General features: G+C 35.3%; 1 pseudogene; it reads right to left on the bottom strand.

Moving 5' to 3' along the window:
• Positions 1–17,751: 17,751 nt before the first annotated feature.
• LOC136309297 (proteasome subunit beta type-7 pseudogene) lies at positions 17,752–27,242 on the bottom strand (annotated as a pseudogene).
• Positions 27,243–72,089: the final 44,847 nt, after the last annotated feature.

The following is a 72,089-nucleotide window of genomic DNA, read 5'->3' as shown; positions in this document are numbered from 1 at the left end:
GACATTGCTTCTATCCAAGTGAAAACTATATTATAGCTTTGCCCCAGATTTCTGATGGATACTAAGGAACTAAAAGGACATCTGGGAAAATATGGCATATTGAACACATATTAACCACTCACTCACAAGTAAGAAGATATGTTTAAATACATAACCATACAAGGACAAATGAAATGGGAGAACACGTGATATAGCCACAAAATTTTACATATTGGACAACAGAAAAACAAGCAATAATGAATCAGCAGACTCAGAAATGTTGAAATTCAGTCAAACAGTAAAAAGAGCTAAGAAACACCTAATCTGCAATGCACACAAGAATTATCTAATAAAATTATTATACAGCAGAGTTGGAAGGGTGGAAGATGAAAAATGTGTGTTTGGTTGAGCTGAATCATTCCTCATAGCAGGAGGTCAACACCTAATGCTTAAAATTGAAAAAGCAAAGAGTCAGGATAAAAGCATATTATTTAAAGTTATGAAGATAATAGTAAAGCTAATGGATTTTTTAAATAATTTAAAATATTGGTTATGTTTGAGAAGCAGGAAAGCTGGGGTGAGAACATATTTTTTTATACAAAGATGTATATAATGTGTATAGATATGAACATTTGTAACTTGATAAAAACAAAAGCTAAACTCAACATAAGAAACAAATAATGATAATTTTTCTTTTATTGTAATGACAAATTATTCTAAAGCCCACTTGAACATTTAATTCTATAAAGAGCTTTATTTTTTCATACCACATTTATCAAAACATTGCAATAAACTGACCACTTTCATAAGAGAATAGCTAAATATTTCCTTTCCTACTAACAACACATGACCTTGAAGTAGTGACTTAATCATTTAGGATTCCATCCTCTACCTATCTAAAACCTTTACATTTATTAGCTGATATTTTAAGCCTCCTAGGACAAATTTAATTACATCATAATATTGACTGTGTGTATCCAATTCTTTACTTTTTTTTTTTTTTTAATTTTCTGAAGCTGGGAAATGGGGAGAGACAGTCAGACAGACTCCTGCATGCGCCCGACCGGGATCCACCCGGCACGCCCACCAGGGGCGATGCTCTGCCCCTCCAGGGCGTCACTCTGCCACGACCAGAGCCACTCTAGTGCCTAGGGAAGAGGCCAAGGAGCCATCCCCAGCGCCCGGGCCATCTTTGCTCCAATGGAGCCTTGGCTGCGGGAGGGGAAGAGAGAGACAGAGAGGAAGGAAGGGAGTGGGGGTGGAGAAGCAAATGGGCGCTTCTCCTATGTGCCCTGGTCGGGAATCGAACCCGGGTCCCCCGCATGCCAGGCCGACGCTCTACCACTGAGCCAACCGGCCAGGGCTACTTTTTGCTACACTAAAAATCACCTATGTCTTGTCCTCACTCCTGTTCCTGTTCCTCTCCTGTCCCTTTGCCCTACCCTTTTCTCTTCACAAAATAAATCTAGTCATTGCTTGTTACAGTAATATAATGTTATAATAATTAAGTATATAGAAATATAGAAGAATATGACAAGTATATAGATATGTTAGGATATAATATTAAAAGCCATTAAGGCAACTGAATAAGGATATATCCTCTGGGTGTGAACTAATCTAGTGTGTACAGATGTGATAGACAGACTATGCCTTTTGCACAGAGCCCAGTGAGTGTGTGTGTGTGTGAAGTTATACATAGATAAAAAGTGGCTTGATGTGACAACTCTGTAGATGAACATAAAAAAGAAGCTTCCCTAGGAACACTCTAAAAGTGGCGGTAGATTAACATGAAAAAGCGCTTCCTGCTAGGAACTCTCAAAAAGGGACTTCATGGGATAATCCCGTAGATTAACACCTGTTAGAAGGCATGTGCCAGAAAAGAGTACTAAAGTCAAGGGGGCCGCCCTCCTGCTGTCAGTTGCTCAGACACCAATGTTAAACATGGACTGCTCCCTGCCTTCTGACCAAGGACAGCAGAGATGAGCATGCCGATGGGGCCCCATTAAGCTGTACCGAGGCACGCCATAAAATTTTGTAAAAACTGCCTGTGTGATTCTTACAACTAACTTGTGTATTGGTTGTGTCTTTCCTCTAGTGGCAATTTGTCTCGGTAACAATAAGCAGTAGTGTCTCACTGCACTGGGAAGTTGAATCGAGGATGCCTGATTAATGTAGAGCTTGAGCTCTACTGGGACATTGCTCCTAACAAGTGAGGCAAGGTGGAATACTGTTGGGCAAATGAGTTTGTAAAATTTGTGTTTTTTGAGTTTGCTCACTTTTATTGTTAAAAATGGCGCTGGGCAGCACCAGCTATGTGATCTGTGAAATTGCTAATTACCTTCCTGCTTGGGAAGAGCCATTGTCTTGCTAATGTGTGCTCGAGGAGAGGTTTTGGTGCCAGAAAAGTTTTAAAAGGAGAAGAGAAGAAGGAAGCCAAGATGGCAGGGAAATAGAAGCCAGTTTTGCAGAAAGAGAGAAGCCATGTTTGAAGAGTAAGAGCAGAGAGAAGGCAGAGTGCTGAAGGAGAAACTGGGGAACCAGAGGTGAGTGGCTTTTGGGACTGGTGAGGCCTTTGATTCTGGGAGAAACCGAAGAAGGTTGTACTGGTTGTGGAACCGAAGAATGTGTCAGTGACTTTGGGAGCCGTGAGTGAAAGGGAAGTGTTTTCCCTGAGTGTTGTTGCTCCTCGGCCAGTGTGAGGCTAGAATAAAGGAATGGCCCACCATTTTTTGGCTCCACTGTTTCTTTACCATCTGCCCAAATCCAATGGTGACCTGCACCCAGGCAGCGACAGCCATGGCTACTGGCCATACAGATATAAGCAGACATCAGTGTTGAGCTACAAAATGATATCAATATACTGTGTAGCAAAAACATCACCAAGAAACTCTGTTAGAAGGAATATGGTTGTAATGCCGGTGGCTGAGAACAAGCAGGTTCACATTGAATTCAGGCAGACAGTAGAAAAACTGCAGAGCCAGAAAGGGTTGGGTCATTCCATTTAATAAAAGATCACAAGGCAGACAAGCACACAGGCAGGGAAAACCACCTCTCAGGCAAACAAACAGCAAAATGGCTCTCCACAGTGGCGGGCAGGCAATTTGCGATCACCCTGAGTGCGAGCACCCATACCCTTCCATAGACTATACACATGTGGCACTGCCACGTGCTCATGCACTAATCAGGCAAGGGGCTTGCAGCCAGTAAACCAGTAAGCAAGCCTAACACAGCTGCCCCACAATGATTATACTAGTTAAGAATTTGGATTCTAATGGTCAATTGTACCAGTTCAAATCTCAGCTCTACCACTCACTAGCTCTTTGATCTTGGATAAGTTACTTAACTTCTCTCTGTGTTCCTATTTCTAAAACTCTAAATTGGGATTCATGATAGTACCTCCTAAGGTTGTTGTGAACATGAATGATTTGATGTATTTAAGTTCTTAGAATAATGTCTAGAGAGCATAGCTGACACATACGGATGTTAACTTTGTTATTACTGACCTCAGTGAGTAAGCATTTAGTCACTATATGATTAAGAACAAAGGAGAAGAGTTAGTTTTATAAACACGTACAAACTCCATTAATATATTAAAATAGCATGTCTCTCTACTAACAGAGCTCTTTATTGTAGAACAGGTATAATGCTAGTGACTAGAGTTCATACACTTCCACTGGATGCTCAGTAAACAAATTTACAATGATAACATAACAATCCATTAGACTCAATTTTGGAATTTTCAAAATTGCTTTTTCTTTTTGCAATTGGTTAATTTTCAGGATTTAATTGCACAGCTTAAAAGTAATGTATACCTTGGAAGGAAAATATTTACAAAGAACAGGTAAGAGAATGTGCAGAAGAATTGATCAGCATGCCAGATGGCATAGCTTAGCGGACATTAGTGAAAGTGGCCAGTATGCATATAGTATCACTCATGAATTCCTATTTGAAAATTGTAATAGCCTTCTAAAAGGTCTATTACTTTCAATCACACTTATATACACCTGCCCACAGAATTCTTTCAGGTGCAGTTATAATCATGAAAGTTCCCTGTCCAAATATCTTCAAAATTTCCCCACCTGCTATAGAAAACAAATTTAACCTGTTTGATCCATAGCACAGCACAGTACAATCCACACTTTCTACTGAGCACAAACACGGCTTTGCAAGATACAACCAAAACAAAATATTTGCCTTTTCTTAAATATGCTCTAAACTGGTCACTGCAATGCCTGAAGTTAGGCTTCATTCTATCATTTCCCGACTTCACTCCACAACAGGCTTTCTAAATTTTACTAATGCTTTGTTTACAAGTCTCACATGTTGACCTGGACCTTAGAATGACGTTTTACTTCACTATATTCTATTTCGTTCTTCTACAGCAGAGGTCCCCAAACTTTTTACACAGGGGGCCAGTTCACTGTCCCTGAGACCATTGGAGGGCCGGACTATAAAAAACACTATGAAAAAATTCCTATGTACACTGCACATATCTTATTTTAAATTAAAAAAACAAAACGGGAACAAATACAATATTTAAAATAAAGAACAAGTAAATTTAAATCAACAAACTGACCGGTATTTCAATGGGAACTATGGGCCTGCTTTTGGCTAATGAGATGGTCAAAGTCCAGTTCCATATTTGTCACTGCTAGCCGTAACAAGTGATGATATGCTTCTGGGGTTGTGACGCGTGCATCCCGCATCACTGGAAGTAGTACTGTACATGAGTGACGCTGCAGTTTGCAGCGCTGCCACATACAGTACTCCAGGAGCACAGGATGCAGATCCATCTTGTGCTCCTCTCACTGACCACCAATGAAAAAGGTGCCCCTTCCGGAAGTGCCAGCGGGGGGCCGGATAAATGGCCTCAGGGGGCCACATGCGGCCCATGGGCCGTAGTTTGGGGACCCCGTTCTACAGTTTTGTCTGTAACTGAAGCAAAGTGGGAGGTTCCGCTAGTCTAAGAACACTATCTGAATCAAATATTTTATTTATTCTTTTGCCAAACACAGCAACTGGTTTCCATCTACAATTATTTTTTAAATATAAGAAACAGTAGGTAAACTGAAGAAACAGCACAGGCCTTGACCTGTGAGAAACAAAGGGCTTCAGGCCCTAGCTGCAGAAAGTATGGACACAGCGGCTGACCTTCTGCAGGAAGTCTTGCAGTACCTCACACACTGCTGTTAGATAACCTCAAAGTTAGAGTCATTCCCATAATAGCGATCTTCAATAATGAGTTGTTTGTAGATCATAGCTCCAAGCAGTGCAGTGTTAGCTTTCACATTTTCAACGTGATTACTTTTTCTATTCAAATCTCTCAGATTGCTTTCGCGCATGTATAGTATGTAATCAAATGTGTCTCTTAATTGCTTGTATGCTTCACATCATTAGTAACGTATGATGCTACTTGTAATAGGTAGAATACTGGCCCACCAAGGGGACCTACGTCCTATACCCTAGTACCTGTGATATATTAGGTTATATGGCAAACAGGAACTAAACTGCAGATGTAATTAAGATTGTGAATCACCTGACTCTGATATGGGGAGATTATCCTAGATCATTGGAGTCAGGTTCACATAATTATAATAGTTCTTATAAATAGAAAGGGAAGGCAGAGGAGAGAGAATTAAGTTTGTGTAGATGACCTGAAGACAGACACCCACTGTCCCCTGCACTACCTCCTTCTGCCATGACTTTCATTGAGTAATAATAGCCCCACCCATAGAGTTCACAGCCTGGAAAAAAAATTGGTGATTCACACCCTCGTGAACACTTGTATATTAAAAAGATAGAAAACAGAAAGATTTACAGAATTAATCTTCAGCACTTTTATTTTATTTTTATTTATATATATATTTATTTTTTTAGTTTATTGTTTTTTGGGCTTTTTTCTAAAGTAAGAAGCAGGGAGGCAGAGAGACAGACTCCCACATGTACCAGACCAGGATCCACCCAGCATCCCACTAGGAAGTGATGCTCTGGCCATCTGGGGCATTGCTCTATTGCAACCGGAGCCATTCTAGCACCTGAGGTGGAGTCCATGGAGCCATCCTCAGTGCCCTGGCCAACTTTGCCCCAATGGAGCCTTGGCTGCAAGAGGGGAAGAGAGAGAGAGAGAGAAAGAAAGAAGAGGGGAAAGGCTGGAGAAGCAGATATGCGCTTCTCCTGTGTGCTCTGGTCAAGAATCAAACCTGGCACTTCCCCATGTTGGGCTGATGCTCTATCACTAAGCCAACTGGCCAGGGCCCTTTGGCACTTTTAGCAGTTCCAAGTTTTTGTCTATCTAGTATATGTTATAAGAAAATAAGCTTACTTGCTCCCATTTGAGTCACTTTGTCTTTGGAAATTTAATTATCTACAGAAAGAAGAACACTTGTGTGCTGGTTTATCTTCTGGTCAGTCTGAGGAATGTGTCTGCTTTTATATGCATATAACACTGTAGGAAAATCTGTGTAGGCTTCCTCACTTATTTACCAGCTGCAAGCACTTTGCACAATTAGTGTGTGAGCATGTGGCAGAAAGACACGTGTGTGCGTGTGTAGCATATATAAGGCCACGAGTACTCTCCCTTGGCATGGATTACTGGCCCACCACCTTGAGGGGCAGTTTTCTTGTTAGCTCTTCTGCTGCCCCAAGAAGCAGTTCTACCCTGCCTATTTGCTCACCCGCCATTGCGACAATCCTATAAATGGAATGCTCTAATGCCGTTTGGCTCTGCAGTTCTTCTGTAGTCTGCCTGAATCCAAGTTGAACCTGCCTGGCCTCGACCACTGGTATTCCAATAACCCAAATGTCAAATCTAATTAGCGTAGATGGAAAAAGTAATTTAAAATATTGGAAAAAGTTCTTTTATGTGGAATGCTTAAAAATTGACATAGTAATAACTGTTCTTCCATCTGTGCTTAATTTATAGGCAAATATAGGTAATTTCTGTGTGCTTTGAGATAACTAATCTAAAATCAATGACTATATATCAGAAAAGGGTGTTTTATAAATAAACTGAGGAAATGATGAAAATACAACTAATTTAAGTAAAAGAGAGAGGTGAAACAGAGAGAGGCGTGTGCCATCCATTTGGCTCCCCACGTCTTTCCCATTCCAAATATGCATTTTCTGGCTCAACTAGAGTAAGAGGTTTGTAATGGTGGTGACCTAAGCCAGGCAGGTGAACATTGGGTTTGGGAAGATGGTAGAGAAACTGCGGAGCCAGAAAGCATTGGGCCATTCCATTTAGTAGAGTCTTGTAATGGCAGACAAGCACATGGGCAGGAGAAAACTGCTTCTCAAGCAAAGAAACAGCAAAATGGTCTCTCACAGTGGTGGGCAGGCAATCTGCCATCCACCATCTGCAATCTCCCTGAGCGCAAGCACCCATAGCCTTACACAGGCTATGCACATGTGCCTCTGCCACATGCTCACGTACTAATCACGGTAAACCAGCAGCAAGCCTAATACAGCCATTTCCCCAACATTCCACCCCTTTGGGATTGCTTGGTTTAAAATCTACATGAAAGATCACAAATGAAACTATAGCAACAGCAAAAGTTACACAATAATTACAAAGGTGACCTTCACAATGTCTCCCTGAGCACTTTGCCCAGGGCATCAACTAGAAGGCCACCTCTAACTCCCTACCCCATGGCATAGTCCAAGGCTATATCCATTGAAGAAAATGTTCTTCGTGCATCTCTGCAACTGGATGAGAGCAGCTTCCCGGTGCAGGAGGGCCTCCACAAATGCCATGTGCCCCATCAGGGTCTCTCATATTGTCTGCACGCAGTGTGTCCATCCAGCAAGGGATTCAGTGCCCCTCTCTAGGCACAGTCCATTACACCACTCAATGATCACACACAATAGACAGACCAGCTGTCTGTGCAAAACACTAAGGCAAAGGTTCATTACAGGCAACTAGCCAGATAGCTCTTTATTAACGGAACTCAGCACCTTTCCATAAGTGCGCTGTCCATAGCCACAAGCTCACAGGGCCTGGTGGAGTCAAACATATTCAAGGCCTGTGCTGCCTTGACAGTTCTCTTAGCTGTTGCTGAAAAAAAAAAGCACCTATTACCTTCTAATGCCAACACCTACTGCACATTAGAAGTGGACCAGTGAATTGCAAATTTCAATGGGCCCTCTAGCCCCCCACCTATCCTTGTTGGATGGGTCCCTCAGCCTTCCCTCTCTTCAAACTGGGATAATTGGTCTTGGGGATCCTCCTCTTCCGCAGCTGTCTCCAGCAAGTAATCCTGCAACCATGCATCCTGAACGCCAGCCATTTTCCTGGCAGATACCAAGGCTACCCACATCCCCCACTTTTTCAGTGGCTGGAACCTCTGTTCTGACTCAAGCTGCTGCCCAGTTCCAACAAGACTTTATTAGGCTTGCCATCTACTGTATTTTTTGCTCCATAAGATGCACCTGACCATAATACATACCTAGGGTTTTAAGGAGGAAAATAAGAAAAAAAATATTCTGAACCAAATGGTGTGTTAAAATATTTAACAAAATATACCACAATAATATTTCAACAATATAAACTCAATAGCAGTATAAACAACCATTAGTACTGTTATTAACAAATGAGAAGAGACTTTAATGTTCAAATAATCTTCTAGTCAGGGAATCCACAGTAGCTAAAAAAAATGAACATTTGCTTCATAAGATGCATAGTCATTTCCCCCTCCACTTTTGGGGAAAAAAAAGTACATCATATGGAGTGAAAAATATGGTAATTTCTCCCTATCTGCCCCAACCATAATCAAACCTAACAAAATCTATGTTCAGGTAACCTTTATAGGCCCATCTCTCTTGTTAGTCAGGGGTCAGCACGGGGAGTAGCCTTCACAGCCTTATGGTCCATCTCTGCTCAGGAGAGCATGATGCCAATCACCCCCTATGTCCCACAACCACAGCAACCAGGCTGCCAGGGGTTTGATGGGTTTCTGCCTAAACTGCACCTTCAACTCCATCAGCTCTGCCTGGTTGCAGGGCCAGACCACAGAGTTCTCCACTACCTGTGGAAGGGGTTGTGCCTACCCCTGGGGCACTCTTGGCTGTTGGGTTTTTATGTTCTGGGTGACCACTGGCCAGGCTCTGAGTCTGTGCATGGCAATTTTAGCTAGAGCCTCCCCCTCAAAAGAGAATGAGTTGGAAACACCTACTATTGCCAACTCAGAGCCACTCCACAAGTACGGATGCTGCTTCAGCAACTCTTTCAGCTCCTGCAGTGGCCAGCTTTCAGCTTGAAGCTCAAGCTCAAGCTCTTGAACCCACAACTATTTCTCCAACCACAGCCGGTGCCAATGTTCCACCTCCAAGACAAACTGGAGCTCAAAACCTGTAACTCCTTCTCCAGCACTCATTCCAGTTCACACCGCCATTGCTGCTTAGTCACCATAGAGCTTTCAACCTTGCACAGCCTCATGCACAGAGCTCTTGGTTTCTTCTTGCAGGATTGTAAAAAACACCCAGCCCATAGTCCCCAACAGCCACTCTTTTATTCCACCCTTCAAAAGTATTGGCAGCTCCATCCCAACCTGCTTGGAATCCTGCCCACTATGCCTGATGTAATCCTAGTGGCAGAGGCCAGGTGGGTCCACATTGGATTCAGGCAGATGGTAGAGAAACTGCAGAGCTGGAAAGTGTTGGGCCATTCCATTTAGTAGAGTCTTGCAATGGTGGACAAGCACATAGGTTGGAGAAAACTGCTTCTCAGGCAAAGAAACAGCAAAATGTCCCCTCACAGTGGGGGGCAGGCAATCTGCCATCTGCCATCAGCAATTCTTCAGAGTGCAAGCACCCATAGCCTTACATAGGCTATGCACACATGCCTCTGCCACGTGCTCATACACTAATCAAGTAAAGTGCTTGCAGCCGGTAAACCAGCAAGCATGTCTAACGCAGCCATTTTCCCAACAAGGTTGTTTCTAAGATACACAAGTTATTTTCTCAGCAAGCAGGGAGGAATTCTGTTTTTATCATCTCCAATGTGTACTCATATCACTGAATGGCTTACATGATATTCTTCAGGTAACCTTGCATCATAAATCTAGATATCATATTTGTTTATTAAAATAGTTCTAAAACAAGGATATCCTGTCAGATATGTTTCACTGATAAGTACTTTTTTCTTAGCCAATATCATTAATCTATTTACCATTAAGCTTATTATAAATAGCATGTTTACAAGTAAATTAGGCCAAATATGTGCATTTACTTTGGGGTTAACATCATTCCTTGGTCATTGTAGAGAAATGGATCATCAGCCAGCTATTTGAACTACTACATTCTCCATAGTCACTATGCTAGGTGCTGATGCTAGAAAGAATATAATCAAAGAAAGACTGGAGCTCTGTTTCTGAGGAACTCACAGCACTACTGGGTATAGATAAGGAATTAGGTAATTAGAGTATAAATATTGATTGACTTATGACCTATGCAATTTACGACCATTCGACTTTATGACCACAATCACTAGCCATGACTGCTCCGCATCTGGTAGAGCAAGTATTGCCCAGCTGGGCGTACGACAGTGCAGACCAGCTTCCAGCAGCACTACCATCTCCGCATGCACCATTTCAACTGTTATCCCAGACTCAGTACAGCAATTTGTGTATTATGTCTTGGATATTATTCAACAAACCCCTCCCAAGATGTCTACCAAGAGGAAATTTTGCAAATATTAAACCAGTTGTACTGGTAATGCAGTGTTTTACTTAAACCTGATCAATGTAAAAATAAGAAACAAAATGGTGTAGAGATGATAAAAATGGCATAAAATGAACAAAGAAAATTGTGATATATAACATTAATGAAAGAAAATTATGATAAAATATGACTTAAAGATTTTTATAACATCATTTCACAGTACTGTACATATAGCCTACTCAACTTAAGACTAAATCGTGTTTCGACCAGTCTGTCGGAACCAGTCGTGGCCGCAGGTCAAGCACTAGCCGTAAATGTGCTATGCTGCGCTAGGACTCAGTGGTGAAAAAATCGGGAGCCACTAAAAGCTGTTTAGATAAGATTTAGTTAGATAGGATTAGGTGGTGGGCCTGGATGGAGAATGGTACACTCAGAAATTCTCTACCAAAATAAAGAAGAGAGCTAATGAGTGTGCAAGAGAAAGCAGAGAGTATAGAAATGAAGAAATGGAAGAAATATTAAAAATTATTGAGAAAATATTATCTACCATACTTGGTGAAGGAGGAATATGCACAAGATTCTGCACTGGGGGAGAATGAGAAAAACATATGGAAAGAAAGAAACAAAAAAGAAAACAGCCCTGGCCAGTTGGCTCAGTGGTAGAGCATCTGCCTGGTGTACGGGAGTCCCAGGTTTGATTCCCGGACAGGGCACACAGGAGAAGTGCCCATCTGCTTCTCCACCCCTCCTCCTCTCCTTCCTCTCTGTCTCTCTCATCCCCTCCTGCAGCTAAGGCTCCATTGGAGCAAAGTTTGCCCGGACGCTGAGGATGGCTCTGTGGCCTCTGCCTCAGGCGCTAGAACGGCTCTGGTTGCAACAGAGCAATGCCCCAGATGGGCAGAGCATCGCCCCCTGGTGGGCATGCCAGGTGGATCCCAGTCGGGCGCATGTGGGAGTCTGTCTGACTGCCTCCCCTTTTCCAACTTCAGAAAAATACAAAAAAGAAAAAAGAAAACAGACCATGTTTTCTGAAAGGTTAGACACCATAAATGTATGATGTGCAGAAAAGTATGAAAACACAGAAAAAGAATACCAAACGTGGTTGGGGGGAGCTAGAAAAGGGTCCATTCTTATGAAAAAGTTATCTGAGTCTTGGAGCACATGTAAGAACTATCTAGTACAAAAAGAAAGGGAAACAAGTTCAAAATCAAATACTTTTTTAAAACCACATTGTATTTACTACAAACAAATGAATATTTATGTTGACCATATATTTTACTAGCTTCTCAAATTCAAATGACTTAACATTCAGGATTGAATCTTTTATGATCATGAAAGACATCAGCTTATGAAAAAGATTGTAATAGAAATTTTAAAATTCGTTTATAAAATGCTCCTAATTTTTATTGCAGAGTTGTAAGCACTTGATTAATGTTAGTTATTTTTATTTATTTTTAATTATGAATTATTAACAGTGTTGGGACACTATTATTACTTGGAAAGATAATAATAACTCATTTAGGTGGAAAATTTGATGTTAAAAAGCAGGCACATGGCTAGGCCAGTGACAAACTGCTATGGAAATTGCCTTTCCACCATTAACAAGTTGAAAATAGGACAAAATATATGGAAAAAAGGTGCTTTTCTGACAGTAAACCCTAAGAGAAGGGACACAAAGTTAAATCTGGTCAATGCTCCAATTTACTGCCTGGAGGCCCTTTGAAGCTTCAGTAAACTGAGTTTGGCAGACCCAAACCAGCCAGTAAACCAGCAAGCAAGCCTGAATTGTTAAGGACAAGACTGGAGTTTGAAAAGGCTGAGGTGGCTAAAATTTGTATGGCAGAGTTTAGGAGAAGAGGTAGACTTTTCCAGAAATCTGCACAGAGCTCTTCTTGAGTTCTGGGCTGAGGAGTTACCAATACAGGACAAGAAGAAACTACCTGAGGCCAGGAAAGAATGAGTAGGAAGCAGAGAGTGTAGACATGTCAAACTTTCCTCACAACTGTCCCTATGTGTTCCCCCTTAAAATAGCTCCACTAGAAAAAGTGGAGATATTTTGTACCACATGGGGCCCTCAAAAGAGTCATGCCTCAGAAATGAGGTTAAATTAGTCCCAAACAAAATGTTTATCTGAATGCCATAAGAAAGTTTGAAAAAGTACAACTGATTGACATGTTACTTAGCTAAATGCCAGAACATAATTCAACACTCTTATAAACAACACAAAATTCAGCATTCAGTCATGTAAAGTGAATAATGTTCAGCATCAAAAATGATCATGTATGCAAAAATGAAAAAAAAAATCATTGCCCATAATCAAGAGGAAAAATAAGCAAATCAGGTTCATAGAAAGATGACACAATACAAATGCACAACTGGAAAGTGACATTCTGAACTCCAAGTCATGGTTGAAGGTGGGACAAACTCATAGATCTTATGCTATTGAAAGCAATTTTCCAGCCTCATGTCCAACAGTAAAAGTTGGAAACTTCAGCCTCAGCAGACAATCTCTGACCGTTCGGTGGCTTACCTCTAAATGCTGCTGGCTGGGCATTCTTCTAGGAGGCCAGGCTTAATGTGAAAATTAAGAAAAAATCCACTGATCAGGGACAATACATATCCATATAACAACAGGACAACAAAATACATGAAGCCCATGCTGGCCGAATTTAAGGAGAAATAGACAATTTAAAAATAATAGTTAGAAATTAATGAAAGGTTTTCCATTTTATCTAAGTTATCAAATTTGTAGGCTTACAGCTCCTTCTCAATACATAATATGAGCATTCCTTTATTTTTTCACAGTATACAATAGTAAGAATTTTAAAAGAAGTTGAGACCAGTGTCCACTTTATTTTATCTCATAGAAAGCAGTGGAAGACATAAAAAAATAGAATTCTCAAATTAATGTGAATGCTAGTACTCTCCTTAGGTAATGTTTTAATTTATTCTTATTTTTCTTTTGTCCACTACAAAAGTAGATTGAAAGTCCCTTTATAAACAAATAGTCTCTTGAGGTATTACCTACATTACAACTCATTTCATTTTTGTAAGAATCCTGTCATTTCCATATGTGCACACACATACACACACAGAAAAAGAGACACAAGCCCTGGTCAGTTGGCTCAGTGGTAGAGCAACAGCCTGGCGTGTGGTTATTCAGGCACTGGTCAGGGCACAATGGAGAAGTGACCATCTGCTTCTCCCCCCCTCCCCTCCCCCCCTCTTTCTTTTTCCCTATTCCTCTCCTGCATCCATGGCTTGATTGGCTTGAGTGAGTAGGCCTCAGGCACTGAGGATGGCTCCATGGCCTCAACTCAGATGCTAAAAAATGGCTCCTGCTGCAACTGAGCAATGGCCCCAGATGGGCAGAGCATCTCCCCCCCCCCCCCCCAAGAGGGCTTGCCAAGTGGATCCTGGTTGGGGCACATGCAGAAGTCTGTCTTTGTGTCCCCTCCTCTCATTAAAATTTTTTTTTAAAAAATGAAAGAAAGAGAGACACACCACATTTACACAATTAAAAGTTTATATTTATCTTCAGAGGGAAAATTCATAGTTAATCTTTGTTTGTGAACCTTGTGGAATCTTAAAACCATTTCAAAACAGAGTTATTAAGGTTTTAAGAAAAATCTCAACTTAATAACCACTAAGATAAAATGTGTTTCTGTGTTAATTAACAATCTAATGAATAACCTATAATCTTTTCTCAAGTGAAAAACTTATTGCTCTACCTAGTCAAAAGAATACAAGAAACATTTTTTTTTCCTTTTGTAGGTAATTAATTGCTCTAAGATGTGGTAACCCCGTATTTTCAATGTTTGGGTTCAAGGACAGCTGGTAATTGGTGTGTGAATATTCTAAGCAGATGGGAATCTAAACAGATCATCAGGTAGGTAAAATAGATATTATATGTAATTTGAATTTTATGTTTTTATGTATAAACATATCTCCATTTTAAAGTTTTTATTATACTTTAAATATAGCTCCTTTCTCTCAACAAATAATCATTTATCATTGCTTTCCTTGTAATATTTAAATCATCTTTTAAATGTCTTTCTTAGGCTGGTAGGTGATTATTAGTTACTAAGTCTAAATAAGAAATCATTTATAAGATTAGCATGCCCCCAAAATATACAGTGTGTAAAACAAGCTATGGAATAAAAGAGATAGGGAGTAATTAACTCACTCAATCTTTTGCATATTGTCTTTTTTCTCAATTATTCTATTCAATCTGTTTCTCAGTAATGAATTCTGTCAATGTTTATCACCATGATTCTCTCAAATCCTCTTTTCCAGCTTACACAGTCACCAGCATTTGGAACTGTTGGCCAATGCTCCTTTATAAAACCATCTCCTCTTACTGTACCAATTGTTTCTCATTTTTCTTTCTCAGTTTCTGACCATTTCTTTTCTTTCTCCTTTACTGATGGTTAGTAATCCTTTTCCTGCTGAAAAGTAGGCATTGCTCAGTCTTGTCCACAGGACTTTTTCCCTCTCTCAATCTTCTGTCTTGTAGATAGACTAACCATTTCAAAATTTTGACTATCATATAATGTAAATAATTCCAAAATTTATACTTCTCAAAATAACTGCTCTTTCCAATTATATCTTGGTATTTTCAGCCACCTGTAGGACTTCAATATCTATCTGCAAGTACCACAAGTACCTTACATTCTTCGCATACAACAGTAAATTCATAATTTCTCCTTCTTAGACTATTCTAATACCACAATTCTTAATAATACTTACACTCATAATCACAACCTTTTCTTTCCTTCCTTTCCTTTCTTTTTCATTATTTGTCACTAAGATATTTTCTTGACACTGTCTACTCTCGCTTTTTATTTCTAAGACTACTTCTCTTTTTTAAGTTCTTACCTGAGCTGTTATATTAACTTTTTAGTTTATTTTTTCACATTCAGCTATCTCCACTTTAATTTTTAAAAGAGCACATGTCTCTAGTGCTCTCTTATTGGACATCTGGGGATATTTAGATGGGTTCCAATCTATGTTTTTTATTCTTCTTCATTCTACTCACCTACCTTTATTAAACTAGCATGGATGAATAGTATGGTAAACTACTTGATGTCTTATCTTTCTTGGGGGTCTGATATTTTATTCTTCTATGAAATGTCAGAATGCTATTTGGTAAATAAAAAGAAAAAATATACGTGAAATTAGGTTCTCCCTTCCTCTTAAATTTGTCCACAGATAATTTCCATTAAGTGCATTTTGTGGACAATTCCAAAGCACAGAAAGTGAATTTGGGAATACGTCCTAAATGAGCCAACAAGAATAAATCACCTACTCTATGATGAGAATTCCCTGACTGCTCCTTACTCTGGTTTTACTCATAAAAATGATTATAGAAAAAAGGTACAGGAGCCAGATTGAATCCATAGAATGGGAGATTGATGGTGCCTCATGGGAAGCAATAGAACAAGTTAGTTAAACTTAGATGTTCAGAAGTTTGACTGCTAAGTTTTGAATCTATGATGCAATATTACCTAGCTTTATGACTGTGGTCAAGTTACTTAGTCTTTTCAAGCTTCAATTCTATAAAAATGGAATATAACTCCTGCAGCTGATGGAAAAATTAAATGAGTTAACACTTGTTAAGCATTGAGCATACTACCTGGCATATAGTATGAATTAAAAATTTTTACCTATATTTTATCCTGTTTTCTTTCTTTCTTATAACTGTCTATGTTTACTTTTTATAATTGCTAAAATAGTCCATATTGTACATTTTTAAAAAATATGTGAAAAATAAGAACAGAAAGATCTCTGAAATCTTAACTGATCTTCAAAAAATTATGGGGAAATTTTAGCATGTACTATATATTCTTTTCTACTTTGTGCCCTTAATATATATATATATAACTATCTTTGACAACAAAGCTTAACTCACTCTGCAATCCAGATGTTCAGAGTCAATGTATACTCACTTATTTTATATGGTGAACCTTGTCTTGTTCATATACCCCTAATAACTGATTTTCAGGACTAAAACAACTGTACAAGCTGCTGTGCAACTAAGCCTCATGCCATTTTTGAAATAGGTTTGCCTTCAGGTTTGGCCATTTTGAGCACCCCTTAGTTCGTGTATATCATTCTCAGGCTCTCATAGGGAGAAATAATGCTTATTCAATAACCAAGATTTCTCAGTCTTAAATTCTCCAAACCCAGCTTATAGCTTAGATGTCATTTGAAAAGGAGGGCTAAGGGTGGGGAAGATGTGGCTTTTGTGGATTCACTGTGTGGAATGATGATCTACCTTCTATCTCCTCTGGGCTCTTGCAATGTCATCTGTCCCTTATCTAATCAGATGCTGCTTGCCCCACTGGCATTTTAGATAACATATGTGGCAAGTGAGATTATGATCAATGCCTATGACTTGAACAATTCTTGGAGATCATCAATACTGATATCAGTGTCTCAGCATTTCTATTTTTTTTTTGTTTGTATATGCTGCATGTTTATATTATTTTCTGGATTAAATCACATCATTTCTCACTAATGTTGATTTGTGCATAGAAAAGCTAATGATGGTTTTTAAATAATAATTAAAAATTTAATTAAACTCTATTTTATGTATAAAGTTTTATTTTAGTTGTTTACTTGTTTTTTGTTTGTTTGTTTTGGGTTCCTTAACGTTTATATTCTTTTATTGAGGTATCAGATGAGTAGGTCTTCTGCTCTTTTTTGTGTTCCAAGGTAGAGCACAGAGATCTAGCAGAGCTGGAGCTCAGATTCTGGGAGAAGGACCTTAGACCTTGAGCTGTATGACTTTACCCTGCATGTTTGCTATATTTGTTAAATATTGGTATGTTGGTCACATGATTGCATAACAAGAAATAGAGAGCAGCCTTCTTTGTGATCTTTTTGCTTTAATTATTCATTTGAAATGAAAACTAGATGTTCCATGATAGGGTTGATGAAGTTCAAACATGCAATAATCTGAATCTGGTGATTGGTTTTGTGTTTGTGTTTGTTTTCATTTTTATTGGGTTTCATTCAGCAAACACTAGCTTACATAGAGGAACAGCCTTCATTGTTTCTTCACCCCTGTTTTCTAGAGCAGTAATATCATCAACCATCATCAGCTGACACCATTCAGGAAGTGTCCATCATTTGAACTGTTTCCCCCAGCATCTCATTTTCCAGGCACAAACTTTTTCCAGTGAGGACTGCAGTGGATTTTTTCTCTCACCTGTACTACCCAAATCTTGTGTCCTTCTTGTTGGACACTGAGTACAGGCAGAGAAAATGCAGCTTGCTCTTGCTGATCACACAGAGGTCATTACTTCCAGACCCCAAGTCATTGAAGATGCCAGCTGCTGTGGCCACTCTCACCAGCTTCTTGGCTTTCTCCTCCTCCATATCTGGCCTAAACTTATCTTCAAACACAACCATTGCTGCTCAGGAGCCAGAATCCATGGTGACATAAGGCAACTTATCAGTTGATTCATGAGGACAGTCACTGAAGAGGTGAGGTTCAATGACATTTATGAGGTCCAAAACTAGGGCTGCACCAGTGTAACCTGATAGCTGAAAAGCCTCTATTTCAGCATCCAATTAGTCATCACAACTCTGGGAAGGTTGCCAGTAGAGAGGGAGTGGTGCTCCAAGTTGGAAGAAATGAGCTGGGTTGTCATATCCATGTCTGCAGCTGCCCCAGCGCCACAACAATAAATGTTAGGAGATATAAAGCTATTCTTGAATAGTTCTTTCTTGTCGGCAACAACCATCCCTTCAGTTTTTTGCATCTGCTCCAAGTACTATTGCATTTGTATAAACAACCTCCGCAATGGTTGTGCCTATTTTCCAAAGCATTGGAAGCTTTTACTCTTTCTTGGCAGAATCAGCTTCCAAGACATCATTTCTGCAGCAGCTATCAAAAGAAAAACCTCCACCTGGTAGCTTCTACATTGACATAGTGCGGTCTTTCTTGGAACCAGGTGATTTTTTAAAAAATATAGCTGTTACACAACTCTGTGAATTTTTACCTCCGGTTATTTTTATTTTTGTGTTTTTTGTGTTCTTAGGCCTATTTTTTAAGATGGTTTAATTTTAATAAAATATAATTTATTTATTTAGGTTATCAATTAACTAACGTGGAATTGGATAAAAGACGAGGATATTATTTTAGAATATCTAATACCATTAATATTTGTTTTTCTTTTCTCCTAATGTTATGTTTGTGCTGCATTTTCTCCTTTCCTCTGTCCATTTACAGGCAAAAGAGTGGTTCAAATTTTTTTCCCCTAAAATAAGCCATTGGCAATTATATTTTGTTACATAATTCATTTTTATGTTTTCATCCTTATTATTTTTTTTTTCTTTCTGTGTTTCTTGGGTTCACTGTGTTGTCTTTCACAGTATGTATGTTATTTATTATTTTTATTATTTTAGTTGGCATTCAAAATATTTAAGCCATATTATTATCATTATTTCATAAGTACCCTGCAATTGTGAGGTTTTTTGTTGCTTTTGCTTTGAGGGTTATTTAAAAAAGAACGATATTAAAATGTCAAATGCTTTGAGTTTTTGTTTCTAAATTTGACATTTATTTTTCACTTTATTAGTTTGTGATTTCAGAATATGATCTGAAGTATTTTCTCCTTTCAAATTAAATGAATATTTCTTTTTGGCTAATATGTAATTAATTTTTTTTTTGTAAAATTCCCCATGGGCCATTTAAAAGAAATTCTCTTTTTGCAGATTATAGCTCTGAGTATATACATTCTTTATTTGACTAGACTATATCAATCTTTTAGAGTATTGTTTTATTGTTTAACTTTTTATGTAGAAACAACTTTTATATACATGATATTTCAAGGACAAAAAAGTAACCTCTTAAATTATCTCCATCCTGTTGCTCTTCCATCTGTTTCTCATTTTAGTTCTACAATGCTTTCTTCAGGTATTCTGATGTTATGTCTGTTGGTGCATAAAGGCTCATTGAGAACTTGTTTAACTCATTATTGTTAAGGTTCATGTTCTCATTTAATTAAATTTTTCCAAATTTGTAGTTTGTGTAATTTTGATATTATGAACTCTCCCCTCTTTTCATTTACATTTGCTGATTGTATCTTTATTGTCCATTATTGCAACTTCTTTTAGTTATTTTGGACATTTTATCAATAGTTTCGGAATTTAGTTATGAGCACATATGGAGTTATTGTGCATCTAATGTAGGAATTTTTTTAGTTGCATTTTTTTGCTATACTTTGTTTTCATGGCCCACAGGAGCAGAAACTATTTTTAATAATGTTCAACACTATGGAAATTATATACATTTAAGTAAGATAGGTGTCTATGTAGCAACACATTCTCTTCACCAAAGCTGTTCAGAGGGGCTCCCTTCAATGAGAGACCTAGAAACTATAATGACCACACTGCTTTTCTTCTTATGACTTTTAATTTCCAGCTTTTGTGGTTGTATTTAAGGTTTTATCTCAGTCTATTATTTTCAACTAGTATCATAAGATGTATTTTGAAAAAATTTTCCTTTTGTAACAGTTATTAACCACCTTTATTTAAGTGTTTATTTAAATTTTAAAGGTATTTTGTGCTTGCCTCTGATGTTTTATGTCAGCATTATTATTCCTGAGTTATATGTTTAATATACTTTTATGAATATATAACACAGTCACCTATTTTACAACTTCTAAAAGTATAAAAGAGCACATAGAAGCAATCTCACCTTTACCTGTGTCCCCAATACACTTCCAGCCAGTTTGTGTCTTCACAGATAACTGATGGGATGAGTCTGTGAAAATGAGTAGGTGTATATACTTTCAACACTGTTATATCCAGAAATGAGATTCTTTCACTTATTGGTTGTATGATGTGGATCAAGTTACTTCATTTACTAGAGGTTTAGTTTTTTTCTGTTTTAAAAAGTATATATATTTATTTGGGTTTTTTGTGGGGGTGTTTTTGTTTGTTTGTTTGTTCTTTACCAAATATCTAGTGAGCACCCTACATGTCATGTTCTGTGGTAGGTACTAAAGATGAAGCAGCAAATAATACCAATGTGTTGTTTATGGTGTTGCAAAAGGAAGGACAATTGCTGCCTTACAGAGTGATTTTGAATAGAGTGGATAAAAAGTGCTTTGCAAGTGTTAGTATTACATATGCATTCTCTGTTTTCTCCTTAAGTAAGTAATACCTTAATATTATATACATTGGTCTACTCCTTGCTTTTTTTTATTTAAAAATGTATTATGGTCTTTCCATATCTCTACCTAAAGAGTTTTGACATTATGTATTCTAGCTGCATAATGTATTTTGTTTAATGGTTTAATGTACCACAATTTAATGAACTAGCCCCCTGTTGATAAATGTTTAGAATTTTTGTCATATTTTGCTATTAAAAAGAGATAACAGTGAATAATCTTTTTACTGTATACATAATTGAATATATTGTAAGGGCAGGACTGTTGGGTGTTAAGGTATGTGATATGTTATTTTGATAGACATTAACTCCTCCTCCATCCCCTTACTCCTTGCCAAAAGATTTCACCAATTTGCATTCTCACAAGCAATAAATATTGTAGGTGTGGCTGTTCCCCTCAATCTCACACATAGAATACTAACCTTTTGGATTTGTGGGTGACCCAAAAGGTGACAAATAGCATCTCACTGTAGATTTATTCTTATTTCTTTCATGATGAGTGAGTTTAGCTGAGTCTCTTTCCACATATCTAAAATCCAAATTGTTTTTCTTCTGCTATCTTGTATTTATTTGTTTGTCTTTATTCTTTTTAATTTTTAGAAATATTTCATATATGAAGGGAATTACAATTTTGCCTATGAATTATAGGTAGTTTTATAGATCTTAAATGTTGAATTAATGATTAATTTTGCCATTTTTTATTGCTCTTGTTACTATGGTTAAGTAATTAAAAATTTTAATAATTTTTTATGACTTCTGGGTTTTGTCATAGAAAAGCCACTTTTGTTTCAATGTTATAACATATTTATCCATGAATTTCTGTATTGGTTTTTATTTATATCTTCAATTTTTTTATTCATTTGAAATGTAACTGTTACAAAAGGAAAATTTTTTCAAAATACATCTTAAGATACTAGTTGAAAATAATAGACTGAGATAAAACCTTAAATACAACCACAAAAGCTGGAAATTAAAAGTCATAAGAAGAAAAGCAGTGTGGTCATTATATGGGTGCTGTATCATTGAACTGTACATAGAACTTATATAATCTTATTAATCAATGTAACCCCAATAAATAAAAAAGAACAGCAAAAAAATAATAAAACAAAAACAGAGAAAAGTTATATTCAAAAAGAAAACTACAAACCAAATTATGAGAATTAAATATTTTTTTAAGTCCAGATGGCTACCAAGATGCCCCAACACCATTTGGTTTTAATAAACAATCTTTCAACATGGTCTAAAATATATAATCTTTATCACTGAGTAAATCCTGTATGAATTAGGACTATTTCTAGAAATTCTGTGTGGTTGTATTTATGTGATTATTCATAAATGACATCATACTGTTTGAATTATTGAGGGTTAGAAATATACTTTAGCATCTGGTTAAAACTTCCTTATTCTTCTTTTACAAAATTTTTCTATTTATTCTTGCTTGGTTTTTTTACTATTTCTAATCTCTTTCCAAAGTTATTAAATTTGCTTTTTGTTAATCTGGATTCCATTAAATTATAGATTAATTTAATGATAATAGATATAATTTGATGTTTTTGTCATCTGTGTCCATGTTATTTTTTTCTATCCAAAAAAAACATACAAACAGCCAGTACATGTTTTAATTTATTCAAGCATTCTTTTGCGGCTCCCTGAAACATCTCAAAATTTTCTTAAAATAAATATTGCACTTTTATTTTTAAATTTATTGCTAGATGAGGTAAGTAGAATAATTGCCTTCTCCATTCCAAACATGTCCACAGTCTAATGTTCAGAAATTATAAATATGTTACATTACATGGCAAAAGTGAGTAAAGTTTGCAGATGGAATTAAGATTTCTAAACAGCTAATGTAGAGATGTTGAAATGATCCCCGAATATTCAGTATAATCACAGTTTCCTTTATCAGTGAGAGAAGGAGAATAAGGAGGAAGAATCAAAGAGCTAGCTGTGTGAAAAGAACTTGGCCTAAGTGGTACTGAAGGTGGAGAAAAAGGACCCTGAGCCAAGGAATGTGAGCAGTCTCTAACAGCTATAAAGGGCAAGGAATGTGTTTTCCCTTAGAGCAGCCCAAAGGAATGCAGGCCAGCTGATCCTTTGATTTTAGCTCATTTGAATCATTCTGGACTTCTGACATTCAGAACTGAGATAATAAACATGTGTTGTTTTAAATCACTAGGTTTGTGATAATTTGTTATTGCAACTGTAAAAACTAGATATGCTATCTTTTATTGTTGTTTATATAAATAAGGTCTTTCATTGTGTTATGTCATGTAGTATTGTTTGTATCAGTAGAAGCTATTGATTACTGCATATTTATTTTGTACCTCACCACTTTACTGAAATATCTATTATTGGTTTTAACTGAAAATTTCAAGTTTTCCAAATATAAAAACATATTATCGGCAAATAGTGAAAATTAAACCTCTTTGTTTTCAATCTTTGTAATTTATTTCACTTGTCTAAATATGCTGACTAAAACAAACAAATAAACAAACAAACAAACATATAAATAAATAAATAAATACATAACCTGCCACTATTTAATTAATAGTAGTGGTACTACACTATGTGTCTTTTTCCTGATGTGTACAGGGATGCTTCCAACGTTTTTCAACAAAGATTGTTCCAGGATTTTTGCTTGAGATGCTTATTTTATCATGTTGGGATATTATTCTATTTCAATTATAATTTTAGGAGTTCATATCAAGAATAGGTATAAAACTTTGAAAAATGTTTTTTTCAAAATGGAATGATGATATAATGCTTCTTAGATCTATTAATGTGATTAATTTGAATCATTATGGAACAATCATGTCTGGAATAAATACCACTTTGCAAATGTATATAATTATTATTATATGCCAATGACTATTTTGAAATTTTATTTTCATATTCATAGTGAAATTGGTTTGTAGTTTTCTTTTTGAATATAACTTTTCTCTGTTTTTGTTTTATTATTTTTTTTGCTGTTCTTTTTTTATTTATTTGGGTTACATTGATTAATAAGATTATATAAGTTCTATGTACAGTTAATGATACAGCACCCATATATTTCTTTGTGTGTCCAACAACCGAAGTCCAGTCTTCATTTGTCACTATATATTTGTTACCCTCTCCAACTTTCTTCTACTTCCTTCCACTTTTGGTTACCATCATACTGTTGTCTCTGTTATGAGGATTTTATTTGTTTTGTTCATTCATTTGTTGCTCTCTATATTATATTCCCACATATGAGTAAAATTATAGGTTCTTGTTCTTTTTCATCTGACTCATTTCACTTAACATGATACTCATAAGATTCCTCCATGTTATCACAAATAGAAATATCTTAACTTTTCTTATGGTTAAGTACATTTCATTGTATTTATGTACCACATCTTTTTTAGCAAATTATCCATGAAAAGCTTTTTTAAGAGCAGTTTTAGGTCAGAGAAAATTGAGAGGAATATACAAAGATTTCCCATATACTCCTTTTCCCCACACATGCATGGTTGCCCTTATTATCTAAATCACTCACCAGAATGGTATTGTTTACCAAGGATAAATCTGTGTTGGCATATCATAATCACCCAAAGCCCATGTTTACCTTAGGGCTTACTCTTGGTGTTATACATTCTAGGGTTTTGGACAAATGCAAAATAACAGATATCTATCATTATAATATTATACAGAGTAGTTTCCTTGCCCTAAAAATCTTCTGTGGTTTATTCATTCGTTTCTATCTAGCCTCTACACCACTGCCAACCATTGATCTTTTTATTGTTTCCATAGTTCTGCCTTTTCTAGAATGTCATATAATTGGAATCACACAGTTTGTAGCCTTTCTGATGGGTTTTATTTTTACTTAGTAATATGACTTGAAGGTCCTTCCCTGTCTTTTTCTGCTTATAGCTCATATATTTTTAGCACTGAATAATGCTCCATTATCTGCATGTACTAAGGTTTATGTATCAATTCACCTACTGAAGGACATCTTGATTGATTTCAAGTTTTGGCCATTATTAATAAAACTTTTGTACATTTGTGTGCATAAGTTTTCAACTCTGTTGGGTAAGTATCACAGAACGCAATTGCTGGATAGTGTGGTAAGAGTATGTTTCATTGTGAAAGAAACTGCCAACCATTCTTCCAAAGTGGCTGTACCGTTTGGCATATCCATAAGCAGTGAATGAGAGTTCCCGCTGTTCTCCTTCCTAGCTGGCATTTGTTTTTGTCATTGTTACAAATTTTGGCCATCTTAAATGTTTGTAGTGATATTTAGTTGTTTTAAATTGCATTCCCCTTATAAAATATAATGTGAACCATCATTTCATATGCTTATATGCCACCGCTACATTTTCTTTGGTGAAGTATCTGTGCTGATCTTTAATCCATTTTTTTTAGGTTATTTGTTTTCCTTATTGTTGAGTTTTAAGAGTTCTTGGTAGATTTTAGATAAAAGTCAAAATTATCTTTTGACAATATTTTCTCCCAGTCTGCAGTTTGTTTTCTCGTTCTGTTGACATTTTAAGTTTTAATAAATACCATTTATAAATTACATTTTCATGAATCATGCCTATGGTGTCAAATCTAAAAAGTCATCACTGTAACCAAGGTCATCTAGGTTCTTTCTTATGTTAGCTTTCAGGGTCTTACAATTTTAATTCTATGTCTCTTCCTATACTGCAACAAACAGTATTGCTTGCACATATGGATTGTCCATAGGATTGCTCATTTAGTCTCAATTCTGCTTCCTAGAACCAACTGAGTCGAGTAAAACTTATGCCAGGTGTATTGCTGTATCCGCTATTGGAAATGAAGAACTTGGGTTTATCCTTGGTGTGACCTTCATCTTTGATACTATATTTTTTTGCTGGATTCTTTCTCACATCTGTAGCTCTCTGATGCCATTGCTACATCATCGTTTATTGCCCTTTTCCTTTTGCCCCACTACATGAATTCTGCTGTTATTAACTCTTCCAGATATTTTTTAAACTACTTTATTGAGATATATTTGACTTACAAAAAGCTGAATATATTTAATTTATACAACTTTATGAGTTTAAGGAAAACTACATATCTGTGAAACCATCACTGTACTCAATATCAAAAACATAGTCATCATCTCCAAAAGTTTCTTCCTACCCTGCCTTCTTTATTTATTATTTTTTATATCTGGTGGTCTGGGGTTTTCGCTGTTTCCCAGTTTCACCAAACTTACTTATATTCTCCTTAGTGCTTTTGAATGACTTCTATAAGATAAGAGAAAATGCTGATTTTATATTCTAGTATTCAAATATGATTTCTTTATTTTGAAATTTTATTTTATTTTTAATGTGGTTAGGTTTGTTTTTTAGGGTGATTTTTGATAATGGTGAATAAACAATTTATACTCTGAGCCTTTATATATTTTTAAATTTTTTCCTGTCATTTTCATAAATAAAACTTGTGTGTATAGACTAGGTATAAGTTATTGGGGAAAAGTTTTTTCTCCTTATAACTTCAAAGAAAGTGCTCCAAAGTTTCCTGTTCTTCAACATTATTGTGTGGAAATCTCAGATCAGCCTGAATTTCCCTTCACATGTGACTCCTTTTTCCAGAATGATAGTATTCTTTCCTTAAAGTTTAAATTTGTTACCACGTTATATAACTCTACTATTCTCTATTAATTCTTCATTAGTTCTTATAATACTTACAGTAACCTCTTTCAATATGTAGACAGGTGCTGTTTTCAAAATCACCACAATAATATCATCTAACCCATATGCTCTTCCTATAATTTGACAGTGTCACTTGTAAAGACGTGGGTTGTATTGTCCTTTATCTGGAATGTTGGTGAGCTAATAACTATGGGAAATGTGATTCGAAGTGACTTTTAAGTACAAGTGATAAAAAGTTATGCATATCTACTTTGTTTTCTTAAAATACTAACTCTTAGAAGTGTTCCAGCCCAGGTTAAGTGGTCCATGTCCTGAGGCCCTGATGCTGTGTGGAGAGCCACAGGAAGGACCCTAAAGTTCTCCTATGAAGACAGAGAGAGCTGCCCAGCCCACTCTAGCTGTTCTAACTTCAGCTACCAAAAGACATTCCTTGAGCCAGAACAAGGAAATGAGATTTTTTTATTTGTTTTGTTTTTTAAAGCAATTGCAATTGTTTCAACCTTCAAATTTTGTACTGATTTCTGATAGAACAATAAATAACAAAATATGCATATTCAAATTATTTTTTAAGAAAAATTTTCTATACTTCCCTAAATATTTTTGTAATCCAATTGTTGAGTTCTCTTCCTGAGAAACCCCAATTCTCTATTTACTGAGTATGTTGATAGCCATTTCTTCATACCTATCATTTTCTCTCATCAGTTTTGCTCCTAAATAGTTTCTGCAGTATGAATGATCTTATCTAGCCTACTTCCCACACCACTTACTTGTTTGGTAGTGTTCATGGCGGTTTATTTTCTTTTGCTAGTTGCACCAATTTCTCTACTTTTTTCCCTAAAAACTAATAGTTTTAAGTATTTTCATATTTTATATTTCTCTCCCATTTCTTTCTTGAGCTTTGCCTATAACTCCTATATTTCACATGAATCCTTATTTCATAGAAATTCCATGCTCTCCTAATTTCCCTGAGATTGTAGATAATTTTTCTTAAAATAGTTTATTTTCTGAGTAAGTTCTTCCTCCAATATTCAATCTTAATTGTCTTTGAATGTTAACCCATTCTTTCATTTGTTTCAGTACTGTTTTATATACACCAGATCTTGTACATTTATTAATCATTTTTAAATGTAGTATCTGTTTTGTAATATGCAGAAAGATAATGTGTGTGTCTGTGGTGGAGGGCTCTTACTGCTAGCCTCCTTTTAAAATAAGATGTCCTTAGAATAATCCCTCTATGTCTCCAGATAGAAAAATAAATACAGTTTTATTTATTTTATTTCTCTGGTTCACTCTTTAACTGTGAGTGTTGGACGCATGAAAACAGAGGGATGGAAATGATGAATGCTTTGGGATAGCATGCATCTCATGTATAAACAGTTATCTCTGGATCCCAAATCTGTTATATCTTCTGTGTGAAAGGTGTGGTCAATTCCTTGGGGTTAGATAGCATCCTTCAACATTTAGTCATTGCATTTATTATTTCTCTAGTAATTAATATCTTCGCAGAAGGCTTACTATTTTTTAACCAATGTCTGCCCTCTTTCTGCTTCTTCTAATATCCTTAGTCACCTCTCTATTTAAGAAGTGGCTAAGTCTTATGATGACATGGAATCTCAATACCTCTTTTAGGCCTAAATTCATGCTCTCTCAGAAAAAATTAGTATAGACCTCTCTGAGAGACCAGTGTGTCACTCACTGCCTTTCACTCTTGGCTCCCACAGGTCCCCAGTTCTTGTCTTGCCAAGACAGGGACTATTGTAAAAGTGATTCACAACTTTATTGCTTACCTTATTGAAAATAATATTGTTTTTATCATATTGAGTAATTTTTGAATCTCACTCTTCTTTCTTTTGGTCAAAAATTTTTTGTATTTTCCAGATATTATTTATAATGTGTGTTCAGGGACTGTTCAAGATCCATGGTTTCATTATAGATTAGGCTTTTTTTTCCTCCTTCCATATATTTGTATATTTTAGAATAATATTTACAACATTCAGGGAATCTTAAATATATCCAACATGTAGTGAAGAGAGCTATGCCAGTGTTAAGCAATTCTTCAATTACCCCCCCAAGTCCCAATAGGTCTTTTTTTTATTTATCTTGCCAGAATCACCCTCTGCATTTTAAACTTTATTCATAATTTGTAACAATCAGCTCTTATTAACACAAAAAACTTATAATTATTTCTCTCTTCTAAATTAATATATGCTGCCAAAAATTTCACAGGCTTCCACGTATTTTTATTAAGAATTTCTCCCTCAAAGAATGTTACTCTGCTAACAAGATCGTGTATAACTAGAACTAGCCATGCCTCATTCCATGATAGCTTGCTACTCTGTAGGAAAATGTTAAACATCCCTTTGTGGCCAACTGTACAATTCAATGAAATTCTGTTGCCTCAATTCTTTAAGTGCCTTGTGAGCAGAAAGAGGGGAAAGTAAACTTTTCCTGATTGATGTGTGTCACTGTCATGAGTTTCATGGATGTATACAGTGATAAAGAATCTAAGTGCCTGTTGGGAATTACGGACAAAAGCATTTACAGTAAAATCTAATGCAATAGATGCAATGTTCACCTTTCTGAACTGTGTGGCCTGTCTCTGGCCTTAAGCATTAAGACAAGCTGTCAAAGATAAGACAGGATGTGTGAGAGGCCTTGCTACAGGGCACCTCAGGTAAGGTTTTAATAGCTATCTGTGCTTAAATAAGAATCTTCCTGATGCCTCGTTTTCCCTCACAGTACAATATCTTCATATTTCTTAAATGATATTTCCATCTGAAAGAAAGAATTATTCAGTGCATTAATTGATGCCAATTTCATATGGAACAATTTTATGGAATGCACTTAGTTCTGATTTTCTGGGTATATAAGAATGGTGTCACTGTTCTTGTTTCTCTGGGTAAAAGCTTATCTACCTGTATAGTGATGACAGGAAGAAGAAAATGACTTTGGCTTCTCTATAAGTAATAGGGTACATGCAGTGGTGGGATTCAGCTGGTTCGCACCAGTTCATTAAAAACCATAGCTAGTTTTTTGTTGAGTTTGGTAAACTGGTTGTTAAAATGGCACCTGTAATCAGTGTTCTATCTAAGGTGGGTGCCTGGACAGCTGCCCAAGTGGAAATCACAATTTTACATTCTTTACTCTTTTTTAACGTTCATCTGCACAACAGCGTATTCTAAGCACCCATAGTAATGTTCATTCTGTCCGTCAGTGAAAAACAATTGCAAGTAAGATGTCAATCAACAAGCAATATGGAAATTTCTTAAATAACAGTTTTATTGTTTTTTGTCAGCTATTATTTAATATTTTTTCATTAACAGTTTAAAATTCTTTCCTATAATCTAGTTTTGTATACCTTTTTAATTCTTATTTAAGCATTAAATGCATAAAATAATATACTACCTTCCAGTGTATCTTTTTTATACTTAAAATTGTCATTAAGGCAGTGAACCAGCTGTTAAATTATTTGAATCTCACCACTGAGTACATGTAAACATAGTCAGCATTCAGTTCTCCCTTCTGTTTACAAATATTTTTCATTGGTGCTACTGCAATAAAATATATGCACTGCTTTAAGCTAATGCAATGATTAGTGGTGGGAAAACATATATGATGGGTAGAGTGAAATTGATTAGGAAGGTAATAAATAGATGAAAAGTTGTAAGATAAACAGACTAAAAGGATGTATCTTTCTGCTTTTCATTTTTCTTTCTTTCCACACATGTCCTTATGTTTTTTTATAAAGCAGAATAACATTCCTCGCAGTATAATATTGAGTATGTATATCTCTGCTCTTAACCAATTTTTCTTATACATTACTCAGTCTTGACACTGAGCAATAACTCAGTAGTTTCGCAAGGATTATAAATCAATCACAAATATTCATTTAGCACACAGTGTGTGTTGAGAAACATACCATCTATTTTGAAGCAGTTCTGAGAAAGCAGGAAATTAGTTGTAGCTCTTGATCTAAAGATAAGAACAAGAATAGACAGACAAAATAGAATACAATAAAGCACATAATTGTAAAAATTTCTAAAGGCTCATTCCAGGTTTCTTTTCTTTTTTCTCTCTCTTTCCCTGCTTCACAGAGATTTCGTCTATTCACAGAGGCATTTTAGTTCATTCATTATGCAAACATGGTCAGAGTGTTCTTAATGAGTCATGTACTTGGTAAGGAGCCAACAATTTAAAGAATAAGATGGATTCTGTCTTCAAAGAACTTGCAGTAGGTGGTGAAAATGAACACAGAGATGATATAGTAAGTGTCGTTATAAAATAAGTGCATTACAAGCATCTGGGGACCAGAGTGAGGGTATCTAATTCTGCCTGGAAGTGAGTAGGGGATGTTCCTGGAGAAGATATCTGTGCAGAGTTTTAAAAGCTGACAAAGAGTTCATCATGAGTAGGACAAAAAATACGTTGCATGCAGACAGGACATCATGAGCAAAGGTATGAGACACCACACAAGTGTTCAGTGCTCTTGGAGCAGACAGTGAAGATGAAGCCAGAGAGGAGGAAACTCCATCAAGCAGAGGTTTGAATTCCATGCTAAGAAACTTAGACTGTATCCTCTGGGCAACATTAACCACTCAAGATTTTTAAAAAAAGAAATAACAGAATCAGATTTCTATTTTAAATGCATCTGATGGTTTTGTGAAGGACTGATTTGAATGGCAAGGCTGAAGGTGGAAAAATTGGTTAATAGACTGTTTCAGTGGTAAGGATGCAAGAAGATGAGGATGTGCTCCAAGACAGTATTTGTAAATAAATAAGACATCTATAAAAAGCATTTAGAAGGCAAACTTAGCAAAGCATTGCATTACTTAACGTAGGTATAAGGGAGTGAGCTAGGTAAAAGAAAAGCCAAACCACCTGATATGCTCTGCAGTAGATACCCAAGTATCTGCCCTGAGTGTGATTGTTCTCCTCAGTGAACAATTTAGAAATGAGAGGATTTGTGTCATTGTCATTCATCCATGTTCCCAAACCCGAAGAAACATGTCACTGATGAATCTGAGACATAACAATTGGAAATACTTGGCCCAAAGTTCCTTGTCTTTTCCTACATGCTCTGAAGAAGAAGCTTGGCCAGTGGTCTTCTACCTTACACAAGCTTAGGGGGTCTATGTCTGTGTTCCTCAAGAGTGCATGATAGAAAAGAAGGCAGATGGTGCAACAACAAATACCAGAATCCACATGCATCCTCTGTATGGCAGGATGTTGCATCTTATGTCTCCTACCACTGCTGCAATCATTCAAGTCACATCAAAGAATGTACATAAAAAGAAAGAAGAATCTGAATCTACTGCCAATAGAACAAAATGCAATTCTTGAAGCCAGTTCTTCATTATGCTCCAGAATGTATGACAACTGGCTTACTCATTCCTCAGATATTTGAAGAAATAATACCCAGGCATGAAACAGAAGAGACTTCTCCATCCATGCCCCAAGGTTTTATTTTCTCAACTCTATGGGAATCAGGAGTAAAATGTTTTCTTCCAATTTTTAGTGGCTGTGGAGGAAAAATGTCTAATTTAATATGCTCTATGTTATCCAGTATACTAACGCTCCATTAATATCCTGTTATAATGATAATAGCAATATGTAATGCTTAGAAAATATACTTGCAAATTTTAAAATGATTACTTTAAAAAATCATTTTTTCCAATAGAAAAGGTTTTTAATCTTTAAAAAAGCATAATTAATAAAATATAGACTAATAGTCTGGGAGAAAAGTCATAAAACATCTTTAATACAGAGTGATGACACGAATTGGGACACATAATTAGATCCAAATCAATAAAGCTGCAATAAATAGTTACCTGAACATGGAGGTGAGCTTTAAAGATTTGGGTGATGATAACTTCTCAGCCTTTTGGCTGAGGTTAAGTGTGCAGACTCGGATAAAAATCCCCTTTAAGATGAAGTTTCAAATCCACTGCAGAATTGGGAGTATCTAATTCAAATACAGCACAACGGAAAATAAAGCTAGCAATGTGTAACCAAAACAACAACAAATGTTAAAGCAGCAAAAGCCACAACCAAGAAAAGAATTTCTATTATTAACTCAGAGACATAAATTTCTATGAAAAATTACTGTTTTATCTTCCAAATTTAGTAAAAATGGCTACTTATGTGGTACTAAAACTCAGCATATGCACAGCATGACTCTAGCATGCATCTTTTTTTTTTTACAAACTTTTTTTTTAATTTTATTTATTCATTTTTTTTAGATAGGAGAGAGAGACAGAGAGGGAGAGAGACAGAAAGAGAGAAGGGGGAGGAGCTGGAAGCATCAACTCCCATATGTGCCTTGACCAGGCAAGCCCAGGGTTTCGAACCGGCGACCTCAGCATTCCAGGTCGACGCTTTATCCACTGCGCCACCACAGGTCAGGCCTCTAGCATGCATCTTGATGATTACTGAACTATTGTAAATAAGTGTGACAGGAAGAGCATGTCAAGAATGATGTACTCATTTTATAGAGCTACCCCCAAAAAAGTTTTTGCCAATGAAAATAACATTGCAAAGAGACAATTCACTTTCCAATGGATACATTGATGGATTATGTTTATTGTATTTTGGTTCTTTATTCAAAATTGCCATATAAACACACGACTATTGTTAACTTATTCTATCCCTCACCTTTTAAAAACTGTGTCAATAGTGAAAGGATTAGGAGACAGCTAAAATTATTCTGTTTACAAAAGCCAAAATAACACTCATTTGTATCAATAATGTCAGAAAATATCTGTACCCAAGATAAGTAGATTAATATTTAATTTACCTGAACTAAAAATAACTTAGATATTACTTTTTCTTTCTTTTTTTATACCATTATACAAGAAATAAGTCATACATGTACTAAAAGATTGGTTCCCTAATCCCTGGGGATAGCAAGATAAAATTTGTGGAAGCTGAAGTCACTGGATATAGTCCCTCTTTCAACAAGAAGTCACCTTTTTATCTAAATGTGCTGTACAAATACAATCATTTTATATGTCTATATGACCTGATGTGAACAATTCTGGAGGCATTATTTTCAGCAACAGGTTTTATGTTTTGATAAGTGTGTGTATGTGTGTGTGCATTAGACTTTAATATTTTGGTTTATTTCTTTGTTCCCAAATAGTGTTTTGGTGTTGTGTAGGCAGGGCTTAAAAAAAGTGTCCTTTAGTCCATCAGTTTCTTTGTAACAGCTGCCTCTAAGAGAGATAGAACTTCCATATTACAATGTTATAGTGTTCTACCTAGAAGAACCTTATTCTTTGGAGCTCTAGTGGGTAAAAACGTGATATTTTTTTGTGGCTCCTATTATTTTTATACTTAGAAACTTAATCATAAATATTTCCTACAGTAAATGTACTCATTTGTATGCTTCTTAGTTATTTGACACAGAAAACAATACCTAGTAGAACAAAGTGCTATATATGGGAACTATATTTCCCTGTTAGTCTAGAGTTCAGGTCTTACCTCTCCTATGTTGGTCTTCGAGGCAATTTGGGTTCATTGAGGTAACATGAGGTCGCTAAGCTGGAAGCAGCATTTGCTGTGCCAAGGGCCTGTTGACACCACTCCTAACAGCCAAAATTGTGAGTAATAGAATAAACTACAAGTAGCATAGAGAAGAACACTTAGGAAGAAACATTTTCAACCATAAAGGTCATTTGAGGATATCACATTGTTGAAACCTCAAAATGGGATTTAACCTATAAGAGATTTCTTTCCTAATTATAAAACACTCCAGTGTTTAAAATACCAAATGATCCAGAGCCCCTTAAATACCGCCCCCCCCGCACCTGTCCCACCCTAGGGTCACTGCAGGCAGCCACATCCACTTGCTTTGCTGTGCTCAAATGCATAGCTCATTCTAACCCAAAATTCTTATACAAGTATATCCTGCCCAATGTTTATTCTTACTCATTCCCCAAGTGCATTCTTTCCATTTTACTTATTATAGTATAATATTACTTTGTCTATTTATTTGTCTGTTATTGTTGGTTCTTTTTTCTTTCTTTTATGTTTGTATAAACACTGTCACTCTCCCTCACTAGAAAGTAACTTAGTTCTATCAAGGGCATGGCAGACTGTAAAAATGGCAATTACTTTCTTTGTTAAACGTATTCCCCCTTTCAGTGTGACTTGCAGCAGCGGTTTCCATCAAGTGGTGAAGTTTCTCTATACTTTAAATTGAAGCCAGGGGTGCACCTATAGCATGAAGAAGAAATGAGGTTGTGCGTGTTCCAATTCTGGGCCTCAAAAGTCCTTGCTCAGAGCCATGCGTCTCTTAGACTTTTTTTTGCTCAGCAGCCAAGTGAAGAAGCTGGTTCATCTAATCTTTGCCATCAAAGGCCACAACTATTTGAAAATGCTCAGTCAAAACCACAAAGCCATTTATCCATCTTTGGGTATACATTCATTGATGTCTGCATACAACTGACCACATCTGCCCAAGGGAATTCAGCTGAGGTCAGCCAAGTCAAATTGACAGAAATGCTCAGATGATCTAAGAACTTGTATTTGTAATGTATATATTAATAGTAAATAGCAGTGAATGTTGAATTTAATATAGTAGCTTCATCAACCATCCATAGGGCCAGAGGGCACAATAAGACAATGGCAAAGCCCTGATGTCCCTAAGAAATCCTCCAAGTCTGTAGTTTTTCTCTTTGCTTTATGATTTACTATGTATACGGCATTGCCCTGGTCTTTTATTTTCACATTCTTCCCAATCCATTGAGTTGATTATTATGTTTGATTACTTGTTTTATTTCTATTTCTTTCTTCATTCCAAAATGCTGAGTTTTGGTTTCCCTGTGTTTGCATGTACAACAGCCTAGAAAATTTTCTTGCACCACATTCCTAGGGCCAGTTTCAATTGCCAGAAATCTCTATCCAAATAAGTGGTTTATGCACATTGGTTCAGCCTTCTCAAGGTCCAGTTGTTTTGTCTAATAGGCTCTGATCAATACTTTACAGGACTCATGTTCCTGTCCAAGGAAATTGTAAACATATAGCATCAATTTCTATTAACAGGCTTTTGAATTTATTTATCCCCTTTCAAATATTTTTCTTATTTCACAAACTATAGCCAGACTACTTATAAATTATCATTTTATTTGAACCCTTTAAATTCAGTAGGAAAATTTTTTTAAAAAATTAACATCTAATCTTTCTAAACCAAAAAGTCTCCAGTGAATATAAAGTCTTCATTTGCTTTGTTCATAAAGATTAATTTCATTTTAGCTATTCATTTATTGATGTCTTGTTTTAAGCAGGGATAATCACATTTATTCTAAGTCTTACATTTTTAAATATGTTTAGGATTCACAGGGTGCTACAGATTGTATTTTGCGAAAATAGAATAACACTATTTTCCATCCTACATATTCGTTTTATAATGTGAGCTTAATGCACTTCATCAAAAGATAGAGTTTGTATCTCCTCCTCTGATCCTGGAAGAACTTTGGGATTGTCTTGACTGGCAGAGTGCATCAGAAGTAACACTGCGTGATTTCTACAGACACATGAAGAACAAAAGTGGAGACTATTAAAATGATATGAACTCATGTCAACCAAAGAGCAAAAGCTTAAAAAAATAAAACACCTTAGGATAGTGGATCTCACACTTTAGTGTGTATCATCAGATTTACAGGAAGTGTTTGGTTAAACCAATTTTCTGGCCCTGTCTCCAAAGTTTCTGACTCAGTGAATCTGGGTAGAGATGTGAAGAACTAATTTCAGATGATGCTGGCTGGCTGACAGATCAGGAACACACTTTGATAAATTCTAATGGAAGGAAATACAAATTGATAAAACAGGACTCAGTAATAAAAAATAAACAATTAAAAGAGAAGGGAGTTCAATGCTATATTTAACAGCATACAAATCTGGAGAAAATAAATACAATAGTAGTCAAAAAAAATTTGTAACCAAGCATTTACTCCTTAAGCTTCCCACAATAACCTAACTAAATACAATTAATAAATGTTTTTAGTTACTTGCAATGGATTGAATGTTTATGTTCCCCAAATTCATATTTTGATATTCTAACCTTCAAAGTGATAGTATTAGAAAGTGGGGCTTTTCGGAGGTGATTAAGTCATGAGGGTGGAACCAGAGGCAGAATTAATGGTGGGTGCCCTGGGCCTTGACATCTGAAGGGCCCCACAAAAACCCCAACTTTACATTTTTTTCTAATGACACCACGTTTGGTTTCATACCTGCAATATTAACATTAATAATACATAATATTATTTATTTATTTATTTAAAAATATGGTTAATATGTATTTTTATTTTCCTTGTCTCTTTTTTTTAAGGGGCCCAACATTTTCTTCTGCACTCGGGGTCTCAACCGATCCTAATCCACCTCTGGGTGGAGCCCATGTAAATGAAATGAGTGCCTTTTAAAAAGAGATCACAGAGAGCTCTCACCACTTTTCTCATGTGAGAATGTAGTGAGAAGACACCTCCTCACATTATCAGACACCAAATTTGCTGGCATCTTGATGTTGGACTTCCCCGTCTCCAGAACTGTGAGAAATACGTGTTTGTAAAGTGTAAGAAACCTAGTTTATGCCATTTTTGTCATAGCAGCCAGAGAGGACAAAGGCACCACCATTTTTATTTGGTCACACACCTAAAAATCACCTTTCAATAATTAGTACTACAAAATAGCATAGAAATTAGCAAGGAAGGACAGTTTAAGAGGCACACTGAGACATAAAAATAGTGCAACAAAACTAAAGGATTCTAATTATAACTCCTAATGCTAAGATACCTGAGCCTTTATCACTAAATCCTAATATTTTAGGATTAGCCTTTTTTCTGTGCAATTTAAAGCTAAACTCTATGACTGATACAGTTACAGTTACCATGAAAGGCCTAGAATGAAGCCCAAATATGAATACAACCACGGTTACAAACCAAAAAAGCAGAGCACATTTTTGACCTTTAGGAGTGGGCTTGCAAATGTTAATTAGGACAGTATGATTTTGTATTACACTAAGGGTTTAACCATAACAGAATTGTTTTTATTTTTTATTTGTTTTTTAAGAAGAAAAATTTTTCTGTTTGTGTGTGTGTGTGGGGGGGGAGACAATCATTACTGCCTGCTAATAAAATTAAAATTGTCAAGCATTTTTTAATACTAGAAAGAACCCCATCACACACCTTTTCAATTGTTAGCTCACATATTTAATACTAACAAGGAAAAAAGTTAACAGTGTTCTATAATTTTATAGTTTTACTCTACTTATATATGCTAATTCTCAATAAAAAACACGTTTTCTTACTTTTTCTATCAGAAAATGTTGAATCAAACAACTATGATGAGTTGTGTATACAAGGCAATATAGAAAAATTGATTGTGTTTGGCATTATTTTTAACATCTAGATAAAGTCCAAGTTCTAGTTGCCCTACACATGTTAGTTACCTAAGAAACTGATACTCAAATGACAAAATATTTCAACGATTTTCCAAATATTTAACACTAGCAATAATATTAAACCAAGCCATCATTATCTGTACTGAAATTTTATCAGTGCAGGATAGGGAAAAATTGCTTCTAAATAAAAATTTAGATCTAAACACGAAACTTCTTAAAGGGTTTTATTTTTCCTTGACCTAAACATTGTTTTTAAAGGATGACACTCTAATTATACAAAATGTTAACAAAAACTATTTTGTTTTTATTCCACATAAACATTTTGAGTACCCTCTTTGTGCCAGGTCACCTGGTAGGAATTATATTTTAAAAAGTATTTTTTTTAATCAATAGTGTACGTAATCTAGTGGGATTTAAAAATAAAAATAAGTCATTGCAATACATTTGATGAGGGTTAGTTTAGAGAAAGTAATGAGATATAAAAAGAGTCAGTAAATCACTGTGCTTAATTTAGTAAGGAAACTTCACGAGAGTTAAATTTCTAGGTATTTGCCTACATAAAATGTAAATAGAGAGAATAATAAGAAATAATGTAAAAATCTGTATGAGATTGACTGACTCATGAGCAGTAACTAAAGGCAAAACATTCTGACTTTGGTGGCAAAAGATGAAGTTTAAAAGTTAAACATAACCATAAACATAATGACAGACATAATTGTAAGTATAACTGTGGATCTTGGGGGAACTCAATAACTGGTTCAAGTTAACACCTGTAGCAACAAGATGCCACCTAGGGAGCAGCACTATCTATTTAGCTCCAGATTAATTTACCACCATTGTTGCACTGAAGAACAGGTCCCTGAAGGAACACTCTACTCGCCAGACATGGCTTAACTTTCATGAGGGGAAAGGAAATGCTTCCAGGATTTTCTATATTTCCTGAAATCACTGCAAAGGCTGAGGTTTACTGTGCAGCTAAGGAAGAATAATATGGAAAGTCTTCTCTGGGCCCCTGGTTAGGTTAGAGGAGCAGAGCTAGGTAAGGCCAACCACTTGCTTCACCAACTTCACACTTGAGCCCTCAGCAGTCCTTCTAGACAGAGTACAGAAACAGTCAAAGCCTTCCTGAGCCCTGCATCAAAGTACAGAGGAAGAAACTGTTTGACGGCTTCCTGAATTAACAGCAACATTTATTTAGATTAGATAAGACAATCATGTCACATTAAAAACAAAGTAATTAAAGACATGTTTAGACAAATCTCATTTGAGGCAGATGAGACTCAGATTTGGCAGTTGTATGATCTAAGCAAATATGGTTTTAATAATAATGAATTAAGTTTTAGTTGATAGATTTCCACGCTGGATTGTTTATAAATTAGTGCCCATTTAGGAAGGATTCTGTTAAACTGAAATTGGTGCATGGGGACTGGTATAAGGTTCATGAATTTGGGTGTTTAGAATACATTTTTTCACTCAGTTCATCAGAAAGACAACTTGAGGCCTTAAACATAAAACTATCACCACCTCTACAGCAACGGTTAGTATTTATCAATATATGTAGTCAAAACAACCAGTTAAATCCTATCAAATCTACAAAGAAGACCTAAGAGACCCTTAGCCCAATTCCAAGCATCAAATTTGAGATGAATGTTTTGTCTAAAATCATATTTCTAGCATAAGCAAAGCCACACTCCCAAGGCCTTTAAATGTAATTTTTTTAGCTACACCATAGTGTCTCTGATTGCATGGATATTCACTTGTATGAAATGAAACAAAGTTTTTCTCTCATTTGTAGACATCATCTATTAGCCCAGATTGGATAAGTACATATCAGTCTTCCTGACCTTTGTAGTTGGTTAACATATAACACTTATAAAGCATCTGTAACCTCCTTTTTTTTTCTGGGTGTTTCCTTTACATTCAGAGGATTGGACCTCCTGCATCCATGTTTGTACTATGTGACCCATCCTTCCAGGTTATAGGCTGTGAATGGGGCATTGCAGCTGGATTGAGTTAGACCAGGGGTCTCAAACTCGCGGCCCGCGGGCCGCATGCGGCCCGCCGAACAATTTTGTGCGACCCGCAGACTAATCCACGAAGTTCAAAATATTTTGGATAAAATTAAGTAAGCCTAGGGGCCTACTTGTATTTTTCATTTCTCTAGCATCCTAGCTAGATATTAGCTTAGTTAACAGCAGTTGTGATGCGAACTACAGTTTCTGGTCGTTTTGTGACACTGAGTAAACTGCATGTACGATTGTGCTTGTTGTACTGATTTTTTTTTGTTTTCAACTGCAGTGAGAAAAGTGTTGCATTAACAGTTGCCTTTTGTAGACCTAGTGCGGCCCGCCGAACGGCTGTGATCTTGCTCTGCGGCCCACATGCTGAGTTGAGTTTGAGACCCCTGAGTTAGACGGTAAGATTCTCACTCTAGAGATTCTCGTCCAGTATGAGCTATTTACTTGGACTGTAGTAATGTAAACTTTTCAGAGCATCTAGTAGAAGAACCGCAAGAAAAGTATCAGCAGAAGACAAGAATATGCCTCACATGCAGAGAGAGCCAAAAGTAAAGACCAGAAAGTTCCTGGGAGAGAGTGCCTTGAGTTTTTATTATTTTCCAGTTCCTGATGGCTTTCCATTTTCAAGGTTTATCTGTTTTATACTTTTCCATCTATAAAATATCTCTACAATCCCCACAATACATTCATACCAGAAAATAGCACCTCTAGTCACAGACACTAACAGAAAGTATGGCATTGGTTGGGGCACAAGAGTGTAACTATGAGGATTCAGCGTGTATTGAGCCTGCAGCTAGCAGTCTTTGTAAACATGTTGGAAGAATATAAGACTGGGCTTGGTAAATCTCAGAGATCTTGAGTATACAAAACTAGAATGACAAACTCAAGTCCAGGTTATTTACACTGAAAATGAAGAAAACTAAAGCATATGCCTACAGATGGCTGATGTCTAGATCAAGAAATTTATGAAAAGAAAATTTTATGCTGTGTTCCTGCAATCAGTAGTGGTAGGCTAACTACTGTGAAAAACATCAAAATTTCAGAGGCTTAGCATATGAAAAGTTTATTTCTCACTCAAGCAAAAATTCTGTTTAGGCAGCAACCTTGAACAGATATCCTGCAAATAATAACTCAGGGACACAGGCTTAATCCATCAGTGGCTCCACTGTGCCCTAACTCTTTGATTCCTCGTTGAATCCTCTGTATTCAGGCAGAAGATGGAGGAAGAGAGAAAAACCAGAAATGTGGAGCCTTGGTAGTTAAACTAATGCCCTTTTTAGACTCTAAACATGAATAGTTAAGGCTGAAAAAGATTTGAGTTATAAAAGCCCCTTAAAACTTAGCCCCACAAAGAAAAATCAGATTCAGTAGGCAGTCACCCCAACTATTATTTCAGAAGGCATTACTGAGAAGGAGGCTTGAAGGCAAGGAAGAATAGACATAAATCAACCCTGAGAATTATATCTAGGAAAGAATTTGGCTAATGGTCACTAACACATGACATCTACTGAAAGCAGGTAGATCAGAAGCCTACTAAGTTTATAAAGGAAATGTATTATCAAAAGCAAATCTAAAACGTAACATACCTTTGTTTATAACAATCTTCATATAAATTCTGGGTTCTCAAATTTGCAACAGCAGGAATTGGGCTGTGTAAACCATGTAGCCAATAAGGAGAGAACAGTGTGAATCTCAGAATTGGCCATGGAGGATAATTAAAAAAATAAAGAAAGAAAAAAAGAAAAAAAAGGAAACATCTCCCAGAAAGCAGAGCCTGAGCCCACAGAGAATAGCAAATAAGGCAATTTCTTTAAAAGAGCAGAATCAGATTCTAATCAAAGAACTTTATTTAGGGTAACATTTTGTAACTTTTAGGGGCTAATTATCACTATCACCCTACCATTTGACCTGTCTCTGCATGGGAGCTTTATTGCTATTATCTGTTGTTGGTCCAGGGAGCAGATAGATAACTTGTCTTTTTAGATCTAAAGCCACTGGATAAAGATGCCACACTTCAGTCAAATGGAGATGACTGAGTAACCTAGAAATGCTGGACTTTGAGCAAATGTAGTGTCCAGACAGGTGTTTGGGTTAACTATATGTGTGGGATTAAATGGGAAACAGATGTTTGATCAACAAAAGAGAAAACTGTTAAAGTTGTAGAGACTGGTTTGTTGTTCACCAACATAATGTCATTTTCCTTAAGAGCATCTAAGTAGTATTTTCCTCTCCTGTAATTAGATGCAGTCATACATCTGAGTTCTAGACAACAGGAAAGGGTCTTTCATATCTGGACCTTGTCCATGAGAGCCCTCGTGACCAATTTTCCTCTCTTTCTGTATCATCTGGTTGGAGGCAGAATTCCACAAAGTCCTTGCAAGCTAATTTTTTTAAGATAGCCTAAGTCTCTGAATGACTGTCAACTAGAATTGTCTTTGCTAATAAACCCTCTCTCCCACTGTAAAAAATGTAAAAGCTGATTGAGAGTATAGCAGGGGTCCCTAAACTTTTTACACAGGAGGCCAGTTCACTGTCCCTCAGACCATTGGAGAGCCCTCAGGGGGCCACATGAGGCCTGCTAGCCATAGTTTGGGGACGCCTGGGTAGGTTCCCAGCAATTAAAATAGAAATAACAGAAGATTCAGTTGTGGGACCATTACTCAGACCCATCCAAGGATACTTTGTCCACAGCCCAGCTCCAATGGAATGATAATAACCTAAATAAACCTAAACACAGAAAGTAAAAATAAAAACACTCTGGTAGCCAATGATGTGATGTAAACAGAGCCTTCACTATCTCCAAGTTTTTATTCTCTGTGATACCCTAAGGTTAAGGGCATTTAGAAGGGAATAATAGAAATAGAGTAGCACCCAGAATTGTTGTTAAGTATTTTCATACCACTCTTGGCCCAAATCTAGTTTTTAATTCAAACAAGCAAAGATATTCCCAGATCATGACTTTTTAAAAATTCCTGAGATATCTTATGGTAAGCTAAAGGCTCCAAAGTGAAATCAAATCTGTAGTTACAGAAGTTGTAGCATTAGAAAAAACACCAACTACACAAAAAAGGAGTCTGCGGGTAGATGATTACAGCCCCTCTGCACACTGAGGGACCAGTTAAAAAGATACAAAGAAGTGGTCTGCTAAAGCTGCATGTCACCCCAAAATGTACCTTACCGGAATTTTTCACAGTGGTTCCCTGAAGACATGGAACAAGAAAAAGCCTCTCAGGAGGGAAAAATAGTGGTCAGATTTATAAACCAATAAACACATATTGCTACAATAAACAGGTGATCCTATCATTTGTTAATGACAGTGTTCTTTTCCATGCTCACCCCTACTATAGGTTATAGGTGGCATCAGTCTTTAAGCATTCCCTTGGGACACTGTAGCTGTCTGGGCCTGTGGGTTGCCATTCATTAGAAAATGGTAGAGTGCTTTTGCAGATGGGGACATATTCAAGGACATCTATGAATGTATAGAAAAAAGAAAAGTTATTTCTCTGTTGAGAAACAAAGGAATAAAACTAGGGAAACATCTCAAAAGATATCTCCCAGCTGCTGACAAGTTCTTATGGGAATTGACCCTTTTTACCCACAATGGGAAACAGTGCCTTGGGCAGTCTGTTTATACAACATGGCTACAGAAATTCTTTGCTCTGGGTATAGTTGACAGACCAAAAATGGGCACAGCACTAAACTGAAACCAGTAACATTACATTTTTTTTTTTGAAAATTTGGAGCCTGGCCTGTGGTGGCACAGTGGATAAATCCTCGACCTGGAACACTGAGGTCGCTAGTTTGAAACCCTGGTCTTGCCTGGTCAAGGCACATATGGGAGTTGATGCTTCCTGCTCCTCCTCCCTCCTCTCTCTCTCTCTCTCTCTCTCTCTCTCTGTCTCTCATCTCTGAAATGAATAAATAATAAAAAATAAAAATTAAAAAAAGAGTGAAATCTTAAAAAAAAAAAAAAAGAAAATTTGGAATTTGCGATTCTAGGTCAGCCTGACAGTCCATTTAAACTGAGATCTTACAAAAACAGCAGGACTGTGACTAGTGCCCTTTACTAAAGTCACAGATGAAGAGGGAAAGTTAGACTGTGAAGAGTGCAGATGATGCAGACATGCAGGAGAGAGTTGAGACAAGAGGTCATGAGATCCAGGAACAATGAGATGAACTGAAACTGTATGGACTTCTGATTAATTTTTGTTTTAGACCAAACTGTATTCCACAATTTTTGGTTTTGTAAAATAATGCTGCATCTTCCAAATAAATGTTTGCTGTTTGCTTAGGCTAGCTCAAGTGAGTTTTGTTTCCTAATGCCAGAAGCATCGGGCAGCAACTGGCCATTCCCCTTAAAGCCAGCCCCCTTGTGCAATTAACTTCCTAATTTTAGCCTCACCTGACTGAGATGCCCCTCAGCCAAGACTTATTATGATTATCAAAGAATTCACAGTAGTCCGTATCAGGCTGTTCTTTTAAAAAAATAAAAGTAATTTTTTTTTTTCTGCTGACTTCAAAATTCCCTTCCTTTTGCTTTATTGAAGTCAGATTTCAGGTTACAGAGGGATTATCCTCTAAATGCTTTCATAAATGCTATTCTGATACTGATTCTATTTATCTTTTATCTATTTCACATTTGGCATTACTTGAATGGTATATATTTTATTCTGTCTGGTCAGAATAAAGAAAATTGTCATTTTTTATATCATTTGCATTTGATGTATTGAATCCATCTGTGCTTAGTTCAGATGTACTATGTGGTTATTTGAGTTGATCCAGCCAGTGACTCCTACTGTGTTTTTACATTCACTTACTAAGGCTTCCCCCAAGGCCTGATCACTCTGGCTGTGCTAGCTGCCAGCTGCATTGATCAGATAAGGCAGTACTGCTCTACACAGAATAGAATATCACATTAATTTTTCTCACTTCTATATCTTGATGATCCTTCTCATCTCTTTCCTCACTCAACTGAATAAAGGTATTTTATCCTACATACCTTACTTTAAAATAATAACTTCTGGAGAAAATGACACCAAGTTTATTTACTCCCAAGAAACAATACTTCTTTCTTTATGTTCATTTTTTTTTCAATGTCTTCTAATCTCTGCAACATTGCTCAATTACATTATGGCTATATTTAATATACAATTGAAGAGTAAGCATTCAACTTAAACTATACCAAAAGCAAACCATCTGAACACCTAAAAATACTGAGCTTCTGATCAATTAAATGTGCATTAAACTAATTTTTGTTTCTTTACATCTTTACTTTGGGCTTTATACTCTAGTATACTTTATTTAGATCAAGTCTTTTCTCTAATTAATGGAGAAATACTAGATTTTACTGAGTATTTCTAATTTTATGTTTTATGTTGTATCAACCTCAGACTTTTTCCAAATCAGTTATTTTATTAGACTTTGGAAAAACTAATAAGGAAACACTCACAGAACATTGTTTCTGCAGATTGCCTGGGGATCTGCTATTCTAGCTGTGGCTTGGATGGGAAAGCTTACCTGGGGCAGCACGGGTCTCACCCTCAGCCCTTGCACCTGTGAGTTAACACAAGCATGTTCTCTTCTGCTGACAACAGAAACACAGGAGGATGCTCAGAATCCTCTCACACCATGGCGCTGGCACCCTGTCACTTCTGACTTATTTTATTAGCCAAAGCAAGTCACGTTGCCAAATGCAAATGCAAAAGATTAGGGAATACACTCCATTTTTATGTGAAAACTCAAAAGCCACATGACAAAAGGCCAAGATAGAGAGAAAAATGAAAAACCAGAGACTATGCAATCCACCACTACCCAACTAGCTGGCTGTTAGCATACTTGAAATGAATGGATTGGATTAAATATTTTTAGGCTGTTTCTAGCTCTCACATTATGTTTATGTATAGATTTTTCAAAATATTGTTTTAAAATTCCAAATTATATTTATTACTCTACTAATTATTGATGCATGTACAAATTGAGTTTATAACACACTACATATGCTTTACGATACATGATGCATTCATGGTTCTATTTCTATGGAGGACCACAGTTAAATTTCATCAGAAATTCTACTAACCACTGTTGTTTTTTTTTTTGTTTTTTTTTATAATTTTATTTTTTTAATGGGGTGACATCAATAAATCAGGATACATATATTCAAAGATAACAAGTCCAGGTTATCTTGTCGTTCAATTATGTTGCATACCCACCACCCAAAGTCAGATTATCCTCTGTCACCTTCTATCTTGTTTTCTTTGTGCCCCTCCCACCCCCTATCCCTCTCCCATTCCCCCCTCCCCCCCGTAACCACCACACTCTTATCAATGTCTCTTAGTTTCACTATTATGTCCCACCTACGTATGGAATAATACAGTTCCTGGTTTTTTCTGATTTACTTATTTCGCTTCGTATCATGTTATCAAGATCCCACCATTTTGCTGTAAATGTTCCGAAGTCATCATTTCTTATGGCTGAGTAGTATTCCATAGTGTATATGTGCCACATCTTCTTTATCCAGTCATCTATTGATGGGCTTTTTGGTTGTTTCCATGTCCTGGCCACTGTGAACAATGCTGCAATAAACATGGGGCTGCATGTGTCTTTACGTATCAATGTTTCTGAGTTTTGGGGATATATACCCAGTAGAGGGATTGCTGGGTCATAAGGTAGTTCTATTTTCAGTTTTTTGAGGAACCACCATACTTTCTTCCATAATGGTTGTACTACTTTACATTCCCACCAACAGTGTATGAGGGTTCCTTTTTCTCCACAGCCTCTCCAATATTTGCTATTACCTGACTTGCTAATAACAGCTAATCGAACAGGTGTGAGGTGGTATCTCATTGCCGTTTTGATTTGCATTTCTCTAATAGCTAAAGAAGATGAGCATCTTTTCATATATCTGTTGGCCATTTGTATTTCTTCCTGGGAGAAGTGTCTATTCATATCCTCTTCCCATTTTTTTATTGGATTGTTTGTTTGTTTGTTGTTGAGTTTTATGAGTTCTTTGTATATTTTGGATATTAGGCCCTTATCTGAGCTGTTGTTTGAAAATATCATTTCCCATTTAGTTGGCTTTCTGTTTATTTTGTTATCAGTTTCCCTTGCTGAGCAAAAACTTCTTAGTCTGATGTAGTCCCATTCATTAATTTTTGCCTTCACTTCTCTTGCCATTGGAGTCAAATTCATAAAATGCTCTTTAAAACCCAGGTCCATGAGTTGAGTACCTATGTCTTCTTCTATGTACTTAATTGTTTCAGGTCTTATGTTTAGATCTTTGATCCATTTTGAGTTAATTTTTGTACAGGGGGAGAGACTGTAGTCCAGTTTCATTCTTTTGCATGTGGCTTTCCAGTTTTCCCAGCACCATTTATTGAAGAGGCTTTCTTTTCTCCATTGTGTGTTGTTGGCCCCTTTATCAAAAATTATTTGACTATATATATGTGGTTTTATTTCTGGACTTTCTATTCTGTTCCATTGGTCTGAGTGTCTATTTTTCTGCCAATACCATGCTGTTTTGATTGTCGTGGCCCTATAATAGAGTTTGAAGTCAGGTATTGTTATGCCCCCAGCTTCATTCTTTTTCTTTAGGATTGCTTTGGCTATTCGGGGTTTTTTATAGTTCCATATAAATCTGATGATTTTTTGCTCTATTTCTTTAAAAAATGTCATTGGAATTTTGATGGGAATTGCATTAAATTTGTATATTGCTTTGGGTAATATAGCCATCTTGATTATATTTATTCTTCCTAGCCAAGAACAAGGTATATTCTTCCATCTCATTATATCTTTTTCGATTTCCCTTAACAATGGTTTATAGTTTTCATTATATAAGTCCTTTACATTCTTTGTTATGTTTATTCCTAAGTATTTTATTTTTTTTGTTGCAATCGTGAAGGGGATTATTCTTTTGAGTTCCTTCTCAGTTGTTTCATTGTTGGCATATAGAAAGGCTATTGACTTCTGTATGTTAATTTTGTATCCTGCAACCTTACTGTATTGGCTTATTGTTTCTAGTAGTCTTTTTGTGGATTCTTTGGGGTTTTCGATGTATAGGATCATATCATCTGCAAAAAGTGATACCTTTACTTCTTCTTTTCCGATATGGATGCCTTTTATTTCTTTGTCTTGTCTGATTGCTCTGGCTAGAACCTCTAGTACCACATTAAATAAGAGTGGAGAGAGTGGACAACCCTGTCTTGTTCCTGATTTAAGGGGGAAAGCCTTCAGTTTAGTGCCACTTAATATGATGTTAGCTGATGGTTTATCATATATGGCCTTTATCATGTTGAGATATTTTCCTTCTATACCCATTTTGTTGAGAGTCTTAAACATAAAATTGTGTTGTATTTTATCGAAAGCCTTTTCTGCGTCTATTGATAAGATCATGTGGTTTTTGTTCTTTGTTTTGTTGATATGGTGTATTACATTAACCGTTTTACGTATGTTGAACCATCCTTGAGATTCTGGGATGAATCCCACTTGATCATGATGTATTATTTTTTTAATATGTTGTTGTATTCGATTTGCTAGTATTTTGTTTAGTATTTTAGCATCTGTATTCATTAGAGATATTGGTCTGTAGTTTTCTTTTTTTGTGCCATCCTTGCCTGCTTTTGGTATGAGGGTTATGTTGGCCTCATAAAATGTGTTTGGAAGTATTGCTTCTTCTTCAATTTTTTGGAAGACTTTGAGTAGAATAGGAACCAAGTCTTCTTTGAATGTTTGATAAAATTCGCTGGTATAGCCGTCAGGGCCTGGACTTTTATTTTTGGGGAGGTTTTTAATGGTTTTTTCTATTTCTTCTCTACTGATAGGTCTGTTTAGGCTTTCTGCTTCTTCTTGACTCAGTCTAGGAAGGTTGTATTGTTCTAGGAATTTATCCATTTCTTCTAGGTTGTTGAATTTAGTGGCATAAAGTTTTTCATAGTATTCTACAATAATTCTTTGTATATCTACGGTGTCCGTGGTGATTTCTCCTCTTTCATTTTGGATTTTGTTTATATGAGTTCTTTCTCTTTTTTCCTTGGTAAGTCTTGCCAAGGGTTTGTCAATTTTGTTGATCTTTTCAAAGAACCAGCTCCTTGTTCTATTAATTTTTTCTATAGTTTTTCTGTTCTCTAATTCATTTATTTCTGCTCTGATTTTTATTATCTCCTTTCTTCGGCTGGTTTTGGGTTGTCTTTGTTCTTCTTTTTCTAGTTCCTTAAGGTGGGAAGTTAAGTGGTTCACTTGGGCTCTCTCTTGTTTGTTCATATATGCCTGAAGTGATATGAACTTCCCTCTTATCACTGCTTTTGCTGCATCCCATAGATTCTGATATGTCGTATTGTCATTTTCATTAGTCTGTATATATCTTTTGATCTCTGCACTTATTTCTTCTTTGACCCATTCATTTTCTAAAAGTATGTTGTTTAGTTTCCACATTTTTGTGGGACTTCTTTCCTCTTTTTTGCAGTTGAATTCTAGTTTCAAGGCTTTATGATCAGAAAATATGCTTGGTACAACTTCAATTTTTCTGAATTTGCTGATATTGTTTTTGTGGCCCAACATATGGTCAATTCTTGAGAATGATCCATGTACACTGGAGAAAAATGTATACTCAGTCACTTTGGGATGAAATGTCCTGTAGATGTCTATCATATCCAGGTGCTCTAGTGTTTTGTTTAAGGCCACTATGTCTTTGTTGATTCTCTGTTTGGATGACCGATCTAGAACCGTCAGCGGTGTATTGAGGTCTCCAAGTATGATTGTATTTTTGTCAGTTTTTGTTTTAAGATCAATAAGTAGCTGTCTTATATATTTTGGTGCTCCTTGGTTTGGTGCATATATATTAAGAATTGTTATGTCTTCTTGATTCAGTGTCCCCTTAGCCATTATGAAATGGCCATTTTTGTCTCTAAGTACTTTTCCTGTCTTGTAGTCAGCATTATCCGATATGAGTATTGCTACACCTGCTTTTTTTTGGATGTTATTTGCTTGGAGTATTGTTTTCCAGCCTTTCACTTTGAATTTGTTTTTATCCTTGTTACTTAGATGAGTTTCCTGTAGGTAGCATACAGTTGGATTTTCTTTTTTAATCCATTCTGCTACTCTGTGCCTTTTTATTGGTGAGTTTAATCCATTTACATTTAGTGTAATTATTGATACTTGTGAGTTCCCTATTGCCATTTTATATCTTGCTTTATGTTAGTTTTGTGTCTTGTTTGATCCTTCTCTTTTTTTTTCTATCTTTTGTTTTTATTTGGTTGTATTCCATACATCTTTCCTCTGTTGCTATCTTTTTTATCTCATGTGCTTCTGTGGTGGTTTTTTCATTGGTGGTTACCTTTGAGTAATGAAAAGGGTCCCTACCCTGTTCATTGTAGCAAACTATTTTGTGAGTACTTTTGCACTCCATCGTCCTTTGCTACTGTTAATCTCCGTCTTCTCCCCCTCTTTCTTTTTGTTGTTGTCACAGTTTAAATTTGGTTTTATTGTGTTCTTCTTAGAGCTTTTACTTGTGGCTCTGTTTTTTTTTTGTTCTTTGTATCTGATTGGAGAACCCCCTTTAGTAATTCCTGGAGTGGGGGTTTTCTGATGATAAATTCCCTCATCTTTTCTGTATCTGTGAATGTTTTTATTTCTCCTTCGTATTTGAAGGATAGCTTTGATGGGTATAGTATTCGTGGCTGAAAGTTCCTCTCTTTCAGGACTTTAAATATTGGGGTCCACTCTCTTCTAGCTTGTAGAGTTTCTGCTGAGAAATCTGATGATAATCTAATGGGCCTTCCTTTATATGTTGTATTCTTCTTTTCCCTGGCTGCCTTGAGAATTTTTTCTTTGCTGTTGGTTTGTGTCAATTTCATTATGATATGCCTTGGAGTAGGTTTGTTGGGGTTAAGAAAACTTGGAGTTCTGTTTGCATCTTGAACTTGAGGCTTTAGTTCTTTCCACAGGCTTGGGAAGTTCTCATCAATTATTTGTTTAAGTATGTTCTCCATTCCATTTTCTCTCTCTTCTCCCTCTGATATACCTATTATTCTTATGTTATTCTTTTTGATGGAGTCAGATAATTCTTGTAGGGCTATCTCATTTTTTTTAATTTTTGAGTCTCTTTCTTCTTCTCTCTGTTGTGCCTCAAGTTGCTTGTCTTCTATTTCACTAATCCTCTCTTCTATCTGACCTGTTCTATTAGCTAAGCTTGTTACTTCGTTTTTCAGCTCGTTAATTGAGTTTTTCATTTCTGTTTGATTTGTTTTTATAGTTTCAATTTCCTTGGACATATATTCTTTGTGTTCATGGAGTTGTTTTCTGAGCTCCCTATATTGCCTTTCTGTGTTTTCTTGTATATCTCGGAGGATTTTTAGGATTTCTATCTTGAATTCTCTGTCATTTAGCTCCAAGGTTTCCAATATATTAAATTTTTTCTCCATAGGTTTTTCCTCATCTAGCTGTGTTACCTCTCTTTCTTTTGTATCCATGATATTCGATTTTCTCTTCCTTAATAGCATCTGAGGGTGGTTTTGTTGATAGTATTAATGAGATTTAATAAAGAATAAAAAGTTAAAAAAAATAAAAAAATAACAAATCGAAAAGAGTTGTTTTTTTTAAAAAAATTAATAATGAAATAAAGAAAAATAAAATAAAATAAAAATTTTTAAAAAAAGGAAATTATTCCCCCCCTCTTTTTTTCCTCTCCTCTCCTCTCCCCTCTTTCTTGAGAAAATCTTGTGGTGGACTGTGAGTTATAACAAACAATGCCTGTGATGGAGGGCCTGAATTGGGGAAAAGTAATAAAGGGGCAAAAAAGAGAGAAAGAAAGAAAAAAAAAAAAAAAAGGAAAAGAAAAAAAAAAAAGAAAAAAGAAAAAAAAAAGAGCGTATGGACCCACAAAAAGCAAATAAGGAAAAAATTTGGGTCAAGAATAAAATGATTTGCTTTTAGGTGTTGGTTTTCTAAGAGTTATGATGAGAGGAATAAGAGGAAAATGGAAAAATAGGGGGACAAATTAAAAACTTACTATTGTATTTAGTGGAACAAGAACTAGATAATATGGAGAGCAAACCACTGTTTTTTAAACTTAAGGGAAACAATTCTCCATTCTTAGGTATAATTCACTTATCTTTAGACCTTACAAAAATAAAAGAAGTCACATCAAGGTTTTTACTACATCATACCTGTATAAACTGCTGCAGCTCCAACCTCCGTACCCACACATCCACGGAATCATTTTAAAGAGGCCCCAGTTTGTACAGTGCATGCTGGTAAATAGGTTCACCTATATTCTTTAGCTTCAGAATACTTAGTGTACTTAGTCCCTTCTAATACACTTATGGCAGAAGCTTAAGTTTTCTTGACATAAAATAAAATGAATCCGTTTAAGTGTACCTGTCAGTGAGATTTGACAATTTAATACACCTATATAATTTTTTTTTTTAACAGAGACAGAGAGAGAGTCAGAGAGAGGGATAGACAGGGACAGACAGACAGGAATGGAGAGATGAGAAGCATCAATCATTAGTTTTTCATTGCACATTGCAACACCTTAGTTGTTCATTGATTGCTTTCTCATATGTGCCTTGACCATGGGCCCTCAGCAAACCAAGTAACCCCTTGCTTGAGCCAGCAACCTTGGGTCTAAGCTGGTGAGCTTTTGCTCAAACCAGATCAGCCTGTGCTCAAGCTGGCGACCTCAGGGTCTCGAACCTGGGTCCTCGGCATCCCAGTCCGACGCTCTATCCACTGCACCACCGCCTGGTCAGGCCACCTATATAATCTTAACCACACTCTGGATACAGAGCATTGCCACTACCTCCAGAAGGTTACATGTACTTCTATCAATCCTTCTTCGGCTGCCAGCACTAAGCAAATACTAAACCTGCTTTCTTTCATCCTAGATTAACTTTTTTTCAATGGTTCATATGAATGAAATTTTACAGTAGGATTTGTATCTAACTTCTTCAGGTCAGCAGGATTAAATTGATTCATTTATATGTATCAAGATGTTTATTCCTTTGTACTACTGAGTAATCCATAGTATGTGTACATAGCCATTTATTTACACATCGAACTGCTGAAGAACATTGCGGTATTTTTTCCAACAAATAAAGCTGATATAACATTTGTGTGAATGTTTTACATAGATATATGGTAAACTTAAAAATTTAATTATTATAGTATTATGTAATAGTGTTTAATTGTGGCTTTAATTTGCATTTTTTAGAAATTTAATAATGTTAAGCAACTTTTCATTTGATTACTGGTTATTTTGTATATAAACTTTTATGTTCTATATGTTCATATCTTTTGCCTATTTTAATTAGTTTGTCTTATTATTGAATAGTAAGAGCTTTTTTTCATCTTCTGGACACAATTTCCTCATCAGATTAGTACTAAAAACATTCCCACCTGCCATTTTAAACTGTCTTTTGTTAATAAATTTTTTTTACATTGATAAAGTACCTTTTATTAGTTTATTTTTTATGATTTGTACTTTTATGTCCTATTCCAAAAATTTGTATCTATCTTAAAATCAAAAACAAATTTTCCCTGTTATATTTTTTATATATTTTTTATTTTTATTTAGTTCTTTGATTTCAGTTTTAGTCAATTTTTTGTGTATAAAATGAAGTGAGGATCTAGGTTTCTATTTACATATGTATAATCAGTCAGCTGTATCCTCATATATAATTTGGTAAAAAAAACTGTTCTTTCTCCAATGCATTATTTTGGGATATTTGTTTAAAAAACCATTAATTGACCATATATATATAGATAGACTTCTGAAATATATGTTTTGGCTCTTCTAAGTGCTATATGTCAATACTATACTCTATTGCTATTTCAGTTTTACAGTAAGTCTTGAAATCAATTAATGTTAGTCCTAACTTTTAAAAAATTCTTTTGACTCTTCTAGATCCTTTGTTTTCCAATATAAAAGTAAAAAGCATTTTATATTTTAAATGTTATTATGAATATTATTTTTTATTTTATCTTCAATTATTTTTTGCTAGTAATTTAAAAGTAAAATTGATTTTTGTATCTAGTCTTATATTTGTTAAATTTATTAAAATAAAATAGATTTGATGTATACTTTTTAGCACTTTCTAAATAACAAGAATTAACCTAAAAAAAGAGACACTTGATTCTTCTTGTCCAATCTGAAAATATTTTATTTCTTTTTTATAGCTTATTGCTGAGAATTTGAATAGAGTGATGAGAGGACAATCTTGCCTTATACCCCAATTTAGAGCAAAGGCATTCAGTTTGATGATTAAACATGGCATCAGAGTTATATTTTTCTGTCGATACTCTTCTGTTCCTAATTTGATAAAAGTTTTTCTCATGAATGGTTGTTGAATTTTTGTCAGATGCTTTTCTATATCCAGTTAGATTATCATATGAAATCTTTTATCTATTCTGTTAATATGGTGAAATACATTTCCAAATGTAAAACCAACCTTGCATTCTTGGTGTGAACTCTATTTGGTCGATTACTTATGTTTTAACACTTTTTATATATTGCTGGATTTGGACTTGCTAAAATCTAAGAGTTTTTGCACCTATATCGATGAGGGGGTCTTGGTATACCGTTTTCTTTCTTGTAATATCTTCTGCAGATTTTCACTTTAGAATAGTGCTGCTCTCATAAATTGAAAGAGTTCCTTTTCTTCCTGCTTGAGTTTCTCAGAGAGTTTGGTAAAATAATGTTATTATTTTTTTGTAAATATTTGATAGAATTCACCAGCAAATGAATTTTAGCCTGAAGCTGTTTTGGCAATATTTTACTTATTAATTCAAGTTCCTTAATAGATATAAAGCTATTGAAATTTTCTATTTCATTGGTTTTAGTAATTTGTGTCTGCGAAGGAATTTTCCCATTTCACATAGGTGGTACAATTTACTAATATATACTTCTTCATATTACTTCCTTGATATACCTTTAATTACTGTTGAATCTGTTTTGAAGTTATGTCTGTCATTCATAAATTGGTAGTTTGTGTCTTCTCTCTCTTATTGACTGACCTAGATAGAAATTTCTCAATTTTATTGTTCTATGCAAAGACTAAGCTTTGCTTTCATTGGATATTTTTATTTTTCTCTTTCATTGATTTATGTTTAATGGAATAATATATTTTTTAATTATAATTTTTTAATTACAGTTGACATTTGATATTATAGTAGTTTCATGTGTACAGCGTAGTGTGGTTAGACATTTATATTACTTATAAAATGATCCCCACAGATACGTCTAGTACCCACCTGGCACCATACAGGTAGTTGTTACAACATTATTAACTTTTTCTCTATGCTGTAGTTTACTTCTATGTAAATGTTTTGTAACTGCCAATTTAGGGGATAATATCTTTTAAGTGCTACTGGGACACAACTGTTATTTCAGCTTTTCACAATCTGTTAAGGTATCACTCTTAAATAATAGAAAAATAAAGATATTTTAAGACCCTCCCCCCAAAAAGTTTCCTACTAACACCTTCATGGAAAGAGAGAATAATACATCAACAACAAGAACAAAATTTAACCCAGAAGGAAAGAGGGGGATGCAAGAAAGATTGGTGAACAAAGAAATAAGTAAAACACATTGGGAATGCAAATAAGAATTGACAGTGGAAATATAATATTCTGGTTAGGCATAAGACAGAAGGGAGAGAGCCACTTTGGAATTAGGAAATTCTGCAGCACTTGTCTAATTCAGGAGAAAATAGACATTGATAAACCTCAAACTTTGGAAATTATAAAAGTAATGTTGTAAAATATGTTAATTGAGTAAGATGGTATGTTCTAGTCTGCTAACCAGTCTTTTTTTTTTTTTTTTCTTTTCTGCATTTTTCTGAAGCTGGAAATGGGGAGGCAGTCAGACTCCGGCATGCGCCCGACAGGGATCCACCCGGCATGCCCACCAGGAGGCGATGCTCTGCCCATCCGGGTCGTCGCTCTGTTGCGACCAGAGCCACTCTAGCACCTGAGGCAGAGGCCATTGAGCCATCCTCAGCGCCCGGGCTATCTTTTTGCTCCAATGGAACCTCGGCTGTGGGAGGGGAAGACAGATACAGAGAGGAAGGAGAGAGAGAGGGGTAGAGAAGCAGATGGGCGCTTCTCCTGTGTGCCCTGATGGGGAATCAAACCCAGGACTCCTGAATGCCAGGCCAACACTCTACCACTGAGCAAAACGGCCAGGGCACCAGTCATTTTTATATGACTTGATTTGGTTTTAGAATACAGATTCTCAGGCCCTCTTGAAGATTCTCTGCTTTTGTTTTTAAAAGCTCTCCAGATAATTTTTCTGGGAAGTCAAAGTTGTTAATGACTAGCTCAGAAGGTACATCCTCTAGGTTTCTCCTCGTTGGAACTCTAAGATGGAAAGTCATATTGTGACCCATAGCTCAGTGTAAAAATCAACATATCATAAGAAACCCCTGGACAGCTGTCCTGGGATATTTATATGAAAGGTCTATGCTCCTTGGTATGTAATGTTTTCCCAGGTTTTTTCATTGATTTCTTACTATATTCTTACTTCCATTCAGTTTGGATTTAATTTGTTCTTCCTTTTCTTGCTTCTTAAGGAAGAACCCTATATCATTGATTTGGGACCTTGCTTCTGTTCTACTATCAATATTTATTTAAAGATGAAAAATTTTCTCCATATATTGTATTAGCTGAAACCTATCATTTTGGTTTACCATAGTTTTGTTTTCATTCATTTCTAAATATTTTCTATTTTCCCTTGTGATTTCACTTTGACCCATAAATTAGATATATATTGTTTAATTTCCAGATGTTTGATTTTTTCCCTTGATATCTTATTATGTTTTATTCCTAATTTAATCATGTATGGACAAAGAACTTACTTTGAAGGGGGTTAATGAGTCTTTTAAATTATATTTAAGATTTAAGAATGTTTCCATGTGCACTTGAAATGAATAGCCATTCTGCAACTGCTAGCTGAAGTGCCCTATAATGTCATTCAGATCAAGTTACTTGACAATGTGGTTCTAGTCTTCAATACCTTTACTGATTTTCTGTCCACTTGTTCTATTGATTGCTGGCAGAAGAATGTGGTACTTTCCTAATGTAATTGTGGATTTAGCTATTTCTCCATTTAGTTCTGTCACTATTTGATATATGCATTTTAAAGTTTTATCATTATTTGCATAGACATTTAGAATTACTAAGAATAATTAATGAATTGATCCTTTATCATTAGAAATGTATCTCTTTATCTCTTTCTGTGAAATAATTTTTTAGGATTACTGTTTACACAGCATATCTTGTTTATCCCTCTAATTTTAATATGATTTTTTATTCATATATTAAGAGAGTTTCTTGAGGACAATAAATAGTTCAACTGTGCTTCTAAATCCAATTTAACAATTTTTTATTTTCAACATAGTATTTAGAATATTTATATCTAACAAAAGTATTGGTATGGTTGTGCCCAAGTAATAATTATGCTATTTGAACACTTTATAAGATAAAAAAATTCTAGGTATAAGTTGTTTTAATTGCTTTTTTGTTGGTGGACTTTACATAAATTTCTGTTCCATTGTCTTCTTTCTTGATTAATTTCTGGTGAAAATATTATAGTCCTTTCATCTTTGTTTGACATATGCTAATGCTTTTTTTTTCCCCTCTAGTTTCTGTCATGAAGTTCTGTTTATCACTGTTATTTTGAAATTTTATAATAGGTGCCTTTTTCTCTATTTCAATCTGCTTGAAAGTTTTTGAACTTCTTAGATCTACTCTTCATCAAATTTGAAATAACTTTGCCATTATTTTCTTAAATCTTTTTTTGACATTCTGTCTTTGTGGGCTCTTATTACACAAATGTTAGAATTCCTTATATGGTCGTAAATTCACTGAGAATCTGTTTATTAGTTTTCAGAATCTTTTTCTCACGGTGCTTAATTTTGCATTGTTTTTATTGCTATGATTAAAATGTATTGATTTGCTTCAGAAGGTTCAAATCACCTAATACTATTTCATTTCAGATATTGTTTTTAAGAATTAGTGACTTTAATTTCAGATAGGTTTTTTTAGATGTTTTATATCATTCTTTTTAGTATCTTCCATTTCACATTTATCTTTATATTTTTATGTAGTTGAGCATATTTATAATAACCTATTTTTAATCCTATTACTTCTTTCACACATTAACCTTTTTATGTACATCGATCTTTCATCTGATTTTATGTTAAAATTTTTTACTTATTGGCATATCTAGTAATTTTTCACTGAAAGCCAGAGATTATAAACCTGATGTTGCTGAGTGTCTAGTTTATGCTTACTTTCTCTAAAGGGCATTGATCATCCTTATAATAACACTAAGGAATAATTTTTTTTTCATTTTCTGTTGCATGAGGTTTTAGAAGTATCTATATATTTCTGCATTGCTGATTCCAAATCTGAAATTCCTTTTTTGGTCATGCTTTAGTTTTTATGCAATTTTAATTTCTTTTTGTTGCAGTTAATGGCATGCATTGGTTTTTAAATTGGAGTTAAAGGGCAACGACTCTTAGATTGAACATAACAACAAGGCAATTAATGTTTTACAAATATCACTTTTACATAATTGTAGTTGTTTTTAAATGTAAAAAATTATTATCTGATAAAACCACCCTCTTATTTTGTTTTAAGATTGAATCATGGCTTCTTTGAATAGGCATACATGTAAGAATAGTCCTTACACCTTCTACTATATATGTGTCTGTTACACACTTCAACGTCAAAGGCACAATATTTCATCATTTGTGACATGTGCATATATTGTCTATTTTCAAGTTCCCCATGGCAATCAAGACAAGAATTGGGTTCCTCATATTCTGTGTCATAATTGTGAGAAAATGCTTTGTTACTAGACAAAAGAAAAATACAAAGAAATGCCTTTTGGTATTCCCATGGTTTGGCATGAACCTAGGGACCACAGCAGTGACTGTTATTTCTGTCTGATCCATACAAAGGGCATTGGCAAGAAAAAATGGCATATGATCACATATCCTAATATTCCTTCAACAATACAACCTATCCCACACTTTGAGACACTCCCGGCTCCAGTTTTCAATGGTTTTATTTCTTCTAAGGATGAAGAAAGTGAACATGGTGATCAAGTGTATTTTGATAAGATGCATGAGGAAATAGTTGTAGAATCTGAAGGGTCTTCTTCTGATGCCAAGCAGTTATTAATTCCTCAGCAGTTTAGCCAAACCAAATTAAATGACTTAGAAAGAGATTTGGGCCTATCAAAGAAAGCAGCTGAGTTATTAGCCTCCAGGCTTCAAGAAAAGAATGTACTTCACTGGTCAGCTAAAGGATCCCATTTCAGGAAGCATGAACAAATTTTTGTGGACTTTTTTTCTAAGAGAAACACTTTGTTTACTGTCATGATATCAGTAGTCTTCTCAGCCAGCTAGGTGTTACCACTTACAGTTCAACAGAATGGCAGCTATTTCTTGACAGATCTAAATGGAGTTTGAAATGTGTTCTCCTACAGAATGGTAATGTTTATGCAGTGGTTCCAATTGATTATTCAATGCATCTGTGAGAAGATAATAGTGACATAAAAATTATCCTCAACTTTCTGAAGTACGAGAAACATAACTGGGTCATATGTGTAGATCATAAAATGGTAAATTTCCTGCTAAGACAACAGAGAGGTTTCATGAAGTATCCTTGCTTTCTGTGTTTGTGGGACAGCTGAGCTCGGGAGAAACATTGGACACAGAAGGAGTGACGGAAATGTGAAGCTCTGGAAGTAGGGATACAAAATATTGTGAATGAGCCTGTAGTTAATCAAGACAGGATCATTTTTCCCCTACTTCACATCAATCTTGGCTTAATGAAGCAGTTTGTTCAGGCTTGAATAGAGAAAGTGAATGCTTTCAACATATTATTTCTGCTTTTCCTGTCTTGTCTTTCGAGAAGATAAAAGCAGGTGTATTCGATGGACCTCAAATTCAAACCCTCACACATGATGAAGAATTGGCCAGGAAAATAGATAAGGAGGAGAAAGCAGCATGGCAGTCTTTGGTGGCAGTTACAAAGAACTTCCTTGGCAACAAAAGAGCAGAAAACTATGAATTTCTGGTTCAAAGGATGCTGTTGGCTTTCCATGACATTGGATATAACATGAGCATTAAGATTCACTTCTTGAACAGTCACTTTGATAAGTTTCCTGAAAATCTTGGAGCGGTTAGGGATAAGCAGATTACTGCTGGAGCATCAAACGAGATTGTCTTCAACAAGTACACAAACACAAGAGCTACAAATGTAAATTTTTGCCTGAATAGAATTTAAATAAGTTTTACGCAAATTTTATGATGTTTTTATATGTTCTATTTCAAAATTGTAGACAAATTCTGATGCAATCATATCTTTTAGTGTATTAGTGTATTTACTGCATTATATAAATTATTATATTTTTACAAAGATGATGCCCAAGAAGACATTCTACTTCATTATGTTAAACTAAATGTTGAAAATTTTACAATAAGATGAAAACATAAATCTTGAATTGCAAAAAAATCTAGTTTACAGAGAAAAACTGTCAGGTTTGAGATTAGCACATTCAAATTAGGAAAGAGCGAGTGTCTTTGTGATGCAACAAAACTTTTGTTTTCCAGTGTAATTAGTTAAATTGCTTAAGGTTAAGGTAGATTCTTTCAAGATTTACTTTCATTTCATTATGGTACATTTCAGTAGCTTATACTCTAAAGAATGTTTAGCCACGTAATTAAGGCATTGTCATTTTGATTGTCTAGTGAATGCCTTTTTAAATCAATGAGAAGAACTCTTAACTCTGGTTAGTAGAAAATTAAATATATTTTATAATCCTGTTGTACAAGGTCTAGAGACCATTTGGTTCACAATTCACTCATGCTTCTTTGTCCAATCTTATGGAGTTTAATTTTACATATATTCAGTTTAATATTCAGTAAACAAATAATGCGGCACCTCAGTAGATTTACAGAGATATTTTTTAGTGTGTGCAAGTTCCCTAAAAATTTAAAAGCCTTTCTCTGATTCAAAATTGTATGCCACCAACTAGAAAGATAGTTTTTAATGCAGATGATGCCAGAGAAGCATTGATAAGGATTCCCAAATCATTATATCTGCATAATTTTCACTCATATTCTATTTACAGTGTCTTTTCCCTGCTCTGAGGTTTGGAATGTACCTTCAAGGAAAAAGCCAAGGTGATTCTAGGGCTAACCATATTTTCTTACCCTCTGCCAAAAATTACAGAACTGCACTGTTTGTTTTCTAATTGTCTAAAAACTATTTATATTCTTTCTTATTTTCTAGTTGTTTATGATGGAAGGATAAATGTTGTTCTGATTATTTCATTGTTGGCCAAAACCAAAAACTTCACACCATTGTAATTTTATCTGAGCAATGGATACAGCAGTATACATAGGACACAATTTGAGAGGAAGAGAATGCTTTTATTTATCAACACCAAGCATGAAAACCTCAGTTTTGGATTTATTGTAAAACAAAGCCAATGAAGTATAATATACCTTGCAAACTAGACTTATAGTTAAATAACAAGCTTACCTATAAGAACAGTGTAGCTAAGTAGAGAAATTTTAAAGAAAAATTTAAAAGCCTTTCTCTGATTCAAAATTGTATGCCACCAACTAGATAGTTTTTAATGCAGATGATGCCAGAGAAGCATTGATAAGGATTCCCAAATCATTATTCACTGTTTAAAATAACTATCTCCATATTTTACACAGATGAGTTGATGAACAAATGATATAAGCTGATAATATCTAGCTCATCTCATGGTTTAACAGAAGAATGTATGTAAAAGGGAGTTATACATATCAGTTCAAGAAAGACTATCTCATATTGTAAGAAAGTTAAATAATCAAAATAAATATAAAACTGCAGTTATTACAGGGTATAGTGGGACTGGGTTATAGTCGTGTAGTGAGAAAAAATAAAGGCAGAAAAGAGACCATGAAAACAGACAAAAATCATATTTGAGAGATTTCCTTTATGATTCCAGAAAAACAGAAAAAAATTTAATATAACTGATCTATGTTACCAAAGATATAAAAGAAGGTGTGAATTCTTGAAACAAAAGATTCATAATGAGTTATTAGGTAAATAAAAAATAAAACATTTATTGATTACACAGTTATTGACCAAGTAAAAAAATTCAATGGATGATAATGCAATTGTAGACTTAACTTTGAAAAGAAACTTAATAGCAAAGAAAAGATTATATATTACAACTTAATTGAGAAGGCTTCTTGAGAAAAATCACAGAAAATAAAGGAGAAAAAAATTGGAAGAAAGGTGATGGATATAGAGGGCAAACAAATATGAGCGAACATGTAGCTATTAAATGTGCTTAAAGAAATATGAACAAAATTTATTTGTTTAAAAAAATAGCTTATCTTACCAGTAATTAAGGAAGACCTGAATTTACACTTGAACAGATATCCATATCAAAGAAAAAAAAAAGAAACAAATACCAAGATGTACCTAAATGATGATATTCTTTAACTTCCAGAAGGAAACCCTAGTTAGGTAGAATAAAAAGAAAGAGATCATCTACCAGTGAAAGAAGAAAAATATGACTTGTCTCAACATTCTCGACAATATTTTATAAAAGAGTGTTACAACTTCTACAGAGTCTTTATGGAAGAAGTTCATGACAAAATTATATGCTTATCAGTCCAGTTATTAATCATGGTTAAAGAGATTAAACAGGCAATCTCAAAAGTTTGGGTAATATGGAATTAGGTGAATAGGTATGTAGATAGATAATAGGTAGGTAGATAGAAAGGGAGAGAGAAAGAGACTTCCTAGGAAAAAAATGTTTAGAACAATAAAAAAAAAAACCCCAGCAGATTCAAATAAAGAACACAAATGAAGAATTTATGGTGTGAATAGGCTAGTCAGAAATAAAAAATAAATATACATATAAAATTAATGTGTATTTATCTTAAATAATGGTACTGTTTATTGAACAGGTAAACTACTACAAAAGTTAAAAAATGTTATAAAGGAAAAAATTACATCATAACAGTAATAAGACTAAATAATAAATTAACACCAAAATACAAGATTATGTTGCCAAAAAGGAAAAAAAAAGTGGAAAATTTCATCATCTTTTGGAATGATGGGGTAATTCAGTATCTCTTATTTAATATCAGAAGTATAAATAGAATTTTAAATATAAATTATAAAATATACATTAAGCTTATTTATAAAAGTAATAATTGGTTCAAATGAAAACATGCAGCATAGCTAACAAATTACCAGGAATACAGGATAGGGATTGGGAAACAGCCTAAATAGCAACTTTCAAAGAACAGTGAAATCAAAAGTCTAGAACAAACATACACAAGATGGAAAACAACTAAACTCAGCTATTATGACAATAATGTATTATAACAATGAATGTAAATTAAATTGGTTTTCATAACAGTATTAATATAACAATAATTTGATATCCTTGGATGTGTCAGGCAGTATAATAAGATAAGAACTATAGACCCAATTCACACCTTTATTTCATTTGCCATGTAACAGAAGATTGAACAAGAAATGAGAGTTACATGAGTGCTAAGAAAGAGAAATTCAAAATGCTAAGAGTACATACAATATAGAGAACTAAGTTGATCTCAGGAATCAGTGAAGGAAGGCTTCTGAACAAGTGGCATTTAAACTCAGACTGGCAAATGAGTAAGATTGGGAAACGGGCATTCTAGGCTTATAATACAACAAAAGCAAAAGCACTTTCCAGAGAGAATATGGTGAGATAAAGGAATTCTAACAACAACAAAAAAAATGTCTCAAATGAAAGAACAGGGAAAATCTTCAGAGAAAGAAGAAATAACCAAGCAAACTACTACATACAGAACTCAAAACAATAGTTTTAAAAATTCTCAAAGAACTTAGTGAGGACATAGAAACTATAAAAATGAACCAGTCAAAAATGAAGGATACAGTAACCTAAATGAAAAATAATTTACAGGGAATTGACAGTAGAGTAAATGAAGCTAAGAAATAAATCAGTATTTTGAAAAATAAGAAAGCAAAATCAGATAAGCAGAAGCAAAATAAAAAGAATACAAATAAATGAAGATAGTGTAAAGAAACTCTGCGACAACTTTAAGCATACCAACATTTGCATCATGGGGCTTTTAGAAGGAGAAAAGAGAGAGCACAAAATTGAAAATCTATTTGAAAAAATAATGATGAAAAACCTTCTTAGCTTGGTGAAATAAACAGACATATAAGTCCAGGAAGTACAGAGAGTTTTGAAGAAGAATCCAAAGAGGCCAACACCAAGACACATCATAATTAAAATGCAAAAGTTTAAAGACAAAGAGAGAATCTTAAAAGCAGAAAAAGAAAATCAGTTACCTACAAGAAAGGTCCTATAAGACTGTTAGATAATTTCTTAACAGAAACTTTGCAGACCAGAGGGAGTGGCAAAAAATATTCAAAGTGATGAAAAGCAAGGACCTATACCCAATATTACCCTACCCAAAAGAGCTATTATTTAGAATCAAAGGACATATAAAAAGCTTTCCAGACAAGATAAAGCTAAAGGAGTTTATCACCACCAAACCAGTATTGAATGAAATGTTAAAGGGATAAATAAGAAGAGGAAAATAAGAAGATAAATAAGAAGAGGAAAAGGAGAAGAAGAAGAAAAAGAAGAAGAAATATATGAACAATAAAATGGCAATAAACACATTTATCAACAATTGAATCTAGAAGAAGAAATAAAAGGCATCAAAATTGGAAAAAAAGAAGTAAAACTATTACTATTTTCTGATGACATGATACTGTACATAGAAAACCCTAAAGTTTCAGTCAAAAAACTACCAGACCTGTTAAATAATACAGCAATGTGGCAGGATATAAAATCAATATTCAGAAATCAATGGCATTTATATACACCAATAAACTGTCTGAAAGAGAAATTAAGGAAACGATTCCTTTCACTATTGCAACAAAAAAATTAATAAATAAAGTACCTAGGAGTAAATTTAACCAAGGAGGTAAAAGACTTGTACTCAGAAAATTATAAAACATTGATTAAAAGAAATCAAGGAAGATAAAAATAAGTGGAAGCATATACTGTATTCATGGATAGAAAGAATCAACATCATTAAAATGTCTCTATTACCCAAAGCAATCTATAAATTCAATTCAATTCCTATAAAAATATAAAAATACCAATGGCATACTTCAAAGATATAGAACAAATATTTCAAAAATTTATATGGAACCATAAAAGAACATGAATAGACTCAACAATCTTGCAAATTAAAAAAAAAAAAGTAGGATTTATCACACTTCCTGATATCAAGTTATACTACAAGACCACTGTAATCAAAACAGCATGGTACTGGCATAAGAACAGGCATACAGATCAATGAAATAGAACAGAGAAGCCAGAAACAAACCCACACCTTTATGGTCAATTAATATTTGACAAAGAAGGCAAGAGTATACAATGGAGTAAAGACAATCTCTTTAATAAATGGTGCTGGAAAAATTGGACAGGTGCATGCAAAAAAATGAAACTACATCACCAACTTGCACCATTCACAAAAATAAACTCAAAGTGGATAAAAGACCATAAACATCTTGGAAGAAAACATAGGCGGCCCTGGCGGGTTGGCTCAGCGGTAGAGCGTCGGCCTGGCGTGCGGGGGGCCCGGGTTTGATTCCAGGCCAGGGCACATAGGAGAAGCGCCAATTTGTTTCTCCACCCCCACCCCCTCTCCTTCCTCTCTGTCTCTCTCCCCCTCCTGCAGCCGAAGCTCCATTGGAGCAAGGATGGCCCGGGTGCTGGGGATGGCTCCTTGGCCTCTGCCCCAGGAGCTAGAGTGGCTCTGGTAGCGGCAGAGCAATGCCCTGGAGGGGCAGAGCATCGCCCCCTGGTGGGCAGAGCATCGCCCCTGGTGGGCGTGCCGGGTGAATCCCGGTCGGGCGCATGCGGGAGTCTGTCTGACTGTCTCTCCCCGTTTCCAGCTTCAGAAAAATACAAAAAAAAAAAAAAAAAGAAAACATAGGCAATAAACTCTGATATCTCTCATAGCAGTATTTTTGCCAATATATCTCCATGTGCAAGTGAAATAAAGGACAAAATAAACAAATGGGACTACATCAAATTAAAAAGCTTTTGTACAGCAAAAAACACGATTAACTAAATAAAAAGACAACTCACACAATGGGAGAATATACTTGCCAATATGTCTGATAAGGAGTTAATAACCAAAATTAATAAAAAACTTCTAAAACTCAACACCAAGAAGGTAAAAAAATCCAATTAAAAAATGGGCCAAAGAACTGAACAGACACTTCTCCAAAAAGGACATACAGACTGCCAATAGGCATATGAAAAAATGTTCAACATCACGAATCATCAGAGAAATGCAAATTAAAACCACAATGAGATGCCACCTAACACCTGTCAGAATGGCACTCATTAACAAATCAACACACAATAACAGCTGGAGAGGGTGTGGAGAAAAGTACTGCGCTATTAGTGGGCATGCAGACTTGTGCTGCCACTGTGGAAAACAATATGGCATTCCCTCAAAAATAAAAAATGGAACTGCCTTTTGACCCAGCTATCCCACTATTAGGAATATATGCTAAGAATAGCAAATCACTAATTCAAAGAAAGATATGCACTCCCATGTTTATTGCAGGATTGTTTACAATAGCCAAGATCTAGAAACAGCACAAGTGTCCGTCAGTGGATGAGTGTATTAAAAAGCAGTGGTACATATACACAATTGAATACTATGAGGCTGTGAAAATGAAGGAAATCTTACCTTTTGCAATGGCATGGATGGACCTGGAGATTATTTTGCTAAGTGAAATAAGCCAGGCAGAGAAAGACAAATATCATATAATCTCATTTATATGTGGAATCTAATGGATAAAGTGAACTGAGGAATGAAATAGAGGCAGAAGCAGGGTCACAGGGAGCAGAGGAACAGCAGTCAGAGGGAAGGGGTATGAGGGGATGAGATCAGAGAAGGTGAAGGGATCTGTGAAATTATATATACATAATACAGAGATACAGGTAACAGGACAGCAAATCCCAGAGGAAAGGGGGTAGGATTTAAGGGGAAGGGGGCAAAAGGGGTATAAATAGGGACACAGGGAGGGGGAGGGTGTTATATTCAGTGGGACACTTGAATCCATGTTAACACAATAAATTAAAATTAATAATAAATAAATAAACAATTGAATATAAAAAAAGTAAACATTTTGATGACTGCCAGATGGGAGAGATTTGTGGGGAAGGGTAAAAAAGGTGAAGGGATTAAGAAGTACAAATCAATTGTTACAGAATAGCCAAGAGGATGTAATTACAGCAAAGGGAATATAGCCAGTAATATTCTAATAACTATTTATGGTGTCAGATGGGTGCAAGACCTATCAGGATGGTCACTTAGTAAGTTATATAATGTCTAAACACTAAGTTGTAAACCTGAAACTAATATAATAGGTATTGTATGTCAAGTGTAATTAAAAAAATTTTTTTTAAATTTCGAGATATCCCAATATAAGCAAATGAGAAGGAAATACTACATCACAAATCTGGAAAAGTAGGCCAACTTAAAACCTTTGAATGTGAATTTTAAAATAATGAGAAGAGCAGAAAGTTGCTATCTAGAAGTTTTACTTAATATAATTTGTATTTCTACTAATGAATTCTGGAGGCAGTGATGAGAATGAATTAGAGCAGTGTTCTCAACCTCAGTATTATTGACATTTTGGACCAGATAATTGATTCTTTGTTGTAGAAGAGTATTCTGGGCATTGTATGATATAATGGTTGGCAATATCCATGACTTTTATCTACTAGATGCCAATCACACCCCTCACTAGTTGTGAGCACCAACATGACAAACAAATATCCCTTGGGTGACAAAATTACCCTTGCTGGGAACCACCAAATTAAAGGGAATCAAAGAGGTGAAAAGACATTGGAAAGTAGGCTGCTGAGTGAGCCAGATAAGAGGTTGCAAAGCTAGTAGCCATGGCCACCATTACAGCCGCATGGCCCATGTAGGTTCCCATTAGATTTGGGCAGACGGTAATGAAACAACAGAGCCAAGAACTGGTGGGCCATTATCTTTAATCCTAGCTTGTACCCAGCAGGCAAGTAAAAACACACACTGGGCTCCAAAACCCACTCATTCAGCACTCAAAAAGCTACTGACTTATCCGAGTTTCTTAGAATCAAAGGTTTCTAGCTCACTAGCCTTATTCACCTCTGTTCACCATCTCCTTCTCTCTGCACAAACTCTGCACAAGCTTGCTTCTTCTTTAGCATTCTGCCATCTTGGCTGCTTCTCCTCTCCTCCATGTGGCCTTTATCTGCTCTCCTTTCTCTGCTCTCTCCTCTAATGCTAATCTCAGGGACCAAGAGAACAAGCTCCCAGTCTGCCCTCATTTTATAGTATAGAAATCAAAACCCTTAATCCAATATACAAACAAGGAAGTCTCTGATACAAAGTCACTTATCTGAGGCATAATGGGATTCCTCATGAGAGTGCACCACCCCACATCAAAAAGGGTGGGAAAGGCTTAGTTCCAAAACCAAGCCCCAGGCTACAAGGATCCTGCCTGCCCAAAGCTAGCCCCAACACACATTAATATTATCATGCCCATCCCAAGCAAGAAGAGCAACCAATATCATCACCTGGGCTACGGGCTTCCACGTGGGCAACACCATCTTTAACAAAGTGAGCATAATACACCTTATCTGCCCAACAGAGGTGATGTTTGCTTATACTACAGTGTGAAAATATAAATAGGGCAGAGGAAGTGAATAAATATGAGTGCTTGAGGGAGTAGAATCAATCTTGATTCATTCGATGTTGGAAGTGGGGGAGAAGGAGGAATCAGGCATTAAACCTGGGTTTGTTGCACAAGTAGACTGGTACTTCTGAAACGGACAAAACAAAATTAAACAAAAAAAGCAGGACAATAAGCAGAAATAAAAGGGAAGATCTTAATTTTGCTTTGAATTTGTTAATTCTAAAGTGTTTATGAAATATTCAAGGGCAAATAAACATACACAATAATTATCTCTGAGTTGTAGAATGTGGTGTGCTGATTTTCCTTTTTTCCCATTTTTACTATTGTTTTATTTATAAAAGTATTCATTTTGTGAGTATGTATAATTCATATAAACAGAAAGCCATTAGAGCTAATTTCACTTCAGGAAAGTATGCAATTAATCTGAAGACCATAAATAATTCACTTAGAGTACATCCTCTTTAACCTCATATTATTTGATATTGTTTATTTGGATATTAACGTACCTTTTATATATCAGGTTTTATATGTAGTATGCATCAAGTATATGTCTTTTTCTGTAGGGTTTTTTTTTTCTGGAAACCTAATCGTATAGCTCATCAATGCTAATAATGGCTTCATAGTGATGAAAGATTGTCCAAATTGATTATTTGATTAATACAGATGCCCTAAAAGGTCAAGTTGAATTTAACTGTTAACTTTTATATTTTTTTCTTTAATTTATCTAAATTAAGTTTAAGTTTTTAACCTTTGATTCATTCAACAAAATGGATTTTAAAATATAATTCACTTATTTTATGATGAACTGTAGAAGTACTCATATTTCATAATTTTAAGAAAAACTAAATAGTAGAAAATAAGATTTCTTTGTATAATTCATGACAGTATAAATTGCTACACTATCACATTCCAATTTTGCTTAAGCTAAGTAGATTCCAGGAATAGGAAGAAAAAGAATTCTCACTTTTCTTCCTATTCTTTAAAATTTTCTACATTATGAGCACAAGGATCTTAAGTCAGAAAAAAAAATTCTGTATTTTTTCTTTACTTCCTTTATTTTCATAGTGACAATATTTAGGTAGTAAATATTTCTGACAAGCACTTGGTTGGCAAATACTTTGTAGATGTTTCCATTATATTTCCCTCCAAAGAATAGGCAGCTCATTCAGGTTAACATGGTCTAAAACACTGACATCATAATTAATGAAAAGTTGCCGAATTATGTTAAGGTTTAAAGGAGCCAATAAGCCAACAGTCCTCACTCACAAGTCAGCATCCTTTCCTGAGATTTTCCCAGCTCTAACTGTAATCTAATCGGGTTGACACCTGGAGAAGTGATTGTTCTATTAATAGTACTTTCCAAGTAACAGACATTACATGTCCTTGAAGATGTATGTCATATCATAGCAGCTTCTTGCATACACTTGATTTTAACTATAAAAATTAGAACTGTTCTTAAATAACATTGAAGACATCTTTCTTACTCTGGCTAAATGTAAATGTGAACACACATGATGGCAGATATCAATTTTACTAGATGTGTCCTTAGGTCAAGTCTCAGTGCAGATATATTTTCAACATGAGCATAATGAAATGTGAAGGCTTATTAATTGCCAAGGGATGTACCAGAGAGACCTCTCTGCTAAATTTTTACACTTCTGAACTAAAAATTTAAGAACCAATGCAAATTCTCAACAGAGTTACTTTCAACTGTTTGATGTAGTATGTAGAGTCTAACACCACTCTAATGTCAGCAGATAAATGCAAACATGACAATAAAATAAAAATTTTTAAGGTTTTTAATCTTAATTTCAAACACCTCTCAGGTATATTTTAAAAACAAAATATTAATTCAGAAATAGATTTAGTTATTCCAATTTATTGGTGACTTTGGAGAGGGAAGGAAAGAAGAAAAGACATGAAGGAAAAAAGAAGAGAGGGAGGAAGGGAGGGAGAGAGGAAGGGAGGGAAAGGGGGAGGGAGAGAAGGATAGAAGGGAAAACTATTAACACAAAAAGTATTTGACTTAATTTAACGAGAGAAGCAAAATAAAGTGCTGACAATAAGTCAGATGGGCTAAAGCATTTTTAGGCCAATGAGAAGAATGTGCAAAACGTAATTTTGGCTTCTGGAACCAAGGTTGGAAATTTTAGTAATAAGAAATGTGGTTGTTCTTTAGGAGTAATAACATTAAGGTTCATCTTTGATCACTCAGATGACAAGAATGGCCCTACTCTAATTTTCCAAAGAAGTGTTAAGATATAATAATAAAGGGAAGTATGCTGTTTGATCCTGTTTTCCCATCAACAAGCACAGGGCCTGATATACTTATTTATTAACTCAACAAATATTTACTGGCCTACCAGGGGCATGTGACATTGGAACCTCCTTTATATAACTTATTTTAACAGGAGTGACAGATATTGAACAAGTGACTGATGCATATGTTCAGCAATAGATATTTGGTTAGCTGGGTGGATGAATGCAGGGATGAATGGATGCAAGGTTGGAGCAATGGATGAATCCTAGATGGATGGAGATGGAAGGATGAATGGATAAAATGGATACTAAAATTTACATCCTGAGAATTTATTGGGTTCTGCCACCCTAGGCTCTAGTAGAATAGTGTCTTTTTTATAGTAGATGCTGATGAAATACTTGCTCAATATATAAATAATTGACTAAATGATTATATTTTCTTATTCCCCACTTCTATTATTTCTTTAAGAGAGGCAGAAAGAGAGAGAGAGAGAGAGAGAGAGAGAGAGAGAGAGACAGGAACACTGAGCTGCCCCTATATGTGCCCTGACCTGGGAATCACACAGTACATCTGTGCTCTGGGACAATACTCCAAGGGATCAAAGTATCCAGCCAGGGCTTATCAGTCACATCTTCATTGGTTGCTTCATGTGTGTGCCCTAACCAGGCATCGAACCAGAAATCCTGCTGTTTTGGGACAATGCTCTTAACTGATTGAGCTAACTGACCAGTACCATTGTAGGAAACATGTTTAATGGAAGAGCTGGAAGAGAAAAAGAAATGATTGGGTTTAAGAATATAAATGTGCATATCTGAGTCATGCTAAAAATATTTGTGAAATAAGTAAGATTGCTTCTTAATAGAAAAATTTTAAAGTAATACACAAAATGAATTGAATTGTATGAGACACTGAAACTAGGAAAATGAAGTGAATGGTATATTTGTTTACCTCAATTTAGAAATTCAATTAAGGAATTTAAAACATTATAGCCATCCATATTTGACAATGTGTTAAAAAGTTAATTAATTATTATTATATGTTTGCTTTGAACTTTTTCAACCAATTGCTTTTATTCCATATGAGGCGCAGCTTTTAATTTTAGAGGCTAAAAAGCTTGTTCCAAGTGATTGCTAATGTTTTAAAAGAA

The sequence above is a fragment of the Saccopteryx bilineata genome, chromosome 6 (genome assembly GCF_036850765.1).
Source record: "Saccopteryx bilineata isolate mSacBil1 chromosome 6, mSacBil1_pri_phased_curated, whole genome shotgun sequence".
Lineage (NCBI taxonomy): Eukaryota > Metazoa > Chordata > Mammalia > Chiroptera > Emballonuridae > Saccopteryx > Saccopteryx bilineata.
Note: the sequence above shows the minus strand (reverse complement) of the source record. Positions and strands in the feature narration are given on the sequence as shown.